We start from the raw sequence: 71863 nt of genomic DNA, 5'->3' as shown, positions 1-71863 counted from the left end.
CGAGCGTAGGTTTCTCTGCTCGAGCGGACATGCAGACAAAGGTTTCCGCTCGAGCGTAGAATTACCCGCTCGAGCGTTCTGCAAAACAGTCAAAAGTGCTGGATAGGTGAAAATCACGCTCGATTGGGCGCTCGACACCCGCTCGAGCATGTGACACAATGTCCCGTTCGAGCGTCAATTATTCCGCTCGAACGGACTTCAAAACAGAACAAAATGCTGGGAGCACGATTTCCACGCTCAAGCGCCAGTCACCCCGCTCGAGCGTGAGTCCAAATTCTGGAAATTTCGGATTTGAACCTCAAGCTCAAAACCAAGTTTTAAACCATAAATTCGATCCTCTTTGGCCAATTTTCCAGAAAACATCTCAAAACTCATAGTTTAACATGATTCCAAAGATCAATTGTAAAATCAAAGCCCAAAGGTGTTTCAAACAACTCAATTTCAAACCAATTTTCAAGAATATGAAGAACATGCAACATGCATGAACTTAAATCATTCCAAAGCTTTAAATACAAGCTCAAATGAGCTAACTCTTACAAAAACAAGATGAAATCATGGTTTATGATCAAAACATGGACATGCATGTGACAATTTGCCATGAAAACAACTTAAGATTCATCAATACAACCAAGTATGCATGAAGTAAGTTATAATTCAACATGTGAAGCTATTTCATGACTTAATCCACTAAATTTGACAAGAATCATGTAAGAACAAGTTCAATTCACAAACAAGAGGGTAATTACACTACCTTAGGTCTTGAATTAGAGGTATGAAGGCTCAATGTTGTAAGTTTCCTACAATATCCTCAAGATTCCAAGCAAATCCCTCAAGAACACATTAATTCTCTCTCACTCTCTATCTTGGTCGGTTGGCTTCTCAAATGTGGCTGAACAAATGTGTGTCTAAGTGTAATAAGGCTCAACATGTTGAGATAGTGGCCACTTGTCACGACCCAAACCCGGCCCTATGGGTTTAGCACCGTAACCGGCCAGTAATCCGAGATTACCGAAGGCCTGCTGAACAGTAATACAGTGAAACAGAGTACAGGGCCTGGCGGAAGCCAATACAGTAAATAAATAGTGTCCATTGAGCTGTGACAGTCTGCATGCAAAAAGGCTTTTCATACATTATACAAAAACAGTACAGAACAGTATACACAATATTCACATCCACTTAACTAGGGACTCAACCCCACATAACAGTACAGAAAACATTCCGTCTGTACAACACAGTATACAAAATTAACAGTCACACAGTACAGGGACCTAATCCCTGTATAACAGTACAGTAAACAGTCAGTCTATACAAAACAGTGAAACAGTACAAAAAGGGGGAAGTTCTAAAACACCCCTAAGCCTTAACAGTAGGCTCGGAACCTCGCAGTGAGGCACAAAGGCTGGCTTGACAAAACTGGAGTAACCCTGACGCCTCTAGCTGCGGTCTGGTGCCTGCACACCTACATATATATATGAGCAGTGAGCTAAAGCCCAGTGAATAACATAAAGCGTAAAGGGGTTTAGAATGAATGTCCTTACAGTAATGAAAACAGTTCATTTCAATCAGTAATTCAGTTGCTCAGTACAGTAAACAGTCATATGTGGTACATCCATTAGCATAACAGTAACAGTAGGTCTTAAAAGACCGAACAGTAATGATGGCCATCAGTCAGTAAACAGTAGTGGTTCCACAAGGAAACCGACAGAGATCTCTGTGACAGTAACAGTAACAGTAAACCGTAGATACTAAGGATGCCACAGTACAGTTCAGAAATAAAGGACATACATTCATTCAGTAAATAATACCAGTTCAGTAAACAGTTCAGTTCAGTATTCAGAAGATAATCAGTTGAACATATCTTTACACAATTGTTACTCACAGAGTTCTGGGCTACAGTATGCTAGAGCGTGTCTCCCCAGTTGCCAACCCTACACAGTTCACAGGTTGAACACACACTAAGCTACACAGTTGGGGAATAACTCATAACTTAATCCCTAATATGCCTTGGTGTGTCCTACAATGATATCCTCATCAAGGTGCCTTAAACTAGGCCTAAGAATGCCTAGGATGGGATGAGGATGCAAAAATACACTTAGAAAACATTTCGCAAAGTTTGCTGAAAATAGGAGCCTCGCTCGAGCGAGACTTTCTACGCTCGAGCGTAAGTCCAAAATCAAAGGCTTCGCTCGAGCGAGGAATCCTTCGCTCGAGCGGTCTGCAAAACAGTAAAAGTACTGGATGCTGAAATTTTACGCGCGATGGTCGCTCGATGGTCGCTCGAGCGGAGCCCTGGACAAAGGTGCTCGCTCGAGCGGGGAATCCTTCGCTCGAGCGAGGAAGCCAAATCTGGAATTTCCAGATTTGCCTCTCAAGCTCAAACCAAGCATTCAACCACTCCAAACTCGACCTCTTGGGCCCAAATTCTGGAAAACATCATTAAATTCAATGTATAACAAGTTTCAAAGCTCAATTTATGAATTCAAGCCCCAAAGGTGAGTCAATTAGAACCATATTCAAACCCATTTTCAAGAATATGAAGAACATGCAAACATGCAAGGATTTAAACCAAATCAAAGCTTCAAAGCTTGTTCAAATGAGCTCATTCTTTTCAAAACAAGATGAAAACATGGTCTACTCTTACAACATGGACATGCATGTAACCATTTACCATGAATTCAACTCAAAACTCATTAATTCAACCATGCATGCAAGAAATGAGCTTCAATCCATCATTTATGGACCAAATCATGACTTAACTCTACAAATTAACATGAACCATGCAAGAACTAGCTCAAACACATCAATAAAGGTTGAGTTCTCTTACCTAGAGCCTCAATTACAAGTGTAGGACCACAAAGCAACAATCAACCTTCAATCTCTAAGTTGTTTAAGCCAAATCTCAAGAACTACACAAACTCTCACTCTCTCTCTCTCTAAGTCGGCAAAGCAAGGAGAAAGGCTGATGAAATGTTTTGATTCAATGTGTGCAAGGCTCTAGCATCACTAGGTAGTGTGCCACTAAGGGTGGCAATATGGTAAATAAACCGAACTCTTTAATTAGCTTATTTAATCTAATTTAATCATACCTAATCAATTTTCAGATAAATATACCATAAAATCACATTAATTATGAGGGTCACGGAACATCAATCGGTTTCTAATTCGGCCGCCGATAAGGCCTTCAATTAGCAGTTTAAGCATGTAAACATGAACAGATAATCAGGCAATCAAACAGATAGAATGCAATTAACTAACATATACTCAGTTAATTCAGATTCCAATTTCAAATTTTCAGTCAGTCGTTTCAGTACTTTAGTCAGTTCATTTATCGGTCAGTTATCAGTCATTATCAGTTCCGTTTAACAGTAATCGGTGGTTAACGGTAATCAATCAGTAAACAGTATGAGGGTTGTTACAGTCTCCCCTCCTTATAAAGAGTTTAGTCCTCTAAACTCGATTTACCTTCATTCTGGAAGAAAACAGGATTCAGTGGAAACAGTTCAGGATATCGTTTAGCCATGTCATCTTCCCTTTCCCAAGTGGCATACACGCCACCATGGTTCTGCCAGTCAACTTTCACTAACGGGATCTCTTTGTTCCTCAGTTTCTTGATCCGTCGGTTTACAATCTGTATAGGCCGTTCCTCGTAAGTGTAGTCATCACTCAACACTACGTGGGTAGGCTCTATTACATGGAAGGGATCCCGAAGATAGTCTCTTAACATAGAAATGTGGAAAACATTATGCATGTGTTCCATTTCAGGAGGGAGCGCAACTTGATACGCCACCGGATTAATTTTCTCAATAATCTCATAGGGTCCGACGTATCTCGGTGCTAACTTGCCTTTGACTCCAAAACGAGTCTGGCCTTTCATTGGTGTCACTTTCACAAAAACGTGATCACCCACTTCATACTCTCTGTCCCGTCTTCTGACATCTGCATAACTTTTCTGTCTACTCTGTGCAGTTTTCAATCTTTGCTGTATCAGTTTCACTTTTTCAGTTGTTTCATATACAATCTCGGGCCCAAGCAAAGGCCCATCTCCAACTTCTGCCCAGCAAATTGGAGATCTACATTTTCTGCCATACAATGCCTCAAAAGGCGCCATTCCAATACTCGAATGGTAGCTGTTGTTGTAGGCGAATTCAACTAATGGCAGATGACTTTCCCAGTCTCCCTGAAAATCAAGGACACACATTCTCAGTAAATCCTCCAGAGTTTGGATGGTCCTTTCTGATTGGCCATCTGTCTGAGGATGGTAGGCACTACTCAGCCTCAATTCAGTACCCAATGCAGTCTGTAGGCTTTGCCAAAACCTCGATGTAAACTTCGAATCCCTGTCAGAAACAATAGACACAGGCACTCCATGCAGTCTAACGATTTCATCAATATAGATAACAGTCAATTTGTCCGCATTATAAATCGTCTTGACAGGTAAGAAGTGAGCAGATTTGGTTAGTCTATCAACAATAACCCAAATTGAATCCATACCTTTTCTGGAGCGAGGTAACCCAACGATAAAATCCATCGTGATGTGCTCCCATTTCCATTCCGGTATGGGTAAGGGTTGCAGTAATCCGACAGGTCGTTGATGTTCAGCTTTGACCTGTTGGCAATGAAGACATTTGGATACAAAATCAGCAATTTCTTTCTTCATTCCCGGCCACCAGAAATTCTGTTTCAGATCTTGGTACATTTTCGTATTCCCCGGGTGGATAGACAATTTCGAATTGTGGCCTTCTTGCAGAACTCTTCTTTTCAGTTCAGTATTATTCGGTACACACAGTCTTTCTTGAAATTTCAGTACATTATTCTCAAATTTGAATCCCGGTCTCGGTTTAGATTCTCTTTCTTCGATGATCTTCTTCAAGAAGTCATCCAGTTGCTGTTTCTCTTTAATCTCCTCGATCAGTGCCGGTTGAGCAGAAATAGCAGCTAAGATTCTACCTTGTCCTCTCAAAACAATTTCTATTTCAGATTTTTCCAGGTCACAAAGCAACTCTTTCTGTCCTGTAAGCAAACAGGCTAAGTTTCCAATCGATTTCCGGCTCAATGCATCGGCAACGGTATTGGCTTTTTCCGGATGGTACAATATCTGTAGGTCATAATCCTTTATCAGTTCTAGCCATCTCCGCTGTCTCATGTTCAGTTCTTTCTGTGTGAAGAAATATTTCAAACTCTTGTGGTCGGTGTATACTTCACATGTCACCCCATACAGGTAGTGACGCCAGATTTTCAGTGCAAACACCACTGCAGCAAGTTCCAGGTCATGGGTCGGGTAGTTCTTTTCATGTGGTCTCAACTGTCGGGAAGCATAAGCAATAACTTTCCCATTCTGCATTAAAACACATCCCAAACCCTTATGAGAAGCATCACTAAATACAGTATAACCATCCGTACCTGAGGGTAAAGTCAAAACTGGTGCAGTCACAAGTCGAGTTTTCAACTCCTGGAAAGCAGATTCTCTTTGGTCAGTCCAGTCAAATGATGTCCCCTTTTGAGTTAATTGAGTCAATGGTAGGGCAATTTTGGAGAAATCTTTGACAAATCTTCTGTAATATCCAGCCAGTCCCAAAAAGCTTCGGACTTCAGTCACATTTGTTGGTCTAGGCCAGTTCACCACAGCTTCAATTTTCTGCGGATCAACAGAAATTCCATCTTTGCTAACAACATGCCCCAAAAACATAACATGGTCAAGCCAAAATTCACATTTAGACAGTTTAGCATACAGTTTCTGTTCCCTTAAGGTTTGTAGGGCAAGTCTCAGATGATGTTCATGCTGTTCTATACTTTTGGAGTAAATCAATATGTCATCGATAAATACAACAATAAAGTCATCAAGGTACGGTTTAAAAACTCTGTTCATGAGGTCCATAAAAGCAGCTGGTGCATTCGTGACTCCAAAAGGCATAACCAAAAATTCATAATGTCCATACCTCGTTCTAAAAGCAGTTTTATCAATGTCTTCCGGCTTAACCTTCAGTTGATGATATCCGGATCTAAGATCAATCTTGGAAAATACTTTAGCACCCTGTAACTGATCAAACAGGTCATCAATACGCGGTAACGGGTATTTATTCTTTACAGTTACCTTGTTCAATTCACGGTAGTCAATGCACAATCTCAGTGAGCCGTCTTTCTTCTTGACAAACAAAACAGGAGCACCCCATGGCGAAGTGCTAGGTCTGATGAACTTTTTATCTAACAGTTCTTGCAATTGCACTTTCAGTTCCTTCAGTTCAGTTGGAGCCATTCGGTACGGAGCTTTAGAAACTGGTTGTGTTCCGGGAACCACATCAATAGTAAACTCGATCTCCCTGTCAGTCAAATCTCCTGGAAGATTATCTGGAAAAACATCTGGAAATTCCCTGACTATAGGAATACAATTCACATCAGTTTTAACACTATCATCAGTAGACACAGTCAGTACAGAACACAGATATCCTTTACACCCCTTTCTAATTAATTTAACAGCTTTCACTGACGAAATCAAATACGGAGGAGGTACTACTCCACTCCCACTAAACACAATTTCAGGCAAACCAGGTGGACGGAAAACAACTTGCTTGGTCACACAGTCAATAGTGGCATGATATTTTTGTAACCAATCCATCCCCAATATTACGTCAAAATGATCAATGTTCAATGGCAGTAAATCAATAAACAGATGCATATCCCCAACAATAATTTCACATGCGGGGTACATATAAGCACATGTCATGGATCCCCCTACGGGTGATGATACGGCTAGCAGATAGTTCATAGGTTCTAAGGGTCTATTCAATTTCCGTGAGAAAGCATGCGATACATAAGAATGTGTAGACCCCGAATCAATCAATACATATGCATTTTGTGCACAAATAGAGAGAATACCTGACACAACGGTTTCAGTATTTTGTACGTCTCCCGGTACTAGGGCGAACACTCGGCCCTGCCTCAGGGGCTCTTTCCCGGTAGCTTTAGGGTTAGGTTTTGGTGGAGCATTTGATACTGCTGCGCTTGGTGCAGCTTTACCACTGGCTTGTGGAGCAGAGGGGCAGTCCTTAACCATGTGGCCCACCTTGCCACACCTGTAACAGGCTCCAGATATTCTGTAGCAAACCCCTTTGTGCTTCTTGCCACATTCAGAACAGGGTGGTATGAAACCACTCCCTTGGCTGGGGCTAGTTGTCAACCCCGTATTCTGTTTCTTGTTGGCTGGGTTGTGCTTGCCTTTCTTAAATTTGAAACTCTGCCTTTTTCCATGCCATTCAGTCATTGGTGTTTCAGATTGTTTCACCGCTGCAATGTTCGACTCGGCCATCAATGCCCGGTCGAGAACACCCACAAAAGTCGGTAATTTCAAAACATTTATCCGGTCAAGTATTGCCACATTAAGGCCACCTTCAAATTTTCTGGCCTTCTTATATTCAGTATCCACCATGTGCGGTGCATAACGGGCAAGTTCAGTAAATTTCGTCTCGTATTCTGCAACGGACATTGTGCCCTGCTTCAGCTGTTCAAACTCAGTTACTTTCCTATCCCTGACACACTGAGGGAAGTACTTTTCAAAGAAGGACTCCTTGAACTGAGCCCAAGTCATAACAGTGTTTGTTTCACGGATTAACATCCACCACCTTCTAGCTTCTTCTTGTAAGGTGAAGGTAGCTAACAGTACTTTATTCGCTTCAGAGCACGGAAACACTTCAAATAATTTCTCTGTTTCCAGAACCCAAGCTTCAGCTTTTAGCGGTTCAAGGCCTCCCTGGAAGGATGGCGGTTTCATCTTACTGAATTTATGGGTGAGAGCAATAATATCCCCATCATCCGCATTCGCATTAGGTTCCGGCTGTACCGGAGGAGGAGGTGGTTGGTTCTGTTGTTCAAGTCTAGCAGTTATCAGTTCTATCATTCTTTCCATTCTTTCCATTCTTGCCTCAGTAGATGAGGACTCAGGTTCATTTGCATTGTCCATTTCACTATAAGCAGTTATAACAGTTTTAAACATAAGCAGTCATTTGTTTCATAGTTTAAGACATTAACAGATATTCAGTCATAACATAGCCACACACACTTTTCAAGTTCATGAGATGCCCTAATGACTTTTCTAGGACACCCTATAGCTCATTTGGACACGTGTGTGCGGTATAACTCGTGGTAAGTATCGCTCTGATACCACTCTGTCACGACCCAAACCCGGCCCTATGGGTTTAGCACCGTAACCGGCCAGTAATCCGAGATTACCGAAGGCCTGCTGAACAGTAATACAGTGAAACAGAGTACAGGGCCTGGCGGAAGCCAATACAGTAAATAAATAGTGTCCATTGAGCTGTGACAGTCTGCATGCAAAAAGGCTTTTCATACATTATACAAAAACAGTACAGAATAGTATACACAATATTCACATCCACTTAACTAGGGACTCAACCCCACATAACAGTACAGAAAACATTCCGTCTGTACAACACAGTATACAAAATTAACAGTCACACAGTACAGGGACCTAATCCCTGTATAACAGTACAGTAAACAGTCAGTCTATACAAAACAGTGAAACAGTACAAAAAGGGGGAAGTTCTAAAACACCCCTAAGCCTTAACAGTAGGCTCGGAACCTCGCAGTGAGGCACAAAGGCTGGCTTGACAAAACTGGAGTAACCCTGACGCCTCTAGCTGCGGTCTGGTGCCTGCACACCTACATATATATATGAGCAGTGAGCTAAAGCCCAGTGAATAACATAAAGCGTAAAGGGGTTTAGAATGAATGTCCTTACAGTAATGAAAACAGTTCATTTCAATCAGTAATTCAGTTGCTCAGTACAGTAAACAGTCATATGTGGTACATCCATTAGCATAACAGTAACAGTAGGTCTTAAAAGACCGAACAGTAATGATGGCCATCAGTCAGTAAACAGTAGTGGTTCCACAAGGAAACCGACAGAGATCTCTGTGACAGTAACAGTAACAGTAAACCGTAGATACTAAGGATGCCACAGTACAGTTCAGAAATAAAGGACATACATTCATTCAGTAAATAATACCAGTTCAGTAAACAGTTCAGTTCAGTATTCAGAAGATAATCAGTTGAACATATCTTTACACAATTGTTACTCACAGAGTTCTGGGCTACAGTATGCTAGAGCGTGTCTCCCCAGTTGCCAACCCTACACAGTTCACAGGTTGAACACACACTAAGCTACACAGTTGGGGAATAACTCATAACTTAATCCCTAATATGCCTTGGTGTGTCCTACAATGATATCCTCATCAAGGTGCCTTAAACTAGGCCTAAGAATGCCTAGGATGGGATGAGGATGCAAAAATACACTTAGAAAACATTTCGCAAAGTTTGCTGAAAATAGGAGCCTCGCTCGAGCGAGACTTTCTACGCTCGAGCGTAAGTCCAAAATCAAAGGCTTCGCTCGAGCGAGGAATCCTTCGCTCGAGCGGTCTGCAAAACAGTAAAAGTACTGGATGCTGAAATTTTACGCGCGATGGTCGCTCGATGGTCGCTCGAGCGGAGCCCTGGACAAAGGTGCTCGCTCGAGCGGGGAATCCTTCGCTCGAGCGAGGAAGCCAAATCTGGAATTTCCAGATTTGCCTCTCAAGCTCAAACCAAGCATTCAACCACTCCAAACTCGACCTCTTGGGCCCAAATTCTGGAAAACATCATTAAATTCAATGTATAACAAGTTTCAAAGCTCAATTTATGAATTCAAGCCCCAAAGGTGAGTCAATTAGAACCATATTCAAACCCATTTTCAAGAATATGAAGAACATGCAAACATGCAAGGATTTAAACCAAATCAAAGCTTCAAAGCTTGTTCAAATGAGCTCATTCTTTTCAAAACAAGATGAAAACATGGTCTACTCTTACAACATGGACATGCATGTAACCATTTACCATGAATTCAACTCAAAACTCATTAATTCAACCATGCATGCAAGAAATGAGCTTCAATCCATCATTTATGGACCAAATCATGACTTAACTCTACAAATTAACATGAACCATGCAAGAACTAGCTCAAACACATCAATAAAGGTTGAGTTCTCTTACCTAGAGCCTCAATTACAAGTGTAGGACCACAAAGCAACAATCAACCTTCAATCTCTAAGTTGTTTAAGCCAAATCTCAAGAACTACACAAACTCTCACTCTCTCTCTCTCTAAGTCGGCAAAGCAAGGAGAAAGGCTGATGAAATGTTTTGATTCAATGTGTGCAAGGCTCTAGCATCACTAGGTAGTGTGCCACTAAGGGTGGCAATATGGTAAATAAACCGAACTCTTTAATTAGCTTATTTAATCTAATTTAATCATACCTAATCAATTTTCAGATAAATATACCATAAAATCACATTAATTATGAGGGTCACGGAACATCAATCGGTTTCTAATTCGGCCGCCGATAAGGCCTTCAATTAGCAGTTTAAGCATGTAAACATGAACAGATAATCAGGCAATCAAACAGATAGAATGCAATTAACTAACATATACTCAGTTAATTCAGATTCCAATTTCAAATTTTCAGTCAGTCGTTTCAGTACTTTAGTCAGTTCATTTATCGGTCAGTTATCAGTCATTATCAGTTCCGTTTAACAGTAATCGGTGGTTAACGGTAATCAATCAGTAAACAGTATGAGGGTTGTTACACCACTAAGGATGGCAAAATGGTAATTAAGTCTAAGTTGTGCAATTTATCAATAATTAACCTAATTTAATCATACCAAATCACATTTTAACTAAATATGCCATAAAATCACATTAATTCTAAGGATCACAAATCATCAATCAATTTCAGATTCGGCCGCTGATAAGGCCTTCAATTCGCAATTTAAATACAAAGGCATGAATAGATAATCATACAGTCAACAGATAGACATACAATTAAACAGATATACTTAATCAATTCAGTTCCAGATTTCAGTCAATCAGTTCAGTACTTCAATCAATTCAGTTACCAATCATAATCAGTCTCAGTTTAGCAGTAATCAGTGGTTAATCGGTAAACAGTGACGAGGGTTGTTACAGGGGTCTACGCTCGAGCGTGGCTTTCTATGCTCGAGCGGACATGCAGACAAAGGAGCTCTGCTCGAGCGTGACTTTCTTTGCTCGAGCATACTGCAAACTACATGAAAAGTACTGGATGCATGCAATTCACGCTCAACGGACGCTCGACCTCCGCTCGAGCGTGAGACTCAGGTCCTCCCTCGAGCATGAACTCCCTCGCTCGAGCGGACTGTAAAAACACATGAACTTCTGGGCATATGCATTTCACGCTCGAGCGTGACTTTCCACGCTCGAGCGAAGATGCACGACTCAGAGTGTACGCTCGAGCGTGAAGTCCTACGCTCGAGTGTGGGTCCAAAATCTGGAATTTCCAGATTGAACCTCAAGCATGAAATTCAACTTTTAAAGCTTCAAACTCGATCCCCTTGGGCTAATTTTATGGAAAACACTTGAAAACCCATAGTATAACATGTTTCAAAGATCAATTTGTAAAATCAAAGCCCATAGGTAAGTCAATTGAGCACCATTTCAAAGAAGTTTTTCATGAAAAATATAAAAACATAACATGCATGGACTCTTAAGAACTCTAGTGTTTCAAAACATGATCCAATGCAAGATTAAGCTCAAAACTATGGTGAATTCAAGGACTATAACATAAACATGAACATGCATGTGGAAATTCATGAAGAACAATCTCAAAATGCAAGAATATGTACATGCATGCATGAATTCACCCTCAAATTTAACTCTTTAAACCAATTCTTGACTTTAAACTCTAAATCACCATGAACCATGCAAGATACAACTCAAATTCACAAATGAGAGGATGAAATCTCTACCTTAGGTCTTGAATTCAAGGTATGATAGCTCAAATGTGCAATTCTCTTTCAAATCTAATAAGTTTCCAGCCAATCTAGATGAACTCAAGCTCTTTCTCTCACTCTCATCTCTTCTACGGTTTGTCTAAGGAAATGGCTGAAGGAATGGTGCCTCCAATACATAAATTAAGTCCCAAACAAGTTTTGCAGGAAATGGCCACTCAATGGCAAAATTGTAATAAACTCAATCCAATGTAAATTATCATTATTTAATCTAATTAATCATACCAAAACACATTTCAATTTAAATCCACCATAAAATCATATAAATCCTAATTAGCATAAAATACGCATCAATTTCAGATTCGGCCGCCGATAAGGCCTTCAATTCGCAATTCGAAATTAAAACACGAACAGATCATTTAGTAGTCAAACAGATAGAAATGTATTTACAGACAATACACTAATGTAATCAGTTTAGGATTTCCTCATAATCAGTTACTTATCATATTCAGTCACAGTTTAGCAGTAATCAGAGGTGAGGGTGTCATAGTTTCATTGTTTTGATAGTCAACTTCCGAAAAATTTGAATTTGGACAACACTCAACTTCCGAAATTATGTTTGTGTTTCGGATTTCAACTTCCGAACAGAATATGTATTTTCGGTTGTGAACTTCCGCACAGGTTTTCTTTTTTTTTTCCCTCTTTTGTTGTTGTTTGAAGGGAGCTTATATTTCCACATTTGCATTCCCCTCTTTACACACATTTGTTATAATTTACACACACTTATTATAATTTTGTTAAACACATATTAGTAATTTCACTTGAATAAACACTTATTATAATTTCCCCACCATGGCCATGTATATTGTTGTTTGCATGGCCATTCTTTATTTACACACACTTATTATAATTTTACAAACACACACTCATTACACACACTTATTATAATTTTACACACACTCTCATTATTTACACACACTTGTTTGCATGGCCATTCTTTATTTATACACACTCATTACACACACTTATTATTTTTTGCAGATAATATGGATTCTGAATATCAACATCGTGTCCTACCTACTGCTTCAAATAGACGACGTCGTGAATTTGATGTAGACCATGAACAAGGACGAGGGCGTAGGCGAGGACGAGGTCAAGGTCGTGGTCGAGGTCGTGATCCAGTTTTGGTAGAAAATGATATCCCCAGTGCCAGTCAAAGTCGGAGCCGAAGCCAAAGACGAGTTCAAGGTTATGATATGCCTGACATTGCTGTGGAGGATGCCTATTTACCTGATTTTCTTCCTGTCCAGGAAGAGGACCTTACTTATGCTTTTCCAGGTGGACCGATTGATCCAGCAATACTGTAGAGTTTCAATAGTCATGTCGCTGCAGCTGTTTGGCACGAGGAGGTAAACATTCTTGAGTAGAAGTGAAATTCATTTGTATATGAATTTTTTTTTTCCTGTGTGTGTTGTATGGTGGTTTCTAATGAGATATTATTTGTGTTATAGGAACGAGGGCCCTTAAAGTGTCATAATCACTATTCGAAGATCCTTGCATGGCCATGGTGGTCAGTAGACAACAACACCAGATTCAAAGCCATTATTGAGCAGTCTAGGCTGTCACAGTTAGCTCGTTGCACTTGTCGGTTCGTCAACAAGCTTTTAATCTCCAGTTTTGTTGAGAGATGGCAACCTGAGACGAACACATTTCACATGACAATTGGTGAGATGACCTTGACCCTAGATGATGTTAGCATTATTCTTGGCCTTCCCATTGTAGGCAAATCAGTCAGCGTACCAGATGTGACAGATCATCATGGAGTTACATTACTCGTTTATGGCTTGGGAATTACTGAACGTGCAGCGTATGAAGAGGTTTCTACTGCTAGTGGCAATTTAGTCAGGCTTGAATGGTTGCGAAGTCAGTTTGCCGGTGTCACAGATTCAGACCCCGATGAGGCTATACAGTGCGCTGCTAGAGCTTATTTGTTGTTTCTGTTGGGATGTACACTCTTCAGTGACAAGAGTGGCGGTAGGATTCCTATTGTTTACCTTGGCTTATTGATGGATTTAGGATCCATTCATACTTACGCCTGGGGTGCTGCTGCATTAGCATTTTTATACAGACAGTTAGGGTATGCTAGCCGGTCCTGGGTTAAACAGATGGGTGGTTATATGACTCTTTTGGAGGCGTGGATTTATGAGCACTTCTGAGCATTCCGACCTCACCAGAACATGGGCTATAATGAAGACATGCCACATGTGTACCATTAGGCATCTAGGAGAGAGGCGGGTTCCTCCATTGATCATTTGAAATCTTTTCGAGCCGAGCTTGACAGTTTGATAGCTACTGATGTAAGTTTACTCATCCTGAGATAATTTTAACACTTTCCATTTATCTTACCCTTTATATACTTTAATTCAAAAACACTTTACGTTTACAGGTTATTTGGGATCCATACCACAGCTGCAGAGACCAGCATCCATGTAACCCAGTTACGTTCTATCATGGATGCTTAAAGTGCTTAGACGTTGTTGAACCCTATCATCCAGATAGAGTTCTAAGGCAGTTTGGCAGGGTTCAAACCATCCCAAATGCACCGCTAGCTCCTAATCGTAGTGCTCGAGACAACATATCTGCACGATATACAGTCATGTATAGATACTTGGATAAGATCTGGGAGGCTTGGGATAACCACGTGTTATCTGAGCAACGAAGGAGCACACCAGTTCGTCAGCCTTGGGAATGTGTACCGGGTTACATGGATTGGTATAAGAATATCACGCACCTATATGTTGAGCACACTGATGAACCGCGTGTCCATGACCATCAGGATTTCAGCCAACATGCCGATGTAATATATTATCCTCTCTTATGCATTTGTAACTTACTTTTTATTTTCTGATATGTTTCCTAAAATGTGATATTCTTTTTAAATGCAGCGTATTGCACATGCACTGCAAATTTCACATCCTATTATTGACGCTGGTTATGAGGAGGGGATTCGACATCCTTATCGACTTTACTAGGCTATCGAGAGTATGACGCATGTCCTTCAAGGTTGGCACATTGACGAAGCTGGACCTAGTTCTGCTGGACCTAGTTATACTGGATGTCGATTTCCATCTTCGACATTGACATACAGTCGTAGGCCTAGGCATAGGCATACAGCTGATTCGTGACATGTTATTTGTTAGTTGTTGAATTTTTTTTGAGTGTTTTTTGTAAGATGATATTGTTGTAATGGTAACAGTGGTTAATATTTTCTTACTAGAATGGAATGGCAACAACGGTATTGTAATGACATTGTAATGACATTTTATTATTAGAATAGAATGGTAACAATGGTCGTTGATTTTGTAAATGATATTTTCTTATTACAATGGAATGGTAACAATGGTCGATAACATTCAATCCAGATTGCAAAACAAAACACATCAACATCAAAAACACATCCATTAATTTCTTCCATAATTCTGACATTATCAAATGCATACATGTGTCATGCGACATCAACAATATCAAATGTCTCTCGAGTAGCTACATTATCATGAATAATGTCCTTGAAATGTTGAATGCGACGCACATATGCATCATCCCAGTTGACAGCGCAAGAGTGACGGTATTTTCGCCAATTAGTGGCTATAGGAGGAACTGGATGGCCTGGCTGTAACAAAACCTGCACCAAATATCAATTGAGTTAGCGGTCATACCTCATAACTTCTTGTACATGCACAAACCCAATTTATAAGTTTATGTTATACCTGGACGAAATGATTTCCGTTGACAAACCCAATGGCAATCTCACGTCTATCAAGTTGAGGTACTGGCACTATTCTAAGAGGTAAAAAGGTGAGACATTGGTGTAATGACAAGTGGTATAACACAAGATTGTAGCACGATGCAGCAAGATGCCCCATGTCTGGCATAGTCATCCAATGTGAGTATCCAGGACTATCTTCAAAGTATGACAATATGCTTGTCAATTCTTCAAACCTTTCGTAGGACCCATAAAGTGTAATGTATTCCTCTTTGTGTGTGTGCAGCTCACCCAACAGATCACGCCTAATCTGAGCCCAATCATCTTCTGTATGACCAATTGAAGTAGCTATAGCCCTAAAACCACAATTCCCATCTGCAGCTACATCCTTGACAAACTTAATGTATGGTTTCAACCCAGAAGGGAAAACATCAACATATGCACCAGGTTTCACTGTTCTAGTAATGTATACCTTTCCTTTCGGATTCACCTTCTCATTTCCCTTAACATGTTGCTTCTTATTGGTTTGCAGAGTAGAAGTTAATGTAGTGATTTGAGTGTCCCTATGTGAGAAGGAATCATGTCCAGATTGCACCAACTCAAATGCACACGGGTCACGATGGGTAGAAACATTGATCTTCTTATGATCTCGATGACGTGTTTTGGGCTTCACCTCCGGCTCAACAAGAAAAGTGCTTCCCGGATATACAATCTCTTTCAACTTCTTCAAAAGCTCCAACCGCATGGTTCTATCACTTTCATTAAACTTGTTCACAAACAACTCTACTTCTGCATGACAACTCACCTCCGTTTCCTCTTCTTTCTTGCATATGGAGATATGAAGTTGCCTCCACTGTGATGTGTATGGTAGCAAGTGGTATAGGATGATGATGTAGTCAGCAATCTCATGGGCACAAGGTAAACCATGAGTGTGGCGAAGGACGCATCCACAAGCTTCAACATCAATACCAATGGAATTGGCTCTCTTACTCTCTACAAGCAAATACTCCAATGCAAAGATAGACACATTACCCCGTAGCTCCCTGAACTAAGAAGGTTTAAATTGATGTTGCACAACAGTTAGACTTTTCTCAAATGAAGCCTTGATGTCAGTGTGTTGCAATTCAAGTAGACTGTGTATTTTCTCAAATGATGCCTGAAATGAAACTTGACATGAACCCAATTGTCTTTTAAGTTTTGCACGTGCACTCTCAGCCCTATTCAATTCAATGTAAGTCAAATTAAAATCAAGTACATGGCACTTATTAATAACATATTGAAGAAAAGTAACCTTACCGGTTCGTTGTAACATTGCCATAATGCATACACGTGTCTGTCCATGCCGCCACAAATTTATCCTTGTAAGGAACCAACCAAGTATCCATGACGTATTTGACTGAATCAGGATAACTATTGAATTCCTTAAGTAATGATTTAAGACGCTCATCGTATTGAATTTTAGAAGATGAATACACTAAAGAGTTCCACTCAGGGTTGAACTTCTCCCATTTCTACTGTGTCTCAAACATTTTCTTGCATTTGGTCAATACATTCTTACTGATATGCCAACGACATAATAAATGTCTGCCACTCGGGAGTATCTTCTGTATGGCATTCATCACGGCTAGCTCTCTGTCAGTAACAATAATTGTTGGCACAATAAAACCATCCATGACATCACGCAATGTAGCTAACACCCACACATAGTTATCGACCCTCTCACATTGTAAGTATGCGAAAGCTACAGAGAATGTCATTTCAGTTGATGTCGCTCCCATAGTTTCAAAAAGAGGAAGACGATATCTGTTGGCTTTATATGTGCAATCCATAATTAATATACGTGGGAAAGACCGAAATAAGTCCAAACTGGTAGGATGTGCCCAAAACAAGTCTGTCACAGTCATCGTGGACTCTTCAGACCGATGACGCTCAATGCAATTATACTTGGCCAATTCACCCAATAAGTGTTGCATCTGTGATCTTCTAGCTCTCTGTACCACCCTGTTTCGATGGCATACATTGTAAATGGTTTTAAGTGTGCTTACATTGAGGGCATCTCGTTATTTCAAGGTTACTAGGATTTATTTTGGCCGAATCATGCTCTCTGACATATCCATTAACAATGCTTTCTCATCCTTTGATAGCCTCTCCGCATATGAATGTCCTTCAAGGTGCTCCGTAGGTGGATGATTATGCAATCCGCATACTACGGTCAATGTCCATTCATCATGTGTGGTAAACCTGTGAGCCCTCATATCAAAAGGACAACCACACTTCTTCGTACCGATTATTCTTAATGTATTGTTGCCATCATGTTTTAACTTCTTTGTCGCTCTATATTGGTCACTCCTTTCACAAGCAAGATACATCCTGGGTCTTTTTTCACTCCACCATAGTCTGATGTTTTGATTACAATGTCCAAACCATTTATCTTTCCAATTTCACGTACCTAGTTGAGCAATTCATCCTTACTTTTGAATACCTACAAAGTCAAATAAATATTATCAAACATTTACATTTGGTGAGCAATTCGAAACATAATCATTATAATTTCGTAGAGTGAACATGTTCAGTTGTGAATTGAGTAGTGCAATCCAACACAAAATCCGCGCAAACCTGACTTCTTTGAGTTGACACATATTCTTACATGTTTTGTATAACATTACAAATTTTTAATGGCATTACAAAGATTAATGGCAATTCGAAATTGTAAATTTTTAATGGCATTATAACATTAAAATTTTTTAATGGCAATTCGAAATTGTAAATTTGGTATGCAGTTTGCAAATTTGGAATATAAAATGAGAATTTTTTTTTTTACTTCATTCGGAAGTAGTTGTCCGAATTTATTTTAAAATTTCGGAAGTTGAATGTTGTAAAAGTAAACTTTGTTCGAACAACAACTTTCGAATTTAAATATTTTGTTCGGATAACAACTTCCGAAATTAATCACTTTGTTCGGACAACAACTTCTGAAAATAAATACTTATTTCGGTAATAGATTTCCGAACCAAATAATACAATTCGACTCTGGTTATCCGAATGACGCTGGAAAAAAAAGAAGAAGAAGAGAAACTCACATTTCCTTCGCTATGTTTCTCATAAACACTTATTTGCTGATTTTCAGAAGGCAAATCCTCCATAACAATGATGCTTTCCCTATGAATGAGGAAGGTTGATAAATAAGTGCATTGAGAAGCTACGAATACTCTGCTTTCACTTCTAGCTCAATGAAGCTACAAACTTGGAGACGTTTTGCTTTGGATGGATGTGTGCACGATGCAACAGATGTGAACTCTAAATAGATGTGTGCATTGAGATGTTTTGAATTAATAATGATGTCTAAAATAGTAATTTTACTGAGGGATAAAATTGTAATAAAATTAAATATGATTAACTGTGTATATAGAGTGGATTTGTTGTATGAGACAGAGGCTCCCCGTTCAGATTCAAGATTCATCTTAACTTCCTTCACGTCTTCAGATTCATTCAGACTTCATTTCAATTCCATTCGATTCTGATCTCGAAACGATCAATCAATCAAGCATAAAAAAAAAAATATGAGCAATCTGAGAACGATTTGTAGACCTCACGCGGTGTTCTCGTCGATCGCGTGCTGTTGCAGGGACCGAGCTCGGTCTCGATCGAGATCTGTCGTTAGGGTTTCGATTCGGAACCCTAATTCCAAGCCTCGTCTTTCTTCGCCCTCTGTGCTTTCTTTTTGGTTCGATTCCTCTGACGTGCCCAAATATGAGCCCTGGGTGAGATTGAATCAGAGGAAGACGATGGTTAGGGCGTCGAAATGGACCGAAGCGAAATCTCCCTACGAAACTCTCGGTAATTTGGTAGTTTTTTTGTGGTTATTTTCACTCGATCCTTTGTTTGGATGCCGAGAAAGTTATTTGGGAGAAACTAAAGAAGGAAAAGTTGAGTGAATTTTTCTAATTAACTTTGAAGGTAGCTTCAGATTTTAGCTACCAAACATAGCTTGAAAGTGTATATATTGTTTTCAATATCAGATATTTAAAGTTTTTTTTTTTAAATATTATTTTGGATATGTTTTAGATGCACATAACTCTCTGTAGGTAGCCACTGTAGAAAGAAATGAAGATGTTTAAGAGGATTTTACTTTCTGTTTGTAAAGAGGTGAGAAGCTCTACATCCTCTATTATATCATTGTTCTAAGGTGTTCTTTTGGATATGTGTTGGCTTAGAAGAGTGGAGGTTAGTTGAAAATTGGAAAGTTAAAAGGAGATTCAAAACTGTGCAATTGCACATGCATGTTGAGGTTTGCAAGAAAATAAACTAGCTGGGTTCATCTTCCTTACTAGCAAATACCTATCAATAAAATATTCCTCGCAAACAGTCATATTCTATAAAAAAACTATGATCTTTTAGGGTATAGAATTGTATACATTGTGCCCTTTGTTGTAATTTTAACTAAAGACCTTATGTTTAGAAAATAACCAGTCAAACAAGAAATTATATTATATTATTTGAAGTATGGGAATAAAGCTCCAAATTCTTAGATTAATAAGAATATGATGTGTAATGTTACTGAATTTGTATTTGACCATGCTATGCAATGCAAGTGTATTTATTCATGCTTCATGTCCAGATCTTTGATAAAGATCTATTTTTGACCCCTATATAATGAGATGATAGAATTAGATTACTTTAGACTTTGCTGCAAAGTATATTTCTTTTCCAGCATGTTGTATTTTTCCACCCTTAATCATTAGCCCCACTTGTGATGGGGTATATGTGATATGATATGTATGCAATTCAAATGAAATTTTAAAAAACAATGTATACTTATGTGTATTGCCACCTAACTCCACGTTATTTATCAAATAAAAAGATGACTGAAAAAGGGTAACATTTTTGTTTTGTTATTATTTTTTAACGCCGATCACCAGACCCTAAAGCTTTCCCAGGGGATGCTTTCTATGGCGTAAGCTAGAACTTGTTATGCGAGGAATGATTAGGCCATAGCTAGGTGAACCAAACTGATCAAAAACATAGTCCAAACTAAAAGTTTAAAATAAAATATCAAAATAGAATAACATTTATAATAATTGTAATGTTTTTATTATGATCATTATTTTTATTATTATTGTAGCTGGTTCTGTCCACTCTTGTTATCGAATATTTCTAATAAAAGTATTACCAGTATTTGTGTCAAAGAAGTAAAGAACATTTTGTGGCAATGTACATTCTATGCCAAAGTTGAATTGAACTTGTTGCATGTGTGTATGCCTGTTTAAGATGTATTAGTAGAAAAATTTTATCCTTTTATCTAATTAAGTATGAGACATGCTCTTTACTGTCTCCTATTTTACTTTATTTCATTAGTAATGATGGGTAATTTACAGTATCTAATGTTTTTCTTACAAATGCAGAGTTGGAAAGGGATGCTGATGAAGAGAACATAAAGTTAGCTTATAGACGTTTGGCCAAGTTCTACCATCCAGATGGTATGCTCTTCATTTCAGTTCTTACAAGTTTCTAAGTGTAATAAATCATTGGATTAGAATGCTTAAGGTGTTAATACCTTATGAACTGTGGATACACAAATTTTTATTTTTATTTTTTTTAGCCAATGGGTGTCTTCAATGGCTTTGCTCTTGTATTCTAGATATGAAAAATTAAGGCATATTAATGTCGGCAATAATAAATAAATAAATGAATAACACTTCTGGTACACTTTGGGGTAAAGTATCTTTCTTTGCATTGTAGTCCTAATTTTCGTGAAACCATGTTAGATATTGTATTTGCTGTTTAGGTGATCCCTAAATTGCTTTTTGAAGGAAACCCTTTCTCTTCCTCTTTGTTGTCATCATTCTTTTAATGCCATGTTGCATCCTAATATGGTGGGAGATTGTTCTTAATTATAAGCAGGAAAATTGGAAATGTATGAGGATATACAATGTCAAGACCACTTAGCTGCCTCTATCATTCTCTCTGTTAGGAATTTCTGCCCATTAAATAGGATGCAATTCACATGAAAGGTTGCACCCAAAAAAAAAAAAAAAAATCATATGAAAGGGAAATGGCCTAATATCAGTTCAGGATAGCCTCTATTTCGCCAAAACGGCTGGTGTCTATGCCGATTGGACTTGTATGATCAATCATTCCAGGTTTCAGTGTCTGCATAGACATTAGATCCATCTAGCTTCCAAATGACTTTACATGGGGACACACACAATATAAGTCATCAAATCATCTTTCTACGACAAAGAGAAGCAAGGAAGTTTCAGTCATATGAAATATTTATAAAAAACAAAGGAATATTAAGAGAGCATGCTTTGAAACTTCTAGCAAAGAAATTCTTGTCGCTTTCTTTTGTCAAACATGCATGCTCATTTCATACTTGACACCTATCATATCTGGCCCTTAACTTGTACTCAAGCCATACTATGTTGTGCCTTATGTAAGTTCTTTTCACAGTTTGAATCCATGTAATTTTGCTGACTCTTGTGCTGATTATTATTATTTTTTCTTTCTGATATATATTCCTGTATAAACATAATCATGACTTTTCAGTTTCTTGTCCCATTGTATAAATTATATGAATACATGCATATTGTTATTACTCATGTAATGGCTAAATGTTACTGTCTTGTACTTTATGACTGATATACGTGGATATAGATAGCCTTTCCCGACGCCCTGAATAAATTGAAAAGATTTGATCTTAATATAAATAAGTTTGGGCCCTCTGTTTGCACAACTACTAGTGGTGGTTGGGGTTGAGCAGTTGAACTTTGCCATGAATATTGCTCAACCCATATTTAAATTTCACCACCTGAGCTATGAATCTAGATCACATTGGCCATCCAAATATACCTTCATAACTCCAAATTCAATTCATCAAAAACTGTCGACGGTTTTGCTTTCATCACTTATCCTTATAAAACGCCTTGTATGTTGTGTTTCTGGTTCGTAGGACTGTGACTAAGCCACAGTAGTTAATATGTACCATATAAGAATAGAAGAGAACGGTTGTGCGACGTGGACACCAGCTCAACTCAGTATTGGATACTGTTGTAACTTTGAACCATGAATTAGTAGCATCTAGTTTTTCTGGAAATCTTATTTTGTATAATCTGCCACAATAGCTTATTTAACCTAACACTTTGGGACTTTCATCCTTTTATGAAAGTAACAGTCAATTTCTGTTATCTATCCATGTTGAAAAGTTAGCATCTGGTCACAGACATGAAACTGATCCTTTCTTCTGTCCTTCTGTCCTAAGTATATGATGGTAAGGGGACCCTTGAGGAAGGGGAAACAGCCGAAGCTCGATTCATCAAGATTCAAGCTGCTTATGAACTGCTCATGGATGTGGAGAAGCGAAGGCAATATGATATTGATAATCGAGTCAACCCCATGAAGGTGAAATTTTGATTATTTTAACAGTTAATATCATATTTTATTATGAGTTGCAAAGTTTCGATTTTGAATTTTGTTGGGGAAAATGTAGGGATTTTTTGACACTAGCCGTTTGTGTCTATTTGTGAAAATTGTATGCCAAAACAAAAAATGAAATTGAAAAAGGAATAAAACAAAATGAAGCATGACACAAAGGGTGCTGCAAAATCAATTCTCACTTTGAAAATCTTTATATACCATCCACTCTATGATAATCTTTTTTCTTTGGTACGAAAGGATATCAACTACCTCTATATTAACATGGACAAAAAAATAAACAAATAAACAAAAGCAAAACGAACAAAGAATGACCAACAAATAAATGGAACAGCAAGAAATGCCAATGATTTTCTCAAATAGATTTATCATCTTTCGACAGAGTACATTATGATGCGAAATATGAGATTTTCTCTGGCAACTCATACTAATTCAAAATGTGTATAAAGATCAAATTTATGCCAAAACCTTAATTACTCAAAGACAAAGTCCACAGTGTGCTTGTAAAATTCCTAATTTGTTCCTTTTGTGTTGGAAAGCTTTCCGTAAATAGGTGTTTGTGCTTTGATATAATTAAATGCAAGATGCAGCATCTTCCATTTGGTGTCATCCGTACAAATTCTTTCTTCATGTTCCTTTTAATTTCAAGTTCTTGATGGTTGTGTTCTCTGAATATTATGGTGGCATGTTTTCAATTGAAACAGTTACTGCTTTCAATATTTTATTTGATTCACTTTAAGCTGTGAGATTATTATGGAGCTGGGAGTTGTGATGCAAGGCCCCGTCATAGTTTGTTAGCTTATTTCTTTCTCCTCCGGGCACCTCACTGCACATAGATCTGGTAATGCTTGAAGGTCATATGATAAGTTGAGATCTTGACTGAAGTGATTTGAGTCATTTATTTCTCCACTGAACCTGTATATTGAGTTTTTCTTGTTGCCTCTATTTAGTCAAAAGTTGTCAATTTCGGATCATAATTTTAAGTTTCACAAAATACATAGGTCTAACTCCCACACATTTGAAGTGTAGATTCTTTGGAGGGATGAATTTCTTCTTGTAGAAAACTTTCTTAACTTAAATGTTTTCCTTCATCTCTTAGTAGTTTCTCATTTTGTTGTGTTTATGGCTATGTTTGTCAGGCATCTCAAGCATGGATGGAGTGGCTTATGAAAAAGCGCAAAGCTTTTGACCAGCGGGGTGATATGGCTGTTGCAGCTTGGGCTGAGCAGCAGCAGCGTGAGATGAATCTCCGCGTGCGCCGTCTTTCTCGTTCAAAGGTGTTGAATTATTCTCAATATTCCTACAATGATTCGGATATTGCTCTTCAACTCCATAATGATCTATGGAAAGTCCATTACCTAATATAATCCAACTCATCGTGCATAATTATTTTCCAGAATTTGTATATACTGAAATTATGACATAATAGATTGGGAAGCATTACATTTGGATCTATAGAATGGGTTAATATGACATATATATATATATATATAGAGAGAGAGAGAGAGTGATAATAATCACTCTGTTTGATTATGTTTTCGTTTTTTGGTTTTTGTTTTTTTGAAATTAGAAAAAAAAAAATGTTCCATTTTTTATTTTTGTTTTCATTTTTGTGTTTTCAGAAAACAAAGGTGGGTTGTTTCAGAAAGTTTTCGGTAACAATTTTCAAATGTTTTTTTATTTTATTTTTTATTTTTATTTTTTTATAAGTAAAATATATATATATATATATATACACACAGCCAAACAGAGCGAATGCTGTCTAAATGCTTTAATCAAACTCTCCTTTTGGCTGCTTTCCACGAAATAATTGGATTTGATTCTTGGGACGTGTTTCGTAGATGTTTATGTTCTGGGATGGAATTTCAGATTGATCCTGAAGAAGAAAGGAAGATTCTGGCAAAAGAAAAGAAAGCATCGTTGGAGAATTTCAACAGCACCCTTAAGCGGCATACGCTTGTCTTACGAAAGAGGGATTTAATGAGAAAGAAAGCAGAAGAAGAAAAGAAAAAGGTGATTGGCCAGCTTCTTGCTGCAGAGGGCCTCGAGCTTGAAACAGATGATGACGAGGCTGTGTAGGTGATCAATTGATCATGCACATATTGGGTCTCTCTGTCTCTCTTATACAAATACTTTCTTTTATTTAATTGGATATTAGAAAAAATTTGTACATAATATTGTTGCGCATATTAGGTCTCTCTGTCTCTCTTATACAAATACTTTCTTTTATTTAATTGGATATTAGAAAAAAGAAGTTGTACATAATATTGTTCACAGATTCAATATAGAAAGGAATGAAAGCGACCCTTCACACATGAAAGTCCAAATTCTTCCATATAAAAGGAAGAAATTATAGTATTTCTTTCCAATCTCTTCAAAATATTTCTATCAAGATAACAACAAAAAGCTGCCTCAATGTTGCAGATTACATTATAATAGAAGACTTCGCTTGCAGTTATGACAAAAATGAAGTTAGACGACACAGCTCTTATCAGACCTTTAAAAATTTTGTTGTCAGGGAGCATAATTTGAACACTTTTGATCTATTTGTCACATATCTGGTGTTGTAAGCAATCAAGAATTTGAATCTTCAACGTAAGATGAATGTTTCTCCACAAGGAGTTTGATCAATGGGTTTTCTATGTCAGCATCAGCTTCAGTGGAGTCTCGAAGAACTGAAATCTTTTCACTGCTCGTGACAACTACAACCTTCTCTTTACGTGTTGAAAGCTCATTTGCCACTACCACATGCATCTTGTACTTTTTAAGGGCCATGTCAGCCTTCTGTAGAAGAATATTGGAATCTGTCTCTAGCTGGAGAGAGAGAGAGAGAGAGAGAGAGGTGAATGTATCCCACAGTCAGACTAGCAAAAGTGGATATTTACAAGTGCATATATGCATAAACAAGTGCTAGCAAATTTTAATGTTTTCATAAATACATTGTATATATATATATATTAATAGTGCAGGTAAATCATGTAGCAATTTTCATCTAAACAATTAGGATAAAATATCTAACCTTGAATGATATGAAGAAGGCCATGGGAGCCCAATCATTTCTCAACACAGACAGCGTCTTTGGGACTTGAACAAGTTGCATATCCAAAGGACCAGATGCAGACTGAATTTTATGTTCCACCTATTCAACATTTAGAAAAGCGCCAGCTGAAATGACACTAAGGTCTCATTTGGCAAGTGTCCCTTTTAGCTAAAAAGTTATTAAAAAAACCAAAAAGCCAACAATCCATACCAAAAAGCTAAAGATTCCATTTTCTCTCTACTTTTTGCACATATTTTCGTAAAAAGTTAAAAAGTCATCCCAAACATACTAGTTTTTTTTACATCACATTTTAGCCAAAAAACCAAAAATTTACTAAAAAAACCTGTTTCCAAACGAGGCCTAACTCAAACACTAAACTATGTTTTCCAGTTTCATGACAAACAAGGTTGGATGTCTCTGTGTATCATGAGTGATCTTCATATATGGTTATTAATTTTAAGTAGAGATTATATATGATAGCAAATGACAAAAGCCCCAACAAACAAATTTGAAATCGTTATCAATTTTCTTTTGCTTAAGCTTGTTGTTTCCTGGATCTACTTCCTATTGCCTTTTAAAGCAGCCTCAGATTCCATTTACATAAGCTACAGAAAAATCAAGGAAAACGATAAAGCTATTAGATGAGGTGTGTATCATCATATAGTGCACGAGTGTGAATGAGATGAATAGATGTGCAAAACCTAAATTATTCTCCTAAAAGGTACACCACATATAGTGACGATCCCAATTACCATGACAAGAGTTCTCAACTTCCTTAAGCTCCAAACACAAGCAGCAAGTTTTCATGAACCGCCACCAAAATATATCAAGTACCAAATTCTGAACAATAAAAGGAAAAATCACAACATTTCAAGAAAATTAAATGTTACCATACTCTTCCATGGAACATAGAAGTCAGATGCAGCAGCTGCAAGATAAAACATTGCGCGTGTCTGAAGATTCCTCATTGACATTGCAATCAGCTGTAAAATCTGCTCATGATGCAGAGATGAAATATTGAAATAATTGTTCCATGGAATTGAGTAAAGCAGCAATAAGTATGGAGAGTCAGGGTCTAGGCTGCAATAAGCATATAATAACTCAAGCTATCCATTAAAAACAAATGTCAAGTTGAAACTGCATGCATGAAACCAGACTATTAAATTTGCACAACGGTACATACATGGAAACAAAAATCAACGGAAAACTTTGTGAAAGATATACTACAATAATGATGCTCCCCATTCAAACACTACTTGTTTGAACCAAGAGAACAAAAGGCAATTGTGGCTTTTGGGAATGCTGAGGAAAAAGGAAGTTCTAAAATTCCTGAAGCCAATGGTGATGGGTAGTTCATCTGAATTGATCCTCCAAGATAATTCATCTGTTAGTAGTTCCTAAGCTGAATATGAAATTTCTACACTGCCAATCAGAGCATTAGTCAAGATTTTCAAAAAAAAAATAAGTAAAATGATCAAATGAAGCTTACCTGAAGATACTCAAATATGGTAGTGAAGGGAAGTTTCAACAAGAGGCCTCCCTCTACTGCCTGCAATAAAATGAAATCTCCAAATGGTTCACTGTTTACCAAGCTAACCTTATACCAATGCACTGGAAACATTAAAAGTAACTAAAAGCATTGTGATTGTCCATACACCACAATGTTCACCGATGGCTCTCTTCACTGCTTCAGAATGTGACTGGTGCACTGAAATATAACAAAGTCTAATCATTCACTCAGAACTATTAGTGGCGAATTTATTACACTCAAATCATTAAATTAGTCATGAGAAAGTCAACAAAATGCTTCTATAATGAAGCTACCAGTAAACAATATCAGAAACATTGACCTCCTTCCCCTAACATCTGCTAGTGGGGAAAGAAAAGAAAAAAGGAAAAAAATATCCATCTCTACAATAAAATACCCAAGTAATGCACAATTAAAATCTCGAGATTGTTAACCATCCATGAAAGATATTGTGGATTTTTTTTTTTTTTTTTTTTTCCCTTCATTGTTGATCAGAAAAAGGACATCAAGCATTGGAGTTACGTTATATGTTATAGGACAGGCCTGCATGATAAGTTATATTGCTCCTGTGTCATGATGTTGCATGTTTGGTGTTTTTTTGGTGAACATGTTATACTTGCCCAAAAGAAAACTACATATGAATTATCGCAACCAAGAGATTCAGAAACAACAGACCTTGAATATTAAGCTCCTCGCTGACCTCAAAACATTCAAGCAATGGATCTTCTGGAAGAGATCTACAGAAAGGCTGGCAGGAACCCCTGCATAACTAGCCCTACATTATTGACTATAGCAGAAATGTATAGAAGACATTCTTGGGGACCCAAAAAAAAAAATCTTTGGGTGAATGGAAGGGAAAAATGACAGAAAAAAACATCTTTGGGTGACTGGAAGAGAAAAATGACAAACCGAATTCTTTTTCTTTTTTCCATTCTATGGTTAGATGTACTCATTAAAAGGTGATAAAGAAAGGGGGCTTAACACAAGGAGAGTATTCACCTACGGTAGAGAAAGATAACGGAATATCCAGCCTTCAAAAAATACCTGTAATTAATGATAAAATTCATCTGGTCATAACAGGACTAAAACTTAGAATGTCAGATAATACTTTGTAATAGTAAGAAGTGTGGTTACTCTGTGGATGCTGCTCCTCTATGACCTGAACTAAAATTATCAATATAGCGTACACATCTTTTCTCCAAAGGAACTGTTGTACCACCAGATGTCACACAGACGACCCTGCCAGTTCCTTCGCCTCCTGAAAATACATTTCAAACATTGAACAGACCAAATTATACAGACAGGGAACAAAGCAATCAAGCCAATAATAGCTAAATAGAAATAAACTTGCCTGTTGACTGAGAATTCCTCTCGATAAATTCATTTAATTTCTTACTGATACCAGGACCATCTTTTAGAGGAGGTGCTGAGTCAAAGAAGGATTTAATTTCTTCATATAGAGTATCTTGTGGAGTTTCTGAGTTGGTTGCTGCATCCATGAGATTGCCTGCAGTTGTGTTCTGGTCAAAAACATTATATGTTTTGACAATGCAAGTAGATTGCATTTTGGTACTGTTAGAATTTACCATAAACCTACCACCACTACCACCTCACCTACTCCACTAAACCTAACCCACTACACCACTACCACCTCCACTTCACCTACTCTCCACCTACTCCCAAACACACTCCTATATAATAGGAATCCTTGTAATTGTAATTGAACAATAATCAATCAATCAATAATACATAAATTACATAAATTATTACATGGTATCAGAGCAAGGTGAGCAAGGTAAGAACTTAGTGATTCCGCTTCACCGGCGGGCGGCAGCCTCGCCTTGGCCGTCCGCCGGACAAACCCAAATTTTCTGATTCTCTCTCTCTCTAAAGTTTCGATCTTTATCTCTCTACAAATACAAATCCCTATTCTTTGAAACCATCATCATCAATGGCCGGCCGAGGCAAAACCCTAGGATCTGGAGCTGCCAAGAAGGCCACATCGAGGAGCAGCAAGGCCGGTCTGCAATTCCCGGTCGGTCGTATCGCCAGGTTCTTGAAAGCCGGTAAGTACGCCGAGCGAGTCGGCGCCGGAGCTCCGGTATACCTCGCCGCCGTCCTCGAGTATCTCGCCGCTGAGGTGCTTGAATTGGCTGGAAATGCTGCGAGGGACAACAAGAAGACTCGGATTGTGCCTCGGCACATCCAGCTTGCTGTGAGGAATGACGAAGAACTCAGTAAGCTTCTTGGAGATGTGACCATTGCGAATGGTGGTGTTATGCCAAACATTCACACCCTTTTGCTTCCGAAGAAGACTGGTGGGTCGTCGAAGCCCTCTGCTGATAATGACAGTTGAATTGTGAAGAACTGGGTTGGGTTTGATTAAGAGTTTCCCAGTCTTTATTAGTAATTTAAAAGGGTTTGAGATGTATCCGCCACTTTGATGCTTCCTTACCTTTCTTTTCTTTTATTCTCTCTCTCTGTCTTTGTTTATTATATTCTCACCCATACCTCTTTTTTTTTATTCTGCAGCCACTTCCCCTTTTTCCACCCACGTTTCCCTTACTTTACAACCACACCCATCATTCCTTCCACTAGAGTCTATAGAATATATATATATATATATATTTTTTTTCTGCTTCCAAAAAAAAAAAAAAAAAAAAAAAAAAAAAAACGAATGAAGAAGCGGAAGAACTGCACACCAAACTTATTTTATTCATGTCGGGGTTCAACCCGATCACCATTTTACACCAAAAAAAAAAAAAAAAAAAAAAAACCAACAGCTTTGTTTTCTTTTCTGCAGCCGGCCACCAATCGACCTCACTTCTTCGCCTATTCCGCCGGCCTTTTCTTCTTGCCTCCGTCCTGGGCGGCCCTTGCCGGTGTTGCCTCCGTGTTTCCCACTCCACTGGGCATGATCACTCCCCCATACTCCTCCACTGCAGCATATGGAGGACCTCCAAATCGGAACATCACGGTGGCCTTCCGCTTCAGCTCCTTGTTTTCTGCCCTTAGCACGCTTATCTCTGCTCGCGCATCCTTATACATGCGTTGAAGCAGAGCCAGCTGGGAGTTTAAATGCTGCACCTCATTTGTCCTACTCTGCAGCCGGTTCGACAAGTTTGTGACCGCCGTCATGCTTTCAACACATGCCTTCAAAGTATACTGATTGGCCTCCACATCTGACTGCACTGCCATTCTTTGCTCCACCGACCGCATCGGAAAGTTCAACGGAGCAAACTCCGGGGCGCTTGGTTGAGTTTCCAGTGCCACCGCACCAGTTCTCTCTCTCGTTGAGGTCGGGAAAGAGGGTGAGCAGCCCGCGGGAAGACGATGAAGCCATTTTCTAGGCACCAGAGTGTTACACAGTATCTCTCTCAGAATTCTCTCTCAGAAAACAGAGTGTTACAGAATCTCTCTCAGAATATCTCTCGCAGGTTTTTTGCCTCAGCCTCAGCCTCTGTCTTATAGCCGAGGCAGCCACGCGCATCGCGCGCCTCTTACCACCAGCCGACAAACGGGCACGCAAGCCAAGGCGCCCACGTGCCTCGCCATCATGTCCGGCACACCTTTTGATGAATTGGGCACGCCTTTTGATGGCACGCCTTTTGACAAAATTGGGCACACCTTTTGAGGGTGCCACTTTTCCAAGGGTCCGACAAGACTCTATAAACTGTCCCGACATTTGATACCGGTTAGCTTTTTCAAGGGTCCGACAAGACTCTGTAAACTGTCCCGACATTGATTCCGGTTAGTTTCTACAAGGGTCCGACAAGACTCTGTAAACTGTCCCGACATTGATTCCGGTTAGTTTCTACAAGGGTCCGACAAGACTCTGTAAACTGTCCCGACATAGATTCCGGTTAGTTTCTACAAAGGTCCGACAAGACTCTGTAAACTGTCCCGACATTGATTCCGGTTAGCTCCTTCATGGGTCCGACAAGACTCTGTAAACTGTTCCGACATAGATTCCGGTTAGTTTCTACAAGGGTCCGACAAGACTCTGTAAACTGTCCCGACATTGATTCCGGTTAGTTTCTACAAGGGTCCAGCAAGACTCCGTAAACTGTCACAACATTGTCTGCTACAACGGTCCGACATGACCCATAAACTGTCTTCTACATCGGTCTGACACCGCCATCCAGTGTCCTCTACACCGTTATGACACCACCATACAGTGTCCTCTACAACGTTATGACACCCCCATACAGTGTCCTCTACAACGTTATGACACCACCATCCAGTGTCTTCACCAATGGTCTGACACGACCATACAGTGTCTCCTATCCTTTTTTATTTTTATGTATTTTCTTGTTTTGTTCCTCTCTTCAAACTCAAGTTGGTTAGTTTCTATCCTCCTTGAGTTTGCGGGGGGCTGTTAGAATTTACCATAAACCTACCACCACTACCACCTCACCTACTCCACTAAACCTAACCCACTACACCACTACCACCTCCACTTCACCTACTCTCCACCTACTCCCAAACACACTCCTATATAATAGGAATCCTTGTAATTGTAATTGAACAATAATCAATCAATCAATAATACATAAATTACATAAATTATTACAGGTACTCTAGAATTAAACCCCGACCATCAATAGCTAAGGTGGGGTTCGGAAATTGCTTTTTTACATATTCTTAAACTTGTTTTTAACTCTTAGGCCCTGTTTGATTGTCCAGATTAGATATATGGGGTTAGCGATTGAAGATGATATGTAACACTTACGCTGTGTTTAATTGGGGGATTTGGGAAGGGATTTGGAAAGGGAAAGAGAAAAGGTAGGTGAAATTTGCATAAAATCTATATAACAAAACAACTCAGAATTTGAATCCGGGTGCGACTTCTGTCCCTGTGTCAAAATTTAGACCATTAGATTGATTTAATCTAAGGGCTCAAAATATCTCACTCCCATTTGTCCCTCTCATTTTTAACACACATCCAATCTCTCTCTCTCTCTCTCTCTCTCACTCCCGTTTGTCTCTCCCATTTATCTCTTTCTGATGATTTCAAATTTTGAAAACATACACCCTCTCTCTCTCCATCGAAGCCCATTCTTTGTCGGAGCTATTCCCTCTCTTCATCTTCTTTTCCTCCCTCCCTCTCTCCGCATCACAATCTTCATCAACAGTGGCAGCCCCAAACACCATTGAATATTGACGATGGCACCCCCTCTCTCTCTCTACCTCCATCGGAGCCCATTCCGCCCAACCCTTGCCGGCAGCCGAACCCCAAACCCCCTATTACTCTTTTCATCTTCTCTCTTCCTCCCTCCCTCTCTCCGCTATCCCAACAGTGGCAGCCCAAACCCCCTTGAATATTGACGATGGAGCCGTTGCAAAAGGGGAACAAGGGGACTGCAAAAGGGAACAAGGGTATTCAACAAAGGAATAATCTGGTATACATACTGTTCAGGTGAGCAAACCTGGGCTTTTTCTTTAGTATTTATACTTTGTTGGTTATTTGTTCTATCTTTGGATATCTTTACTCTAATCTTTAATTTCAATAATCAATAATCTTTAATTTCAGTAATCAAAAGGTTTGTCCAATTTGTGATTGAAACATTGAAACATTGATTCGGTGAAACATTAAAACATTGTCCAATTTGTGATTGAAACATTGTCCAGTTTGTGATTGAAACATTGTGTTTGATGTTTATAGTTTGTGATTGATCATTATTTGGGTTTATTAAAATCAAATTGGGTTTATGAAAATCAAATTTATAAGTCTGGTTTATTAATTTTTTCTTACAATTATCAACTAATTATTATTATTATTATTTGTCTCATTCAAATCTAAATCACATTTCATTTTTCTATTTCAACGAATAGGCCCTTAACAGAATTATAAAATTCACGAATAGGCCGTTCACAGTATCATACTGTTTAAGCAAAAGTCTTTCGAATTGGTTGTTGAGAGTTGCATTGTTCTACATTAGTTTAATTGAAGTGGGTTTGAATCAGGATGGAACATCTATCTTATGGATTTAAAGGTTGAGATTGTTCATTTCATATTTACTGTCTTTTTATCTTCATCGTTCGATATAGCTTGAAAGTTGAAAACATTTCAAAACATTTCACTCTCCCATCACCACCCAAAACCCATTTCATCAACATTGTTTCTCTCTCTTTCTTTGCCACGGTGGTTGTATTCGAACCCATTCATCATCATTGCTTCGGTGGTTCTTCGTTGCTTCACCGGCTGTTCGTTGATTCGGTGGTTGTCGTCATATTCAGATAACACCTCTTTTCCCCGCAAGGTCTCAGTCCCCCCACTCTCACTTTCTTCATGTTTTTTGAGTTGTTTTCTCTCATCTCATGAAATAGATTAATTAATAAATCAGACAATTTTTGGGAATTAATCAACACATCGTACAGTTTTTGGCCAGTAAGGGCTGTGTTTGTGTTTGTGTTTCTAAGGGTTTGAAAAATCTTCTATCCTGTTCGGCAAGAAACCCAGGAAATATATGATTTGGTGAAGACAAAAAGGGTTGTTTTACCATAGGAAACAAAACCAATAAAGGGTTCTTCTATCCTGTCTTTTATTTTTTTTGGTATGTATTGTTGCACAATTCTATCTTGTCTTTTCTTATTTACTTGCACAATTCTGGTAGTGAGCTTGACTTGGTGAAATGCGTTGTTTGGAGGATTTGGTGAAATGATTTTGCAGTTTGGTTGTAGTTTGGTTTCACTACATTTTTTCTTATATGGTTTTGTTTCATGAATAATTACATTAAAAAAAAAAAAAAAACCGGAAAAAAAAGAAAGAAAGAAAGAAATAAGATGCTTCACTCAATTTCTTGGCCAATAAAGGGCTGTGTTTGTGTTTGTTTCATGAATAATTTCTTGGATTAAGATGTGTCAAGTTCTTGAAATGATTAGCTTTGTTACAGGAATTCACTCAATTTTGATTGGAGTCTGATTTTGTTTGGAAGTGCCATTAAGATATCTTTAGGGATTGGCTTTATTTGTTGTCATTGTTTATGGTTAAGACGCTTTATATGGTTTCAATTACCTCATCTTTTTCTCTCTCTCTCTCTCTCTCTTCCTTTTTTTTTTTTTTTTTTTTTTTTGGGGGGGGGGGCTCTTTTCTCCTAAGAATCATGTCCTGCCATGTAAAAGAAGTAAAGAAAACTGTTGGTGAACTTATATGGTTTCATGATTTATATGGTTTCATGTCTCTTTTCATAATTTAAACTACAATCTATTAGTTGGTGAACAAGGCAATGTAGGTTTGTTCTCCTCTACTTTAGCTAGAAAGGCCAATGGAAACTAAAGCAAATAGACAATCATAATATGGCTATTTGCCATCTTCTTGAAGGGATGATTAGTTAGAGTGTATAGAGTATATAACTTGTGTAATCACCATTCTTGAGTTTTTCTTTGTTATGTATATCTTTGTTAGATAACCTGTCATCATTTTTGTTTATCCATCATTGTCCAAGAAGAGTGATTGAACAATAACTGAGTTGCAAGTTTAATTTGTGAACATAATCAAAGTTGAGGACATCACTTTCTTGCCTTATTCAAAGTATCTTAGTGCATGACTGATCAACAATTTCTAAATCAAAAACTTAAACTCCTCATTGAGATTCCTTTTTTGTTTTTGTTTTGTTTTGTTATTGTGTGTGTGTGTGTTTTTTTTTTTTTTGGGCATATGCTTAGACTTGAATAAAATTTTAATTGGCAACCTCATTCCTACTCTATATTGCTCATCTTAATTTTGTTTAATCTTAATTTATAGAAGAAAACCAATTTCAGTAATACCAATCTTTTGAACCAAGAATTTTTAGTGTCGGTACATGACACACCTAAAATTTTCAGTATCTACCATGAGATAATTAATTTTGCCTACAATTCACTAGAAATATCAGTAGTGTTGTAGGCATGGACAATTTTTTATTAATACATTTTAATGTGAATATTCTGGTTTGATTCACTACATTTTTTTTTTACAGTTTGGTTTGTATCCACCGTGTTAGTTTCTATTGTTTGTTTAATAAAAATTACAAATAATTGTAATAAAATGTGCTCCAGGTCTTACAACGCGAGTTCTTTGCTTAGTAATAAGATTCGTTGCAAGTTCTTTTTTTTTTTTTTTCTCTTCTCTCCTAAAATCATGTCCCACCGTGTAAATTACTCTTGAGTTTGCTTAGTTGGTGAACTTAGAGAATAGTGAAAAGAAGTAAATAAAACTTTTCAAATTTAAACTACATTCTATTAGCTGCAGCATTATATAAAATTACTCTAGAGTTTGCTTTGTTGGCAAAGCAAGTTTGTTGGATAGAAAACACCATTCTTCTCCTCTGCTTTGGCTAGAAGGCCAGTGGAAACCGGAGCAAATAGGCAATCATAATATTGTTGCTTGCCATCTTCTTGAAGGGATGCTTAGATAGAGCATTGAGTAGATAACCTATGTGATTGAACAATAATTGAGTTGCAAGTTTAATTTGTGATTTTTGTTTAGATATCTTTGTTAGGCTTAATTTTGAATTTTGTTTAGATATCCAAGAGAAGTGATTGAGCAATAATTGAGTTGCAAGTTTAATTTGTGAACATAATCAAAGTTGAGGACATCACTTTCTTGCCTTAATCAAAGTATCGGAGTGCGTGACTGATCAACAATTTTTAATTAAAACTTTGCTTTAATTGGCAACATCATCCCTACTATAGATTTTCTTGGTTTTGTTTAAGAAAATGTAATCTATGTGGATTAGCTATAAAGTTCAGTACAATAGTTCTTTTGTATAAATCTATTAAGAGTATTGAATCATGGTTTTATGTAGAGATTTGGAAAGGTAAAAGAAAAAAAAAGCGAGTAAAATATGAATGAAATATAATTTTTCTTTTTTCTATTTTTTCATTTAAACATAATTCCAATTTAATTCTTTTAAACTAGCTTTTAACAATTTAATTCCATTGTGGATTGTGTGAAGCATGTTATATTGTTGTTGTTGTTGATTGTTACATTGTTGTTGTTGATTGTTACATTGTTGTTGTTCGTGCTTTTGAATTATTTATCCATAAATCTGTATTAAGCAGGTTATAATTTTTGAATCATTTTATTGTTCATGCTTTTGATTATGAATGTATTAAGCAATTTATAATTGTATTAAGCAAGTTAAAATTGAAATGGATTATTTTAGGGATTAATCATGAAATCAGACATTTTGGGGCTATTCTTCCTATTAATAATCCAATGATAGGTTGTTTTTTTCCTATTTTTTTCTTTCATTTTTCTACTTTCAAGTAATCAGTATCATTTATTAATCCAGTAAATTGGATTGTGATAATTGAAATGGATTGTCTTGCTTTTTGGCTTCTTATATAGTTGTGGCTTTTTGCTTATATTATTTTTTAATTGTATTTGGCTATAGAAAACCCAAGTATGTATTCAAAAATAGCAAAACTTAAGCCCTCTAATTTTAGCAACTAATATAACCTTAAGTCAAAAACATTGGTTCTTCAAGAAATGGATAGAACACCAAGTTTACACACAACTAGAAAACTATATGCAACTGTTTGGTCCAGTCCGATGAATGCATATTGCAAAAATGATGAGTTTCGTGCTCCAAGTTGAAAGTGTGTCAGGCCAAAGGGGAAAACCAAAATGAAGAGGTAGGAAAATACGGAGTCTTATATGACATTTAGCCAAAAAACCACTACCCGCCCCAACGGCTTTGATATGTGACCCCCTCGCTCGAAGCCCTCTCCCCACCCCCACCTTCAACACCCATCATTTCATTTTACGTCGTTACATATCTATTTTAGTTTGTTTTGAAGATTGATTGTTACATTCAACCTTTTTTTTTTCTTTAAATATATTTATTACATTGTTACAGTGATGCTCAGTTTGTTGTTATGCTTTTGAAATGGATTGAGCAGGTTATAGTTGTATCTTAAATCATTGTTGATTATGAATGAATAATGGAAATGGATTGTTTTTCTTTGTTGTTTTCTCATCTTAGGAAATCAGACATTTTTGGGATATGGGATGCGATTTAAGTTTTTTAACATATGTTTTATATGTTGCTGGAAATTGTTGTTTAGCGGATAGAGTTCTCAACTTTGCTAAATAGGAATTGTTGTTTATAGGCTTGGATAGTCAAATTTGCTGGTTTTTGGATTTTTCCTATCATTACATTTTTTTTTTTTTTGTGTGACTTTTTTGGGTGTTTGATTATTGAAAAAAAATAGAGGAAAATTTCATAGCTTCGGGAATTATGAGGTTGGGGTGGTTGAGTTTGATTTAAATATATTATTTGTTGGTTGTTTAGAGTTTGACTTTGTTGGTTGTTTAGCCACGCTTGGGTGGGTTTAACTCTTTGTAGAGTTCAATTAATTGCCAATTTAGACAACTTATGTTCAAGCAATGCCTTGATGATAGAGTTAATTATAATCTAAAGTACCTTTCTTACTTGAAAACAAAAAATGAAAAAAAAAAAAAAAACACTTCAAAAATAAATTTTGGGTCTTTAACTCTAACTTGGAACTTAGTCCTAAATAGATTTGCTTCTTTTTACATCTCCTATATTTTATTCTTGCAATTGGATATAGCCTTTTCATATGTAACGTTTTCTTCTTACAATTTAACCTCTCTCCTATAAGATGTGCCTGGCCATTAAAATTAGCGCCAAAAGCGGCAGACTTTGGACCAAAACTCATCCAACAACCAACTGTATGTACAACATCACTAGATTGAAAGGAATTTTGCATATTTAGATTAGCTTAGAATTTGGACTTGCAGTGTCTTCAAATTGATGATTGATTAGAGAAAGAGAAAATGTTGTCTACTTCCATACTATTTATTTGGCAGTTTGATTGAGTTTCTTCCCCTATTTTCTTTTCCCCTATGTTTCAATCTTCTGGAATAAAATGCCACGTGAAACTCTAAGGTAGTCTTTGGTTCACTGTAATAAAGTGCAAAGATTGCTTGCACTTCTCATATTTGGTTGACTAAAAGAATAATGAAAAATTCATTGCAATGGAAATCATCATTTAACTCATTCCAATGAATCAAATAAAGTATCAATGAGATTGAAGTGTTTCAAATATGATTAGGTGCCGTTTGGTAACACTTACGTTTTCAGTTTTCTGTTTATATTTACAAAAATTTTAAAAACTCAAATAAAAACTTGTTTGGTAAAATTTTTGATTTATAAATCAGTAGTCTCAGTTTATAAATTTGGCCAAAAAATGAAAACACAAAAAATGTGTTTCCGTTTTGAGTTTTGAGTTTTTTTTTTTTTTTATCACCCAACACTAGCCACTACCCGCCACCATTTTCCACCACCGTCTTCCGACACCACCACCAACCACCCACCCCGACCACCACCTGCCACCACCACTCACCGCCCACCTGCCACCCACTCGCCACCACCACCCACCCCTCGCCGCCGCCACCACCCACCCCTCGCCGCCGCCGCCGCCACCACCACCACCACCATCACCCTCGCCCACCACCCACCTGCCACCACCACCTACCACCCACTCGCTACCACCTACCACCAACCACCCGCTACCCACCCACCCACCCATCACCACCACCCACCACCACCACCACCCGCCACCATTTTCCACCACCGTCTTTCGACACCACCACCGTCTTCCGACACCACCACTAACCACCCACCCCCCACCACCACCTGCAACACTACTCACCACCCACCTGCCACCACCACCCACCACCCGCCACCAACACCCACTCCTCGCCGCCGCCGCCGCCACCACCACCACCACCACCACCATTACCCACCACCCACCTGCCACCACCACCCACCACCCACTCGCTACCACCTACCACCAGCCACCGTCACCTACCCACCCACCCACCACCACCACCACCACCACTACCACTCGCCACCACCCACCACCACCCACCACCGCCACCACCACCCACTCGCTACCACCTGCCACCGTTACCCACCCACCCACCACCCACTCGTCACCACCCGTCATCACCTGTCATCCGCCACCCACCTGCCACCATCACCCACCTGTCACCACCATCCACCACCACCACCACCACCACCCACTCGCTACCACCCACCACCCGCCACCGTCACCCACCCACCCACCACCACCACGCCCACCTACCCGCCGCCCACCCACCATCCGCCACCCATCTACCACCACCACCACCACCCGCCACCGTCACCCACCCATCCACCCGCCACCACCCACCCGCCACCCACTTGCCACTACCACCAACCACCCCCCACCACCACCACCACCACCCACTCGCTACCACCCACTACCCGCCACCGTCACCCACCCACCCACCCACCACTACCACCCGCCACCACCACCCACCCGCTACCACTCCCACCACCCGTCATCTGCCATCCACCTACCGCCACCACCACCACCACCACCCACTCGCTACCACCCACCACCCGTCACCCACCCACCCACCACCAACCACCACCCATCGTTACCACCCACCGTCACCATTTTTCACCGCTGTCTTCCGCCGCCACTTGCCACCATTTGCCATTTCTCACTCTTTTTTATATTTTAAATTTTTTTTAAACATTTTGTCAATTACCAAACGAGTTTGTAGTTTATGTTTTTCTAAAAATAAACAAAAAATAAACAAAAACCAGTTTATAAAATTTTTGTAAATATAAACTGAAAACGTAAACGTTACCAAACACACCCTTAGTGTTCTGATAAATGATATGGGTTATTTTGCAAAGTAATGTTTTGTGATCTTTTGTTTTTATTTGATTGTTAAAAATTAGGATTATAGTGAGAAAGAAATAGCCCATTGTATTTAAATAATGGCACAATTAAGTAATCAAATAGTCATTGTACAACCCATTGGTATTTAAACCCAATCTATTTATAGCACTATTAAATGAGTTATTTCATCACTACAGGTCTCTGGTGTTTCAACCTATTCAACAACCTTGGAGTTCATTTTAATTCATATCATACACAACATTCATATTTTTTAATTCATATTATAGTTTATGAATTGAGACTTAATTTCTTATTTATTATTTATAATTTTTCTCATAATCAAATGCTTTTGTATTATTTTTTACAGGTGGATGATATGTTAGAGGAAACAGTAATATGAGATCTCTATACACATTTTTTATTTAATCTTCATTCCTTAATATAATTTTTCTTTGACCTTTCAAAAGCATTTCTATATATACACAGATTAAGTTTCTTCAAAACAGAAATGTCAGTGTTGTGATCCATAATAAACGGGACTTCAATGTCCTCTGTGTTCGTGGGGGTAAGCCCACTAATCAAATTTATTTGCTTCTCACATTTTTTTTTCTTAATAATTTTTGTTTATTTTTTTAAAGGCAAAGGCAAAAGCAAAGGTAGAGGCGAAAGAAAATGAGAAGTTTAAAGGAAAAGGAAAGGAAAACTACTCAAGAAAGGGAATAAAAAATACACAAATGGTATGGTTGTTTTCAAGTTTGTTTTGGAACATGTGTAAAGAAAATCATAGGGGGAATGTGATATTTTGGAGGATGCATAATCTCTGTGTAATTTTCTTTTTTACTGTAAAGTTTGTGAAGATGAGCATGATGCTTTTAATGATATTTAAACTAAATTATGCATCCTTAAAAAACTATAAAGGATATTTTACAAAGATATATAAAATTTTCCAAATACAAGAGGGAAGTAACTAAAGTTTAAAAAAGAACACAAATGATGAAAGACAGAAATAAATTGAAAGTGTATTTGAATTAAAATTGTGTTTAAATTATGATCAAGTCAAACTTTTATAGGATTGGGTTGAAAAAGCTATATAGCTCAAGAGGATAAATAAGACTACATTGCTCCGATGGAATTATAATAAGGTATCATTGGTCCATATTGCTTCAAAATCTATTTTTTGTATTGTTTCAATATGCTAATGTTATTGTTTTTTAAATATTAAATTGTTGTGCATGCTCCTCACTGGAAAAAGTACACAAAAATTGATACATGGACATTTCAGAATGTGATGGAGAACAAGTTTGAAGGTGTCCAAGCGCTTTAGAGGCGGCCAAGTACTTTTTGTAAAAGAACAAGTTTGAAGACATTATATGGCATACATTTTGTAAAATTGACAAATATTTTGTAAAGTATATCCTTGATGTTAAACTACTTTTGTAAAGCTTCTTACTAATGTGTACTTTATTGAATTTCTAATATTTTTGTAAAGTGTCTTATCAATGTAAAAGATTGGACCTTATGGATGGTTATTGAGTGTGGATAGTAAAGTGCCCTTGAAAATTCACTAAATTTAGTATCTTTGCATATTTTGGTGGAAGTCACATATGCTTGACATGGATTTTTGTGAAAATTTAGTGTCTATTGTGCATGAATAATTTATTAGTGGATTGAAGGAGGATGTTATAGTATTATTGCCTCTTAATTTTTATATACTTTAGTTCCCCCTCCCCCCTATCATGGTTATGAATTTTCATGGTTTGTTTCTGAATTCATTTTTCTTTTCAGGACCTCTGACTTTTCAACACAGTTGGTTGTGAAATTAGCTTGGGTTTGTTTTATCATCCATGATATTCTGGTATTAACAATAAGGTTAGTCTTTAAAATAACTTGGGTTAGTTTTATTTTATTTTATTTTATTTATTTATAAGTAGTTAGTTGAAACAGTGAAAAAGTTTGGAGGATTTGAACTATTCCTATTGATATTTGATGTTTTATTAGAATGATTTGAACTATTTATTAAACAGGGTTGATTTTGAAAATATGTTAGAGAATGACGTGGGAACTCTTGATGGTATCACCCCAATTATGTGAATGAGGTGGGAAGCCTACATTCATGATAAATTCATTAGGAAATAAAAAATTTAAAATTTATTATTTATTTATTTCAATTTTCTTTATATCTTTTGTTCCTGTTTTATGTGAAGTTTTAAATTGGAGTGATATTGTCATTTTAAATTGATTTATTATAATTGAATTTCGTAGCACGTTCAAACAAAAATTGTTCACAGTGCCTTCAGGCACGGGTTATCCCTAATATACCTACATTTCACCTAGTTTCACACACCTTACACCTTTTCCCTTTTGCTTTACAAATCCCTCCCTAAATCCCCAAACCAAACACAATGTTAGGGATATAAGATGGGAAATAATATGTTTAAGATATAAGATGAATTATATATATTGCATGGTCACTTGTACTATATTTGGTTAGTGTAGGATATAGCATGCGATAAGAAGAGATTGATTATTTTTTTACCGTTGGATGAATGACACCTCTTATGGTGGGGAATATACAATACCATAGGAGTTTGGTATTGCATATCCTGTATTTTGAGGGATATAATATACCACAAGATTTCATATCCTGTAACAAACAAAGGATATAAAAAAGGTGAAACCCACAAGTTTTTCTTTGTCCCCTATATCTGGTCAAAAGGGTATATCCCCATCATATACCCCAATCAAACAGGGCCTTATAGTATTATGGAGCCCCTGTAGGGACGGGCTGAAATTTCTAAAAGTATTTTAGGGCAAGATCTTTTAAAAAAATTGCTAAAAAAACTACTTTTCATGATGGAGAGACATCCCATAAAGGCTTATTTTCTTTTGACTTCTTTTTTTATTTTTATTTTTTTAGCAAAAAGTTGCTTATTTAATTCATTCCAAACAGGGCCTACAAAAGTTCCACACAACAAGAACCATTCTCATAGATGGAATGAACTTCAGTTGAGGCTCATTTGCCTTTTCAATCGGCAAGTCAGTCTTATATATGTGTGTGTGTGTGTATATGTCTATATCTTTAGTTTCTGAATCCATTAATTTGTCAGGAACAATTGTCAAATCAACATTGAAACATCAATTGAGTCTTTGTGGAAAACAATTGCTCATATACTAATCAGTCATTGCATCATCAGAAACAACTGTGACAATGAACGATTTCACAATTCGAAAAAGTATGAAAACAAATGGAAAAGCAAATAAAACCCTAATCATCATCACTCGTCAGGATATAAAAACAAAACAAAAACAAAAAATTGAGAAGACACATTAAGAAGAAGATCATTGAGAGAGCGTACCGTAGTCTGCTATGTAGTTGATTTACGGTTGTTTTCAGTTCAGAGTCTACGACTAAGAGGCCTCACTGCGTAGTGTTGAATCAGAACATTCTTATATAGGTACAAATGTGATATACATATAGATATATTTTGTATGCATAAGGTATGTATATCACTTTAATAAGTGAACTTTTTTATTTTTATTTTTATTTATAGTTTGGGTTTTTTTCCAGCTCGACATCGAATTAAAATGTATTGTTGGGTTTGTGGAGCCCATCAAGGGTCTTGATTCGATAGTTCAAATTGTACAATATATAAAACTCGTCGAGTACTTTATCTCTGTAAAAAATTATGTTAATCAGATATTGATAACTGCTTGATCGGATCAGATTTCTGTCAACGGTAAATATAATTTTTAAAATAAATTATTGAAAAAAATTTGATTCGATCGAGTAACTATTGATATTTGATTAATGTAATTTTTTACAAGAATAAAGTACTCAATAAGCTCTATCTATAAAACAATTCAAATTATTAAAATAAAAACCTGTGGTGAGCTTTGCAAGCTTAAAAACACCATCTAATCCACAAAGTAAAATGTAAACAAGCCTATCTCTATTTTATTTGATCAAAAAATAGTATGGGCTAATCGTATTTTATTACAATTTTATAATTTATTTTACTTTTCTACTAACTCGTTTGGAAAGTAAATATTTTAGTTTATTTTTAAATTTTTTATAAAAAAACTTGTAAAGATGTGGATAGAAAAATATAAACTTGTAAAGATGTGGATAGAAAAATATGGTTGGGTGTTTTTAATGTTTTGCTATTTTAGTCCAAAAGCCATCACCTTGAATGGGGCCTTAACTAATCAAGTAATGGTTATGTACCATATTCATGTGTTATGATCTTTATAATATTTATTATGAGCTATTGTGATATTAATTATGACCTGTTATGATATTAATTATGATATTATTTTAGTTGTGATCTAAGGATTCTTTAATTGTACCTTATGTAGTATTTAGTTATAACAAAACGGTTAGGCTTGTCTCTAGTCCACTTTTGTAGACTAGAGGGTGCTATCCCATCACGGGTTCTATTTCGATAATTTGAACTGTTCAATGTTTTAGATCAAAAAAAAAAAAAATGTGTAGAGTTCGTCGAGTACTTCATCCATGTAAAAAATTACGTTGATCAGATATCGATAGCTACTTGATCTGATTAGATTTTTTTCAACAATTTATTTTAAAAATTATATTTGCCGTTGAAAGAAATCTAAACCAATCAAGTAGTTATAAATATCTGATCAACGTGATTTTTTATAGAAATAAAGTACTCGACGAATTCAACATATTAAACTGTTCGAATTATTGAAACAAAATCTATGGTGAGCTTTCAAGGGCCTAACAGCATACTCTAGTTTGATCTTAGATTGGAGACAAGCTTGGCCTATAACAAAAATAATTCATCCATCGAATTTGAGTTTGCACGAATCGCTCGAATTTGAACATGCCGATTAACTACCCAGACGAGCGATGCAACCCTTGTCAACCGCAGTCGTCACCTTTATCAACCGCGATTGTCACCCTTGTTGCTGAATGATCGGGTGAACGACATGTCAGATGACCGACCAGACGATTGGCATGCACAAATTCTGGCGATTCAGGAAAACTAAAATTCGGTGGATGTAGCATTACTTTTGGTTATAAATTATTTTTTTTAGTTATGACTTCTATATAATTGAGTTCTAATATTTATGGTATTTAAATCCACAAACATCATAATTTGCATATAACATTACCTATCAAATAATATAGGGAGAATTACACATAGTGGTGAGAATTCGCTTTTTCGTTGCTCCCACTTATGTATAATTCCCCCAATAATGTTTTCTTAAGTTTCATATAGATATATATTATATTTATTGGGTAATGTTAAGTTATATTATTTGTGAGTTTGATTATTACATATGGCATAATTTAATATTATGAAAGTCATAATTAAAATATAAAAAAAGAGAGTTTATAATTAAACATCATATAAGGTATAACAATGAATTCTTCGATTATAATCAAAATAATGTCATAACTAATATCGTAATGAGTCATAATTAAGAACATAATGAGCTATAACTAAAGGTGCGTCATAGAATTTTTGATTTTATTCAAAATTTTAAATATGTATAACCAAAAGAACTAACGTTTTTTATGTCTTAATTATAAATTTTACGGATGTTACGATTGATTATTTGAATTTTTTTTAAATTAAAAATTTTAAAAGTTATAATTATAAAAGTTGTGATACAAATGACAATTTATTTTTGAAAATACCTTTGTTTTTTTACCTCAACAAAAATTTTCTACATTTTAACTTCTGATCTTTTGATTTGTTTGATTGTCAACATTTTATTAACATCTGATTATAAAAATTAAAAAAAACAAAACTTATGTGAGTTGTGCCAATTATAATTAAAATTTTCATTTGATAATTAAAAGGGTAAGATGTTAACTTATAACTGTATGTTTGAGTTAATTTATACACCTCTTAATTAAACCCGAGACCTTAAAATTAATGAGGGACAAATCTTTCATTTAATTGTATGCGTGATCACATGGGTGAGTAGGGGTGTTCGCAGTTCAGTTTTGGACAGTTTATGGATCGGTTTGGACCCGCTTGCATGTATGTATTTTGGGAAACAATTCAACCAGCAACTGCTTGCAATGCGGATTGTGGTTTGTGCGGATAGGGTTCACAAATGTACGGGTGGTTACGAACGGTTTGCGGATTATATTTTTTTCAATTTCTAGATTCAATATAATATAAGATTGATTTCAATTTCGAAATTTTTTAATAGATTCAATTTCCTCTCCATGAAGAAGTAGATTCAATTTCCTACAATATTCACAGAGCAAACAAAAACAAAAACAATGTTCTCAAACAATATTCTCTACAACATTTTTTTTTTAATCATGAAATTAAGGTTTGGTGTGTTGGCCAAAAATATTTAGGATATGATGAATGAAATTAATAGTTCAGGTTTTTATTATAAAAAATAAAAAAATAAAAAAAATCTAAGTGTGGGCGGGTTATTGCCGATGCGGGTTAAACCCGCAACCCCCGCCCACAACCAGCAGTTATGTCATATTCCAAACCGCATCTGTCCGCATGGTGTCTACGAAACCGTCAATTTGTATGCGGATCGGTTTGAATTGAGCGAGGTTGGGTGGTTTGGAAAACCTTATGCCTAGCCCAATGGGTGAGGGTAATTCTATTTCCACACACTAATTCTACTCAGTTCACACACTTAATGAAAATTTTCATTAATACAATTTTGTCCTAGAATAAAAATACCATCATATTCTTCTAATCAAACCCTATTTCTAAAACGCTACAATCATTCTCTATCACTAGCGCCACCTCTCTCATCCGCCATCTCCTCTCCTAGTCTCTTTTCTTATCCGCTACAATCACTTTTTGCCATGAACCATACACTCTCACAAGTCTCTTACCACGAATCACTCTTTATTGATTGTGGAGGTCTAGAATGAAGGGGGATGTGATAGAAGTAGCGATGATGGTGGCGGCGATGGAGGGTTGAAAGTGACAGCAACGATAGGAAAAGATGAGTGGGGATGAATGAAAAAAAATAAAAAAAAAAGATTATCTTTGGTAGGAATGGCAACGGGGCGGGGCGGGGCCGGGGACCACCCTCCCCGTCCCCGATCCCCGATAGTGAGAAATTCCCCGCCCCCACCCCCGATCCCCGACGGGGACTCTATCGGCCCCCCCACCCCCGCCCCCGATCGGGGTTCGGGTTTCCCCGACCCCGAAAATCCCCGACCTATTCAAAAAATATTCAATGCATCTGTTGTATACATAAACATATATATACTCAAAAATCTATATATATATATATATATATATAAATATGAATCTATTGTATTGAATATGAATATATATTCTTAAACATATCTATATATATATATTCTTAAATCTGTTGTATATGAATATATATACTCAAAAATTAAAAAACCTGTTATTGCATATATATACATATATATATATATATATATATATATATGAATCTTTATATATATATATATGAATCTATCATCATCATCAACAGCAACTTGAAAAAAAAAAAAAAAAAAAATCTGAAATGGCGACGGAGGCAGTGGTGGTGGAGGATCTATCATCATCCACATCATCATCAACAGCAACTTAAAAAATAAAAAATAAAAAATAAAATCTGAAATAGGGACGCAGGCAGTGGTGGTGGAGGATCTATCATCATCTATCATCATCATCTATCATCATCCACTTAAAAAAATAAAAAAATCTGCAGATCTGTTCGTCAAGCTGCAGCGGATGATCGGCGGTGTTGCGAAGAGGAAGCGAAGAGGCGGTGTTGCCATGGCGACAGAGGCGGTGGTGGTGGAGGATCGGCGACGGATCTGTTTCGATCTAATCTAGATGATGAGGAGAGAGAGAGAGGGAGAGGAAAGGGAGGGAGAGAGATGAGACTGAGATGATATTTGAGTCATTGAGAGTGAGGGAGAGAGAGATGAAAGCCACGGTGAGAGTGAGAGAGGCACACAGGAAGTGAAATAAAAAATTAGGTTTGGTTTATATATATATATAGGAGGGGTAAAAGGGTATTTTCACTTCGGGGATAATTCGGGGACGGGGCCGGGGACGGGGACGGGGCCGGGCCGGGGCTTGAACACTGATCACCGTCCCCGGCCCGAAACAGATCGGGGATTGATTTTCAAATACCGTCCCCTTCCCGTTGGGGATATTTTTCGGGGAAAAACCGCTTAAATAGGGGTCGGGATCGGGGATCCCCGTCGGGCCGGTTTCAAATTGTCATCCCTAATCTTTGGTATAGTTTTAGAATATGTTTTCAAAAATAAATAAAAAGACTTCTTATTTCAATGTGGTTTCATCTTTTTAGGGGCAAACAAATTTAAAAATTAAAAAATATTTTTTGGTATTTATTTTTGTCAAATTAATTTATATTTTTCTCATAAAAATTTAAAAAAATTGATTCAAAAATTAAAACCAAACATAGCCTTAGGGTTTTAAAATTGAAAATGAGGGTAATATTAGAATATAGAGATGTGTATTTAGAATTTATATTTTTATAATGTATGTATTGAGAAAGTATTCATTAAGTATGTGTACTGAAGAGAATTAGCATGTGGAAATAGAATTACCCCATAAGTGATCATATTATATTGTATATTTGATAATAATCCCATTTATTTTAGCGGAGAGAAACTCACAGAAAATTATAAATTAGTTTGAATCTCTCTCGTATGATTATTATTTAATCATTATACATGATCGAATACATAATAAATCTTTCCACTTTGAAAGAGGTATTTTAATCTTTAAAAGAATAGAATGTTTTGTATTAATTTTCTCCATTATTGTACTTGATTTTACAAAATTTTTGGAATTATAAACAAAACAAATAACTGATCATTTTACTTTCAATCAAATATTTTATGTTCGTAAATTTTTAGTGAACAAACATGATGTAAAGGTACAACTTATTCAAGTTTGGATTGATTCAACACAAACCCACAACCAAATCACTTATATTAATTGTAATTTTTAAATTTTTAATTTACTTGGACTAATTTAATTTGCTGAAATCGTTATATGTTATTATGGAGTTAAAGGTTCTAGGCTTGCTGTAGTTATGACCTCATGTATTAAAAAATAGGGCAAATTACATATACACCCCTCGAGGTTTGGCTAAATTACAAATACCCCCTGAGGTTTGAGAAATTACGAATTCCCCCCTGAATGCTATATTTGCATAAGAAATTAGGGGGTAATTTGTTATGAAATATAAACCTCAGGGGGCAAATTGTTATGAAAATACAAACCTCAGGGGGCGGGATGTAATTTCCGAAACCTCAGGGGGGTATCTGTAATTTAGCCATACCTCGAGGGGTATATGTAATTTGCCCTTTAAAATAAATCTTTTTGAGTCTTTCGAAAACAAAATAATGTCCCACAAATTATTTTTATTCACAAATGTTAATTGTTATTTATTTATTTTTGTAAATGTAATTGTTAGAGACTTAGGTCATGTTTGATTCACAAAACTAATAGTGAAGTATTAATAATCTTATTAAATTAGTGTGGTATTCACTATCCAATTGGATTAATATCTATTGGATTAATAATCTCACCCCTACCCCATTACTAATAATCCTACAAATTTGTTAGATTAATTATCTATTGGATTAATAATTTTAAATCAAAATGTTAAAATAAACATAAGATAATTGGACTCATGGATTAATAATCCTAATCTCATGTTCCAATTCACTCAATCAAACATGCCCTTAGAGTAAATACACATGATATTCTTTTATTACCCCCCAAAAAAAAGAAAAGAAAAGTGTTTTCAAATGAAAAGATTCACAAAATATTTAAATTCAATTGGAAGAAGCAAAGCAAAAAAGGTTGGGTATTGAACCCGACGTGAATCGAACACGCAACCTTCTGATCTGGAGTCAGACGCGCTACCATTGCGCCACGGATCCACCTGGCAATTGTAGTCAATTAAATGTTATATATAGTAATTCGATATGCGCACTCTGCCCAACCCCTCGTCATTATGTGCTTTTGGAAATATGGTTGCATGAATTTCACTATTCAAAAATTATTTAGTATTATTATTTTATAGTTTAAATTTATTTTATATATGTATCTTATATTATACAAATTCAATCTCAACCACATAACTCTCATTTGAAATACATTGAGAGTTTATAAGTGGTGTTGATAGCATTTTTTGACTTTATATCATATGTGATTAACACTTAATTCATCACTTAAAGCCGGTTTATTGTTTTATGATGGAATGTCTCAATTCTTCAAAGCTAGTAACTTGAGGTTTCAAAAAAATCTTTATATATGTGTGTAGCATACACCAACAAATGGCACATTTCCATCCAATTAAGGAATTTTGGTGTTCATATACCTTGAAAATACGGTGAAAAATCCTAAAAATGTTGGGGAAATTATTCCCCCCTTTTTTTGTCTTTTTTTTTGGTGTTTGCAAAAAAATTCTAGGAAATGCTGGTATTTAAAAAAATTCTTAGAAATGCTTATTGCTGATGTTTAACGACCTTTGCTAATTTTAGGTGGCAATTTCTCACAAGATAGAAATTTTTTATTATTATTATTATCATTATTATTTTGGATGGTAGTAAATCAAGCATACGAATGGCAAAATACCCCGATCTTTCGAGTTAGTTGAATTGGGCAGGATCGGATTTGAATAAATTTTTTAAAAATTCAATTGATTTTTTGTCAAGAGTGGGACATAATATTTTTTTTACTCGAACCTTACCCCAACTCGCAAATATAATAATAAATATATAATAATATTACAATATATGTAATATGTGTGTAATATATTGTTGAATTTTTATATAATATATATATATATATAAAATATCTATACAATGTATTATTGAGTTTCTATTATATTATATATGATATAATTTTAATATATGTACAATAGAATATATATATTTTTAATTATAATAGTATTTTCTAGTTTCAATTATTAAATTTTAATATTATTATTAAATTTTTTATTGTGTTGCGGATAGGGTAGGGTAGGATTGGGGTGGGAGTTATATTTGTGGGTTTAGGTGGTGGTGGGGTTGGTTTCATGAGGGTCGGGTTGGAAGTGAGGCAAGCGGTGAAAATGGAGAGGTGGGGGTAGGGTAAGGGTTTTTTTGACCCATACCCTATCCGTTGCCATCCCTAATCAAATATCTTGACTTTTTTCAAGCATTCAAGCAAAAACACACAGTAATTTGTTCAAGAGCGTAGTACATACACAAGATATATATCTCTGAAAATAATAATAATAATAATAATGCACACACGAGATAGAAATTAAACACAAACTATGATGCCAAACATTTTCAGAGATTTTTTTTTTTTTTATAAAAAAAAGCGCACTTTCCTAATTCATTTTATCCTCCTACTAACTGAACTTCTCATCATCCTTCTCCCCACTTGTTCTCCTAAATTTCCACCCTTCTTATGCACAAAACGGAAGGTTTTGGCCACAAAGGAAAGCTCAGACTAATAAATGATCAGCGACTACATTATCAGAAATTCGAAAACCACCAGCACTGCTAGCTAGCTAGTTGGTTAGGCCTACAAGATCGAGGCGTTTCGCTTCAATTGGAAGGTACATGGTAGTATTTTCCATTGCAGAAGCACTTGTAAACAACTGGGCATGACTCAGTTGCGCACTTGAATCCCACGATCACCCTCTTGCATGGAAAGCACGACTCGCATGCGTGGGAACAGTCTGGCAGGCTCGAACCAGTTGGGTTTAGCTCCATCCCAACCTCTTCCTTTGCTACATTCTAAGATATTACAACATAGAAAACATATAAGAATAACTAAAAAAGACTGTTTTTCATAAAATATTTTGAATGTCGCGGTATATAGTTGGTTTTGTAAAGCATTAAAACAATGACAACATGGTCACTTTTGGAAACAAACCTCCGGGTACATATGGCTTTCTTGATCTCCATTATAGGTGCCGGAAAAGTCCAAGGAAAAAGCACAGACATAAGTCATTGATGATCCCAAAAAAATAAATAAAAATTAAACTTTGAGTATCCAATAATGTGTACAAATTAAGTTATTGGTGATGATGAAAAATTAAGGATGTGCTTACGACGATGAGAAGGGTAGCTTGGAGCAACAATGATGAGGAATGCGATGGTGAACAATGTGTGAACTCCAAGCAAGAGAATGTTCTTCATATTTCTTAAATAATCTTTATTGTATGTGTTAGCTGTTGAAGCAAACACACAAGTGGGAGAAACTATGAAGAGATGTTACTACGTTAGAAGTAGAAGATATAGAAGATATTCAAAGGAATTGAAAGAGGAGAGTTTGAGAGGGAATGTGATGATAGACAATGGCATAAGGCAAACAATATATATACATATATATGAGATAAAAAAGGAGTGAGTTGGTTTTAGTTTTAAATGTAGAATGTAAATTGATGCACTTCACAAGATTCACGGCAACTTTTCCAAGGTTTCACATGTTTTGGTGAGTCATCCAAATAATTAGGTTTGGTTTGGAAATAAGTTATTTTAATAATTTTTTTGATTTTTTATAAAAAGATATATAAAAAAATAAAAAGAATGATGTGATAACTTATAATAATTTTTTAGCTAAAACTTCAAGTCGCCAAACGAATTTTACTCTATCAGTATGTAATATAAACTCATTTTACACGTAGAACGTTCTAGGCACAAATCTCCACCTCACACTCAAATTCTAGACACAAATCTAGGCCTAAATTCTGAATTTGGAAACTTACTGAAATTTCATTGAGAGATTTAGAGAGATTGTGATTGGTGGAGATAATAGGATAATAGGGTTTACTACTTTATGTTGGGGATTGGGGAATTGAAATTGATAATTGATATGTAGCAGGAGTCGCATGGTGTCCAATGGGCACCGAATAACTTTTACATAAATAAATTTTTTATTTGATATTTTTATTATAAGATGTCAAGTAATATGTATAATGTGGAGCCTACTATTTTTGTAACTAATGACAAAAAAAAAACAGATAAAAAATTATTTATGTATGTAAAGACTATTCAAGTAACAATATGTGCATGAATTTATTTCAATATGTACACAATAGAACATGATAATGGTTCATATTTATGTATGCAATAATAAATGAATGTAGAATTTAGAATTAAAATTTTCTTTTTTAGAATTATTGTACATATGTATCATCAATATAAAAATGAAGTTAATTTAAGTTAAAAAAAGGAGTTATTAATGAGAGGATACATATATGAGAAATGATGGAGATCACAAGAAAAAGTCGCATGTGACTTATATAATTGTGAAATAATCATAAAAATTTATTATTATTTTAAATTTAGAAAGAATAATTACAAACTTTTAAATAATATAATAGAAATCTTTTATTGCAATTTTAGAATTGAGAGGAATTCGTGTGTTTTTTTGTTGTCTAGTGCTACTATTTTAGAAAAAAAAATTATAATGCGACTCTGCAACAGAAATTTAAAATCTCCACTGTAAATTTTAAATTTTAATTAAATTTTTGATAACTTTTCTCGCACCACAAAGTTTTTCTATATAGCCAGGCGGGTCCATTGAAGAACACCTGCCATAAACGTGAAGGTCAGACTTCCAATTAAATGAACCTTTTGTTTTGTTTTGTTTTATTTGTTTTGTTCTGTTCAGTTGCTTCTTCAATGCCTTTGTGAATTGTGTTGTCTGTACGGTGTATCTGCTGCGCTCCCATGTTAATGGTAGAGAATCAACTCTCTCTCTCTCTCTCTCTCTCTCTCTCTAGATATTTGTCCTTTTATTTTAAAATACTCAAAATTATTGAATTATTAAAAATCTAAAATATAATAATTTTAGGGCATTCGATTCATAAATTCAAATTTAAATTTTGTTTGACTAAAAGTCCACATGCTAAAATATTTTGTCCATAAAGACAAGTTTAGGCAAAATGACTACACTATCCATATATATATATACCTATCCTTCAAAACCTACGGTTTCTAATCCCTTTCCCCCCTCTCTCTCTCTCTCTCTAAACCTATGATCACTTCATTGCTCATTTCTTTCTCCATCACCACCACAACCACCGCTTTCCACCATAACCATCGTTCGTTTTTCAGGGTGGAGAGCAGCCCATGGCTCCTAACATCTCCGATCACAATGTTTCTCGCAACGGTGGCTCTGCCTTTTGCTGCCATGACATCGTCTTCGTTATCAATCCCGAGGTTTCTTTCTCTCTAATTGATCATCATCACTAACAAACAATGATTCAATTGCCGTTTCATTGAAGATTTGATAGCTCCACTGGCAATGATGACCGCAGTGGATCTCTACTCTCTCTCTCTCTCTCTCTCCTCCTTTCCAGATTTACTGCTGATCTAGAACCACCGCTATCATCCATTACAGCATACAAGAGTTTTAGAGACCAACTATTTTGATCTTTAAAAGTGAAAATTTTGTTGCAAAAGACATTTATGGGCCAATTTCTATCATCGTGCAGATAATCGCTAAAAGGTCGTCCTGAAAAATCAAAAATAAGGTTTTTAGCGACAAAATTTTGAAAATGTCACTAATAATATACTTTTAGGGATAAAATAATTTGGTCTCAAAATAGTTTATTTTTTGAGACAAAAGATTTGGTCTCAAAAAGATAATAATTCATCACTAATATCCAATTTTCGTTGTTAAAAATATAATAATGACACTTTTCGCAACAAAAATATTTGGTCTCTAAAAATAATTTTGTTCCTAAATTTTGGTATCTAAAATCTTCATTTTTTGTAGTGATCGTCTTCAAAATCAAAGAAAATGGAAGAAGAATCAAAGGTCTGTTGGTGAAAAGAAGTCGATACGAACATGAAGAGACTCTATTCTCTTCTCTTCGGAGCTGATCTTGCTCTCCAGAAGCGAGATTTCACTTCCACCCAAGTTCTTACTCTCCGCCTCATTAGTTTCCTCGATTCCCAATCTCACACCGATGTCAATGAGGCTTTCATTCGACTTGTTTGTCGCGATGCCTTGTCCAAGATCAACACTGCTCGACGCTCCCTCATTCCAAACGTCAATCGGTACGACCTATGCACAAATATACTTCTCATTCTTTCTATAGTTATTGAGATGTTAATTTCTTGTATAACTGTTAGAATTATTTGAGAAATTGTTAATTTATGGAGAATTAAAGAAGTGCTAGCCAATTAATACCTAGATATGATACGATGGATTCACCATACTGGTCTCGATTATGTGGATTGTTTCTAAGGAAAAAAACTAGTTGTCAAATTAGACGAAGTTATTGAAATGATGAAGCTTCTAATCTCTTGGAAAATAGTTGAATAAAACCCGCCTTCAATTTGGGTACCTAGAAGATGATTGTGTGTTTTGTTATGTTGATTTCTGGTTGATTTCATGAACTATTCTTTATTATAACAACAATTTGTGCTGTATATATCTCTAGCCAAGCTTTTGAACAAACAGGTAGAGATCCAAGGCGTGTTTTTGGCAAGATTGGAAATATGGACATTAAGAAGATTAGGCAGACAAAGTACTTTCAAGCCCCTTTTCACCGGTTTAGAGAAGCAGATTTGGAGATGCACTCTCTCCTCCTCTAACTTGGTGATTACGGAATTGATTTTGAATACATATATACACACACTTGTGTTGAACAAATATAGTCTCTCTAGATCTGTTTCATGTGTTTTTTTTTTTTTTTGTTGTAGTTGTAGTTGTTCATATTTTTTTAGCCATTGTTGAGAACAAATAGCCATGATTTTAGTTAAACACTAATTAAAAAATTGAACAGATGGCCATTGTTGAGAATTTGAACAGATAAAAATGTAGGACATCTCTTTCCCCCCCTCTCTCTCTATGTATGAGAATAAATTGAATAGATAATCAAAAAATTGAACAAATAGGGGGAAAATTTCAACAGATAGTCAAAAAATTTGAACAGATTGAAAATAATTTGAACATATAGATATAAATTTGAACAGATAGTTAAAAAAAAGTCAATAGATAAAAATTCAATAGATAAATTAAAAGATAAAATTAGAAACAAAATGTCCTTCCAAAATAACAAAATGACTTCTTACCAAATTATTTTACAAATGGTGGATTTCTCACTAACAAAAAAATCCACTGTACTAAATACCTTAACCCTCCTTAGATTGGATTTATCACATTTTTCACTAATTTTAATACATAATCTAATAATTGTGCACATTTTAAAACAAAATAGAAAAAAGAAATTGAGAACATATTTCATACTGCTGTTAATTTCCTTCCTTTTTTCTTTTTTTTTTTTTTTTTGGTTGGGGGGCGGGGTGGTGGTTGAATAAGCATTTCATTATAAAAAAAGAATTAAAAGTCTATAATCAGAAAATTACCATGAATTTTACATCAATGGTCTACATTTAAAGTAGCTGTTGATTTTTGTCTGTTAATTCAAATTCTAGGTTCATTTCTAATTTTTTTTTTCCTTCTAAGACTTCATTATTGTTGAGAAAAAATATATATTATGTACAAGTAAACTCAATACAAAATCCTAAACAAGCAACAATGTTTTGAGACCTCAAACTCCAAGAAGCATCAACTAATAACCCAACAAAACTAGGCCTTACAAAAGACCACAAAGTTCAAGAGCCAAGACGTTGCTAAGAAAATTTTAAAAAATTGTCAAGACTGGGTATTAAGATGGGTAGTTTTTTTACGAATCAACTTCAAATGTATAACTTTTTTCTCTTTTTTTTTTTTTTTCCAACAATTTTTTTTTGTATTAGTGGGAATTTCAATTCATCATTTTCAATAAAAAAAATAAAAATAAAAAAAGTTAAAGAGCTCACAAGTGTTTCACCTGAACTTTAATATCAACTTCTGTCCAAATCTCATTGACCTCCCAGGGTGCAGCTTTTACTAAAGAATTTGGTGGCCATTGAGTTCACTATTCTTGTCCAATTGGCAAGGCAATTATCTATACGGCCAAGTTTGGGAAGACTAAAAAAGTATACTTTTTGTCTTTTTGGACTAAAAAATTGAGGTTGAAAATATAGATGTTTGGGTTAACTTTTTGACTTTTTATTGAAAAATGTGTAATAAAAAATTGTAAAAATTGATTTGTAAGGAAAAATTTGAATTGAGAGTTGTGCAGCCGTAATTGTTGACTTTTGATGAATAGTGTTAACTTTTTAACTTTTTGAGTAACTTTTTGACTTTTTAGCTTTTTTTGAAGTCCCCAAACTTAGCCATATATTAAGGAAAAAGAAGTTTTTAACTCCAAGTCTTGTGGGAGTTTTAATCTTTCAATCTAAATTTTTTAATTTTTTGATTTAAAATTTTTTTTTAGCATTTATTAATTTCTCCCAACTCTCAAGTCTTACCCTTATAATAACACTTTAATACATTAAGAACAAGCATAAATTTTTTTTTTAAAAGTCCCAACACATATGATTATTATCCCTCATAATAATACTTTAATGCATTAAGAATAAACATAAAAAAAAATTTATTGAAAAGTCCAACACATATGATTATTATCAAAATATTAAACTTTAATATAATATAATAAAAAAAAAGACATTTAATTCCTTGAAAAGTCTAACACATATCTATACTATATCTATACTATATATTAAGCAAAAGGAGGTTTTTAACCCCAAGCCTTGTGGGAGCTCCAATCTCTCAATCTAAATTTTCTGATTTTTGATTTAAAAAAAAAATCTTAGCATTTATTAACTTCTCCCAACTCCCAAGTCTTACACTCATAATAACACTTTAATGCATTAAGAACAAGCATAAAAAAAATTCTTTGAAATGCAACACATGAATTCCTTGAAAAGTCCCAACATATATGATTATTATCCCTCATAATAATACTTTAATGCATTAAGAACAAGTATAAAAAAAAATTCTTAAAAAGTCCAACACATATGATTATCATCAAAATATTAAACTTTAATATAATATAATAATAAAAAAAGATATTTAATTCATTGAAAATCCAACACATATGATTATTATCAAAATATTAAACTTTAATATAATATAAAAAAGGAAAAAAAGAAGACATTTAAAAAAAAAATTAAAAATCACAATTCACATATATAGGTAATTGTAAACACAATAAAATATGAGGGCATTCATGTCTACACATTTTTTTTATAAGATCTCCTCCATTATAATAAGATAACACTTTATTTCTCTCACCTTATAATCTCTCTCTCTCTCTCTCTCTCTCTCTATATATATATATATATATATGTCTATACTATATATTAAGCAAAAGCGGGTTTTTAACCCCAAGGCCTGTGGAAACTTCAATATACCAATTTGAATTTTCTGAATTTTTTATTAAAAAAAAAACTCAGCGTTTATTAACTTTTTTCAATCCACATGTTTTTCCACATGCTTGCATTTATTGATTTGGTCAAAATCCCCTGATTAGCATTTAAAATCCCCTCATACAAATAATTATGATACAATCTGTGTATAGTTACTGCAGTATGCACTATGGTTAGTGATAAGATTGTTAAATTATTTTTATAAAAAATCTTAAAAAACATAATTTATATATTAAAAAAAATCTAAAACAAATATAAATATCTATGATTATCCCGTGCATAGCACGGGTAATAGGCTAGTTTGTAAATGGGACAAAATGCCTTTCAAATCAAAGCGAATTACGAGTAGGTCTTAATCAATAGATTTATTGTAATAAGTTTTATGAAAAAAATTTATCATAAAAAAAGATTATTAATTGTAAGTTTTAGCGACAATTTATAAAAATCATGACAAAAAAAAGTCACTAATTGTCAATTTTTAGCAACATATATAAAAAATTGTCACAAAAAATTATTTTTAGCGACAATTTTACCAAGACTTATTTTCAATAAGACTTGATGAGAATTAAGTCCAACTATTAGGATCTATTGGTAGTTTACCATAAAATTTGAGGGATGGGATTTTTTTTTTGGGTTGTAATAAAATAAAATTTGAGTTTTTAATTGCGTCAATTTAAACCTTAATTTTTTTATTTGTTTTCAATCTAAACCAGTTGTTTAGTTTTGTTAGGTAAAACTGATAAAAAAAATATTAATTATTAAACTCAATAAAAAATGATATTTTAAACATTTTCTATATACTTATTATGAATAAAATATATATTTTTTTTTGTTAATTTTACTTAACAAAATAGACAAACGATCTACATCAAAAACAAATCAAAACATTAAAATTTAAATTAAAGAAATTAAAAATTCAAGATTTATTTTGTATTCAAATCTTGAGATTTGTTTTGTAATTTTTTTAGGATTTCGGCCCAACATATAAACGATGTAAAAGTCGAGCCTTGAGCGGTCTGGATAAAGGCCCAAAACGTGCAATCGAAATGTACCATTTAGGGTTGGGCCCTATACTTCCCACAGCCCAAATGTTCTCAAATCTCAAACCAGACTCTCTCTCTCTCTCTCTCTCTCTCTCTCTTCACATTACACAGTCGAAGAGTCTTTGAAGCCATGGCCACAAGCTATTTTCACTACCAACAGAGGTGAGCTTATTTCCACTTTCACTTCAATCCAAACACACCTTTATTCTAGAATCATTGTTTTCAATTTTTGCTTCATCAATCAACAACAAATTTGCATTTTGATTCAATACACACACACATATATATACACACACACACACTTTTACCTTCTTGAAATGACCTCACTGCTCAGAAGAAGAACACAACCCTTAAAAACCCTCCTCACAAACTCAAAATTTGCTCCAATTAAACCCTCCCAAAACCCTCAACCCCCAATCCCCTGTTTTCCCCAACAATCTAGGGTTTCAAAATGTCAATCTTTTTCAACCCAATCCCCCAAATTCCCCGAATACGAAATGCCCTCAGTCACGTGGGGCGTTGTTCAAGGGCGTAAAGAAAAGCTCGTCTCTCGTGTCATAATTTGTGATTACTTGAAGGGTATAGGCATAGTCCCGGATGAATTGGAGGACCTAGAATTGCCCTCCACTGTCGAAGTAATGCGCGAACGCGTTGAGTTTTTGCAGAAAATAGGGTTGACAATTGATAATATCAGTGAGTACCCATTGATGCTTGGTTGTAGTGTGCGTAAAAATATCATACCTGTATTGGGTTACTTAGAAAAGATTGGAATTCAAAGGTCGAGGCTTGGAGAGTTTGTTAAGAATTACCCTCAAGTTTTGCATGCGAGTGTTGTTGTTGAGCTTGTTCCGGTGGTTAAGTTCCTCCGTGGGCTTGATGTTGAAAAGCAAGATATGGGATATGTGTTGATGAAGTATCCGGAGCTATTAGGGTTTAAGGTTGAAGGGACGATGAGCACTTCAGTGGCTTATCTAGTTAGTATTGGAGTGAATCCGAGAGATATTGGACCAATGGTCACACAATATCCATATTTTCTGGGAATGAGAGTTGGGACGATGATCAAACCACTTGTTGATTACTTGCTTTCCTTGGGTTTGCCAAAGAAGATCATAGCGAGGATGCTTGAGAAGAGGGCATACATACTTGGTTATGATCTTGAAGAAACTGTTAAGCCGAATGTGGATTGTTTGATAAGTTTTGGGATTCGGAGGGAAGCTCTTGCTTCAATTATTGCACAATACCCACAAACTATTGGACTTCCTTTGAAAGCTAAATTGTCAACACAACAGTATTTCTTCAATTTTAAGCTCAAGATCGATCCTGATGGGTTCGCTCAAGTCATTGAGCGAATGCCACAGATAGTTAGCCTTAACCAAAATGTGATCATGAAACATGTTGAGTTCCTTGTTGGACGGGGCATACCAGTGGAGGATGTTGGAAAGATGGTTGTAAATTGTCCACAGTTAGTTGCTGTGCAAGTTGGGCTAATGAAAAACAGTTATTACTTTTTCAAGAGCGAGATGGGAAGGCCAGTGAATGAGCTCGTGGAGTTTCCAGAGTACTTTACTTACAGCTTGGAATCGAGGATCAAACCCAGGTACCAGAAGTTACAAAGCAAAGGAATTAGGTGTTCGTTGGCTTGGTTTTTAAATTGCAGTGACAAGAGATTTGAAGAGAGACTACAAGCTGATTACCTCGAAATTGAGAGTGCAGGTCCATCATTTTGTATGGGTGGGAAACTTGCACTACCGGGGAGTGAGGTTGTTTCGGATGTCGAAGATGAGAGTGATGATGAAATACTTTATAGACGCACTGTTTCTCTTTAGTTCATTTTTGTGTTGTCACATTAAAGAATTAGTTATACTTTTTAATGTTGATGGCAATCTGTTGTTTATTTTCTGTAGGAATATCAAATGATTCTGAAGATTGCTTAATATGATGATATAGCTTGTGGGTAATTATTGACTGATTAATTTATTTTATTTTAAAATTACTGGATGCTCTTCTCTTCATGCATAACTTTTTACTGGGTATTCTAATTTATTTGATATTTGACAAAGCAGGAAACTGTTGTAAAGATCTGAAGGTTTTCTTGAACCTACGTTTGACCAGCATTTTGACAGACTAATAATCCAATTCAAATTTTTGTTGATGCCTTCAAATTATTATGAGAATATTCCGTAAACGTTGAATTTGACCTGAATCTCAAGATCAAACTAATTTCTTTCTTCTCTAACTTGCAATTGTTGTAGGTTCGTTTTTTGTTTTCATTTTTCATTTTCTGTCTACTGTTCAATGTTCACATAATGGCTCATACGTTTGTTTTCTATAATTTCCATTTTAATTGTGCATTGCAAGAATGCAGATATTTTGCCGTGGGGGCATTTTATGGAATGAAAAAGATCTCAAAATCTGAAGTAGTGTTACCTTTCTATCATCTCTCTCAGCTCTATCACACTCTGCTTCTCTTTTTCTTTCTCGATCTCTTGGTGAAGGGAAATACTATTTCTTCTCTCCTGTGCAGCCGTCTTGCTCTTGGCAAGATCAGAACAATAGATTTTGGTGACGATCTTCTCTCTCTCAGCGAAGATCCTCTCTCTTGGTAAGAACTACTCTTCGATTTTGTGAGTTTGGTATTTTTTAATTTTCTTGCGATGGTAGAACTGTTGTGATTTTTGTGATTTCTGGTCATGATTTTGTTAAATTTTGTGAAATTTGTTGATTGTTTCTGGTTATTGGTGAAAATTGGTGGAGAGATCTATTTTTAGAGATTTGTCGATTTATTTTTTTCCCTTTCCCTAATTTTCCTGTTCTTGAGTCTCCTTTTCTTGCTCTTCCTTTTTTTTTCTTCTTTATTTTATTTTATATATTTTATATATATATATATATATATTTATTTATAAATATATGTATCATCATCAATCAGTCAATACTGTAATACTTCAATACCCTTATAATAATAAAGGAACTTAATTTGGTGAAGCTGTTTGAGGCCTTTAACCCTTTGGTTTACCAAAACCCTCCAAAATGAGGGAAGTCAGAAATTTCATGATTTACCAGACTTAAATCATAAAAGGTTAAATAAGTCCAGTATTCAATCAATTCATTGCTGTCATGTTATGGTGACCAAATATTTCATAGTAAAAATATGAATTCTCCTATGAACTCTATGCTCCTTTTATCATTTTTTTTAACGTAAATTTAAGATTATCATTGAATCAGATTTTGTCTTCAATGTTTTTTGTTTGTTTCTGTAAATTAGATTTATATGCATTTGTTTTGTCTTGCTTGATTAGTAATTTTTATCATATAATTTTAAAATTTTCCGCAAGATCAATGGAAGATTTGGATGTAAAAAAGTCTAGAAGCAGTGTAAACTGCAATGGGATAGTTTGTTAGAAATAATGCTTTTGACATCTTTGGAACAGGGTGAACTTTTGGATGGGGACTGGGGAGAAGGTTCGGCCTTGTTCACTAGATTGTTGTGTTGCACATGCATCATTGCATATTGTGCTCCATTGTGCTATTGTGTTTCAATTATTTTAGGTCACTTTGGTTAAATCAAACTCTTTTGATTGAACTGCTGTTGCAGCAAAGGTTCTGTCTTCAATCAGAAACTGCACATGTGGTTCAATCCTTGCTGTTGCTAATAGATAGTACACGAAGAGCTATTTTTTACAAAGTTTTTGATGTCTCAAATATACATGTCCTCGTACATGAGAGAAGAATGAACAAGTTCACAATATTGTTGAGTAAATGTTCATCTGCCACAGTGCAGAGTCGAAGGTTTTTTCTTCTGGTATTTATCATTGTTTGCTTGTCTCTGCATTAATTGTTCTGTATGTATATGGTCACCAACTTAATTGTTTGTATTTATTATGCTCTGCTTTTGAACGTAATTTTGTTTTCTTTCTTTTTCTACAGTTTCTTTGTTTGTGACATTCCTTATTGTTTGCTTATATCTGCATTAATTCCTCTGTATGGAAATGCTCACTAAATAATTGATGATTTGATTTTTGTGCTTTGCTTTCAAAATTCACACATTCGTGCCTATAACAGCTCCTTTGCTTTCACTTCATCTGATGTTACTACTGATAAAGATTTACAGAGAAGGAATAGAGGAAACTACACATTTTGTGTTCAGGGTTAAGCCTGTCTTTTTATCAATCAACTTCATCCTTAGGAATAAACTATCCTGCTTTGCAGCTTTATTTTTTGGACATTGAATATGGAGTGCAGAACAAATTATGAGTTTTAGTTAACTTGGATCCACACATCATTACCCTTTTGATTGCTATTATGGCTTCAACCCCATATTTGGTGTTCTTTAGAAGTTTGAGAACAGTTGCTGACTTGGACACTCATCATATTTTTGTTCACGCTGATCCATCTGTAGATTCCCGTGCTTATAATGCTCCTAATGCTTTTCAAGTTGCTGCAATGGCACGAGGATAATGAGGCTGTAGAGTATAGAGAGCGTGATATTATTGTGCAGAAACGTCATGGTCATTCTGAGAGAATTGGTATGTGTTATTCATTGAAATATAATAATATAATCATTTTGTTGCAAACCATGTAGCATCTTTGTAATTATTTCCAAACCTTCACAATTATAGCTTTCTATTCTTGCAGGAAAGCATCCCTCATCAACTAACGACTCTCAAGGATGTTTTTCTATCAAAAAGATGATAAGACAGAATGTAATGATCGTTGAGAAGGCTTATCCAAGAAATGGATTTACAAATGGCAAAAGCTTTAAAAGCTGGTCTGTATTGATACAGAGGTAAACTCCAAATCAATCGATTAGCTAAGCTGAATTTGCATTAGGCAAATCCTTGTTTACACAACCAAATCATTAATACATATTCCAAATAAACCCTTGTTCAGTGACAAATTGTGGATTGCAAAATCAATTCAATTAATGATACTACGTTTTATAGTACAGAGCCCTCACCTGCCAAGAGTTGAGAGTTGGAATTCTAACTTTCCAAGTTGGTGCTCTTTGCTTTTATGATTTGGCCGGCTGGCCTCTCTATTAAATTTTTTGCCTTGGCAGGAAAAAATTAATGGTACCTGATAATATCTATTCTATTTATAGCATTGAAATGTTTTATTCCCATCATTTTCCTTTATTATCTTTTGAGTGTTAAGCTAATAATCTCTCTCCAATTGCTTCATTATTACGAAGCAAATCATGTGCTTAATTTATTCCTTGTAGCAATAAAAAGTGGAAGCCACAATTTTTGGAAATGACATGCAAATGTTACAGTGCAATATCAAATGCAGTGATCAGAGCTTTCATGAATCAATCCTAGTTGCATCAAAAAAATGAATCAATCCTAGTTGCATCAAAAAAATGAATCAATCCTAGGGGAGTGTATGAACAAGTTTTGATGTTGTCAAGTAACCATCATTTTCTGACTAACGTAGGCAAAAACCTTGAGAACATGTTTGGAGCGATGCACAGACAACAGGTTTTTTGGACTGATGTTGCTGCTACAGTGTTTCTGGGAAAACCATGTGTCTCTCTCTCTCTCTCTCTCTCTCTCTCTCTCTCCAAAATGAGTGACCTTTTAGTAGCATCACATTGCCAATTTTCTACTCAAAAGAATATTGTTTCTGGCTCATTTTGTGTACTAAAATTTTCTAATCACAATGGTGCATTTTCAGATCATGATGACTGAATAAAGTCGTAAATCGAATAATTCCCAATGGCCTTTTGTTCTACCGAAATAACTTGAGCATTTATTGACTACTTTGAAGGACTATTCACGTAAGAGTGCTCTTCATCTCATGACTCTTCAGGTTCACTAGTGTAAAAGCATTTCTTTTACGCTATGTTTTGTTGAGAGATTTGGGAAAAGATTTGGAAAGGGAAAGAGAAAATGTGTGTGAAACTAGGTGAAATGTAAGTATATTTTATTCACATTTCACCTATCTTTTCCTTTCCCTTTCCAAATTTCCCAACTAAACACAACGTTAGTATATCTACTATCTTGCTTCATTTAACAGCTAACATCTCCAGCTTGGAACTTTTGGTCTTCTCTATCAATTGTTGGTCTAGTTTTCTTTGCTCACAAGCTGGAAGATGGCTGCCTTATGGAGTCTTGGGTTGTCCTCAGTTTTGAGGCAATATTTATTGGTTTTTTTCTTTTATTGATGTATTGAAATGTGCCTACATTGTACTTAACTCATACTCATCAATGAAATTTATTTTTGCTGATCAAAGAAATAAACATTAGATTACACAAATATTATACCTGAAATTTGTATAACTTTATTGATTTAGCTTCCCTTCTTCCACAGGCTTGGCTTCCCACGATGCCCACACAGCTAGCTCATTAACAAAATTAATAAAACGTTTGAAAACACCAATTATTTTCATTTTTCTGTTAAAATCATTTAAAAATTTTGAAAAAAAATAAATCACTATGTTTGGTTTTAATTTTTTGAAAATTGAGTTTTTTTTTATTTTTTTCTATATATTTTTTTGTTTTAAGTGAATATTTTTAAAATTTTAAGTAATTTTTTTTGTTTTTTTATATGTACCTTATGTAGATGTGTTTAAAAAGTAAAGAATGTGTGAAAAAAATATTTAAAAAAATTAATAAATATACAAGGATACAAAAAATGTATTGAAATTTTATATATATATTTTTATATTTTTGGTATTTAATGAATTTTTTTAAAAAAATTTCACAAATATTATAATTTTTTAATTGTGTTTATGTTAGGTATATTTAAAAATTTTAAAAAAATGTTTAAAATATTAAAAAAATTTAGTAAAAACAAAAAAAATAAAATTTTAATTTCTCGAAAAGTGAATCCTGAATTTAAAAACCAAACAAGCAGAATAGTGTTCCTTAATAAGTGGATTATTTTTGAAGTTACAAAAAAAAAAAAAAGTAGTGAAAACTTTTTTTTATTTAAATTTTCTTTTCTCACCTCAATTTTATAAGGGGAAATGCTAGACCTGTGTTCCTAGCATTGTGCTTTTGAATAATATTATATGTACTAATTGATATATTAATGAATGATGTAGCATAATTTTAAAGATTTTGAATATTTATAATTTATATAATCAGTGATATCATAGTGTTAAAATAATAAAATCATAACATATGTTGATATAATAATTAATATATCAAAATGTGTATAGCACTACTGTTCTCTTTTACAAGAGTAGTACCAAAAAGGGTGAGGTCTAGAGGGTGTTGCTATTAGACCTCGTGTCATTGTTTATTTTTTCAAGTTTTATTATATTTATTTTTAAAAAATAAATAATTATTATAATTTTATAAATAAAAATATATATTTTAAAAATAAATATAATAAAATTATATAATTATAATTTGATAATTAAAAGGGTGAGGTTTAGAAGGTGTTGCTATTTTGCGTCGTGTCATCATAGGATTTTGTGGGAGTCGAATAAATAGAAGAGTCGGAAGGTGCGTACCTTAGAAATCAGATATTATTCGGCTCCATGCTGCGTGACTAGGATGCCGAATACGTTAGGAAGGCCGAATAGCCGGAGATTAGTAGTTCCGAACAAATAAAAGGGGAATGGGATAAAAGTATGCTCAGGCCCCGAGGCCTAAAAAGCAAGTATAAATACAAGAACCACAGATTTAGAAAGGTATGTAAGAATCACTTCACTGAACTTAGTAAACAAGCTATCTTGAGTGTTTGAACTGACTTGTCCGTCGGAGCGCTGATTCCGGCACCCCCGACCGAAGTGTTTATATCTTTTCAGGTGACTAGCTGAGGATCACTAGCGTCTCCCAAGATCTGAAGAGTATTTCCAAACCACTTCTCCACAACTGGCGCCGTCTGTGGGAATACTCAAATACATCCATGGCAGGTGTGACTGAAAATCCTCCGATAGCCACTGATGAGACCACACAGAGAGACGACCTCACTCCAGCAAACTCGCTTGGACTAAAAACCATCGCAGCAAGACTTGCCTTGGACTTCTGCTCATCGCCAAACCCAACGCAAAAGACCATACAAGCGACCATGGCACAAGCTAGGCAAACCAAACAGAGGTTGGACAACATCATCGCTGAGAACGAACACCTTCGTCGCGATCTGGCCTCGGAAATAGCAAAATCCAAACAAACAGTGCGCCAGGCTTCTGAGCGACCCCCGAGGGCAAATGATCGACGATCTCGAGCCCGACAGCAAGAAACTGACGGCTGCTATGCCTCAACAGATCATCTTGAGGAGTTAGTAAAGGACGAGGAGTTAGTAAAGGACGAACGTCCCCAACAATGCGTCCGAAGGAGTGCGATCAAAACACCTGCCCTTTCGAAAGATGCATTTTCGCTTGACACCGTCCACATGATATACAGCCTACCAGCAGCCCCAGCCGTGCATGCGATCCAATCACATCCAGGCCCCCAACAGCAACTCACGCCAGCAAAGCGGCTCCAAGAAACGCCAAGTATTACCTTTGACGACTCTTATTTGATCGGCTTAACACTCCCTCACATCGATCCATTGGTTGTTGAGCTACGCGTAAACCGGTTCACCGTCGAACGCGTTCTTATCGACCAGGGCAGTACTTCGGAGGTTATGTATTATAAAACCTTCATCAAACTCGGATTCAACGAGTCAGACCTGACTCCGGCTCCTTATCCACTATTTGGCTTCAATGCCAATCCAGAGTACCCATTGGGAAAGATCAGCTTACCCGTTCGAGCATGTTCCAGAACGGTGGATGTGGAATTCTTGGTCGTCAGGCTGCCATCATCGTACAATCTCATCATGGGGCGATCGTGGTTGCATACCTTGCAGGCCGTCCCAAGCACCTATCATCAACTGCTACGTTTCCTAACAGAACACGGCATTGAGCAAATCCGCGGCTCCCAGAAATCGGCACAAGCATGTTATCTCCTTGTCGCCAAAATGCCAAAGGAACTGCAAGTAAACTCCATTGAGGTGTCGAATCAGGAGATCCTTGATGACGTTGGGCGGCCTCCAAATGAGAAGGCCATGGAAGGTTTAGACCGAGTTGACATCGACGGAAGCCCAGAAAAGTTCTTAATGATCGGCGCTTCTTTGAATCAGGCCAACAGGCAGCAGTTGATCTCTTTCTTGCTCAACAACCTCGACGTCTTTGTGTGGACTCCGTACGAAATGCTGGGAATAGACCCGTCAGTTTCACAGCACCATCTGAATGTCGATCCCAAATGTAAGCCGATCATTCAGAAAGGCCGGCGGTCAGCTGTGGAGCACACTGCTGCCGTTGTTGAGAAGATAGACAGACTGCTTGACGCCGGGACAATTAGAGAAGTCACTTACCCTACGTGGCTCTCCAATACAGTGGTGGTGAAGAAGAAAAATGGGACTTGGCAAGTGTGCGTCGATTTTACGGATCTGAACAAAGCTTGCCCCAAAGACTGTTTTCCTCTACCCAGAATCGACCAGCTTGTCGATGCGACGGCACGCCATCAACGCATAAGCTTCCTCGATGCTTACAGAGGCTACCATCAAATCGCCATGCATCCAGATGACCAGGACAAAACTGCATTCCTCACCCCAATAGGAACCTACTGCTACAAAGTTATGCATTTTGGGCTGAAGAATGCAGGGGCAACCTACCAAAGACTGGTCACCGCCATGTTCAAAGAGCAACTCGGCCACACTATGGAAGTATACATCGACGATATGGTGGTCAAGTCCAAAGAAGAACAGAATCATATAGCCGATCTAGAAAAGACATTTAGCATCTTACGCAAATACAGAATGAGACTGAACGCTTCCAAGTGTGCGTTCGGAATTGGCTGTGGCAAATTCTTGGGTTACATCGTCAATCACCGAGGAATCGAAGCCAGCTCGAGGCAAGTCACAGCAATCTTGGAACTCGGCTCCCCCCGTTCAGTAAAAGAAGTCCAAAAGTTGATTGGGATGGCCGCTGCACTCAACAGGTTCATCCGCCGGTCTACAGATCGCTGCCGACAATTCTTTCAGACACTACGGCAAGGTAAGGCTTTTGAATGGTCCACCGAATGCAAAACAACTTTCAACAGACTCAAGACCTAACTCCACTCAGTACCTCTCTTGACAACACTCGCCGCTGGTGACCCGCTCATTCTATATCTGACAGTTTCCAATAGCGCCGTCAGCGCCATACTGCTAAAAGAGAAGGAGGGAGAGCAACGGCCAGTGTATTATGTGAGCAAGGCAATGGTTGACGCGGAAACACGCTATCTTCCGCTGGAAAAACTCATCTTAGCCCTAGTCATGGCGGCAAGAAAACTAATGCATTACTTCCAGGGACATAGCATTGGGGTGCTAACAGATTATCCCCCCTCGATCAGTACTACAGAGTGCAGAAGCATCAGGACGTGTTTCAAAATGGGCTCTTGAGCTCGGCCAATACAACATTCAGTTTTTACCTAAAACTGCAATCAAGGGGTGGGTGTTGGCCGACTTTGTTGCCGAATTCACCGGCGGGCTTGCCAACCTCAAACCTGACGAAGTTCGACCAAAGTCGAATTGGAGAATTTATGTCGGGGATATTTGGCAATTATACTGTGATGGATCGTCTAACCAAAGGGGCAGCGGCGCTGGAGTTGTAATCATGTCTCTAGACGGCGCAGTAATTGAGCAGGCCGTCAAGCTTGGCTTCGAAGCATCAAATAACGAAGCCGAATACGAAGCCCTTCTAGTCGGTCTGCGGAATGCGCACCTTCTCGACGCTCGGCGTCTGCTTGTGTTTTGTGATTCAAAATTGGTAATCAGTCAGCTAAAGGGGGAGTACGCGGCAAGAAACGACCGTATGGCGGCCTACATGAAAACGGCCAATTCCTTGCTGGCAAAATTTGACCATCATGAACTGAACCAAATAACACGCGACCAGAACACATACGCGGATGCCTTGGCGTACCTAGCCTCCGCCATCAATTCTGAGATCAAATGGACCATTGAAGCAGGTTTCATCCCGGAGCCGAGTATTAGCCCTTCGGAGGAAATCCATGTCAACGTTATAGAATCCGCACCAAGATGGATGGACCCCATTGCTACATTCCTTTCTTCTAAACAACTCCCAGAGGACAAAAAAGAAGCACATAAGCTGCAAAATAAAGCCCTGCGATACTATCTGGATCCGCAAGGAGGGCTTTATAAAAAGTCCCTCTCTGGTCCATATTTGGAATGCGTACACCCCGACAAAGTGGAGGAGCTTCTGACAGAGATACATGAGGGTAGTTGTGGTGCCCATTCTGACGGACGCTCCCTGGCCCATCGAGCTATAACACAGGGATATTATTGGCCGACAATGAGAGCTGACGCGGAGAGTTATGTAAAAAAATGCGAACAGTGTCAAAAGTTTTCCCCATTAACCCATCTGTCTGCCGAAGGGTTGAACTCTATCACCAGCCGCTGGCCGTTTGCTCAGTGGGGACTTGATATCGTAGGACCATTGCCGAGCGTCCCAGGGAACAAGCGACGCGACAGATTACTTCACAAAATGGGTCGAAGCGGAGGCTTTAACACGTATACGAGATGCCGACATTAAACGCTTTGTGTGGAGAAACATCATAACATGATTCAGCATTCCGAGAGCTCTCATCTCAGACAATGGCACCCAGTTTGATTGTGGCGTATATCGAGAGTTATGCATCAAATATGACATTCGGCCTTACTTCTCTACACCGGCCTACTCCCAAAGCAATGGTCAAGCCGAAGCCTCTAACAAATCCATCTTGGACGGCATCAAAAAGAGGCTGGAAAAAGCTAAAGGCAAATGGGTCGAAGAATTGCCGAGTGTATTGTGGGCTCATCGTACTACGCCGAGGAGATTCACTGGAGAAACGCCGTTTGCTCTATGCTTTGGAACCCAGGCAATCTTACCCCTGGAAATCGGCCTCCCAACTCTGAAATCGCAAGTTTTTGATACGGGCCGAAACGACATGATGCTTGCCCTGCATCTGATTCTAATCGAAGAACGAAGAGACCGCGCCCTGGCATTCATGGCACGGTATCAACAGCAGCTCGCCAAGTCGTATAATCAGCGAGTTCAGTTGCGTCGATACACGTTAGGAGAGTTGGTCCTAAAGAAGATACTTCCAGCCGACTGGAGACCGACCGATGGAAAATTGGGTCGCCAACCGACCGGAGACCGACCGATGAAAAATTGGGTCCAAACTGGGACGACCCCTATCAAATAGAATCCATCGCAAGGACAGGGGCATACCGGCTCTCAGACATGTCAGGAAGAAGCCTGCCACGGCCTTGGAATTCAATACATTTACGTAAATTCTATCA

At 36.5% G+C, this 71863-nt stretch overlaps 4 protein-coding genes, 2 non-coding genes and 2 pseudogenes across 25 annotated transcripts; 4 read left to right on the top strand and 4 right to left on the bottom strand.

Moving 5' to 3' along the window:
- Positions 1-15314: 15314 nt before the first annotated feature.
- LOC145822049 (uncharacterized) lies at positions 15315-16957 on the bottom strand. The gene is made up of 3 exons (XM_082918627.1): positions 16869-16957; positions 15577-16615; positions 15315-15491 (listed from the first exon to the last, which is right to left on the bottom strand). The coding sequence occupies exons 1-3, from the start codon at positions 16955-16957 to the stop codon at positions 15315-15317; spliced, it is 1305 nt and encodes a 434-aa protein (XP_082774753.1).
- A 2014-nt stretch (positions 16958-18971) lies between these two features.
- LOC114260206 (uncharacterized) lies at positions 18972-25316 on the top strand. Its single transcript, XM_028200265.2, has 5 exons — positions 18972-19409; positions 20975-21049; positions 22831-22970; positions 24143-24280; positions 24873-25316. Exons 1-5 carry the CDS (start codon positions 19133-19135, stop codon positions 25080-25082), a joined length of 840 nt encoding a protein of 279 aa, XP_028056066.2. The 5' UTR covers positions 18972-19132; the 3' UTR covers positions 25083-25316.
- LOC114260205 (phosphopantothenate--cysteine ligase 2) lies at positions 25212-43775 on the bottom strand. 2 transcript variants are annotated; one of them, XM_028200263.2, is made up of 10 exons: positions 43615-43775; positions 28923-29078; positions 28706-28829; positions 28571-28615; positions 28247-28332; positions 27699-27751; positions 27533-27592; positions 26934-27035; positions 26023-26142; positions 25212-25817 (listed from the first exon to the last, which is right to left on the bottom strand). In XM_028200263.2, the coding sequence occupies exons 2-10, from the start codon at positions 29068-29070 to the stop codon at positions 25578-25580; spliced, it is 978 nt and encodes a 325-aa protein (XP_028056064.2). In that variant the 5' UTR covers positions 29071-29078; positions 43615-43775; the 3' UTR covers positions 25212-25577. The 2 variants fall into 2 exon arrangements, with proteins under 2 accessions (XP_028056064.2, XP_028056065.2); XM_028200264.2 differs by lacking the exon at positions 26023-26142.
- Positions 29448-30353, top strand: LOC145822934 (putative histone H2A.1 pseudogene; annotated as a pseudogene). The gene has a single exon (XR_014364794.1). The product of XR_014364794.1 is annotated as a putative histone H2A.1 pseudogene (transcript).
- Positions 43776-50087: 6312 nt separating the features above from the next.
- Positions 50088-50159, bottom strand: TRNAW-CCA (transfer RNA tryptophan (anticodon CCA)). The gene has a single exon. It is a non-coding gene; the product is annotated as a tRNA-Trp (tRNA).
- Positions 50160-51482: 1323 nt separating this feature from the next.
- On the bottom strand, positions 51483-52564 carry LOC114256517 (uncharacterized). The gene is made up of 3 exons (XR_014363232.1): positions 52328-52564; positions 52150-52175; positions 51483-52010 (listed from the first exon to the last, which is right to left on the bottom strand). It is a non-coding gene; the product is annotated as an uncharacterized LOC114256517 (transcript).
- A 7054-nt stretch (positions 52565-59618) lies between these two features.
- Positions 59619-65829, top strand: LOC114256484 (uncharacterized). Of its 17 annotated transcripts, none has more exons than XM_082921516.1 (8): positions 59654-59755; positions 61498-61547; positions 62118-62195; positions 63990-64116; positions 64226-64376; positions 65024-65115; positions 65264-65366; positions 65658-65829. In XM_082921516.1, the coding sequence occupies exons 4-6, from the start codon at positions 64005-64007 to the stop codon at positions 65034-65036; spliced, it is 276 nt and encodes a 91-aa protein (XP_082777642.1). In that variant the 5' UTR covers positions 59654-59755; positions 61498-61547; positions 62118-62195; positions 63990-64004; the 3' UTR covers positions 65037-65115; positions 65264-65366; positions 65658-65829. The 17 variants fall into 17 exon arrangements, with proteins under 17 accessions (XP_082777644.1, XP_082777635.1, XP_082777643.1 ...); XM_082921510.1 differs by lacking the exon at positions 65658-65829 and adding exons at positions 61657-61845; positions 61959-62010 and having other exon boundaries at positions 65024-65305; XM_082921506.1 differs by lacking the exon at positions 65658-65829 and adding an exon at positions 61657-61845 and having other exon boundaries at positions 59646-59755; positions 61959-62195; positions 65024-65305.
- LOC145788577 (transcription termination factor MTERF4, chloroplastic pseudogene) lies at positions 59722-61551 on the top strand (annotated as a pseudogene). Its single transcript, XR_014364793.1, has one exon. The product of XR_014364793.1 is annotated as a transcription termination factor MTERF4, chloroplastic pseudogene (transcript).
- Positions 65830-71863: the final 6034 nt, after the last annotated feature.

The sequence above is a fragment of the Camellia sinensis genome, chromosome 3, assembly GCF_055761805.1.
Source record: "Camellia sinensis isolate YWXY chromosome 3, ASM5576180v1, whole genome shotgun sequence".
NCBI classification, from domain to species: domain Eukaryota; kingdom Viridiplantae; phylum Streptophyta; class Magnoliopsida; order Ericales; family Theaceae; genus Camellia; species Camellia sinensis.
Note: the sequence above shows the minus strand (reverse complement) of the source record. Positions and strands in the feature narration are given on the sequence as shown.

Bases quoted from the DNA above. Each gene is read 5' to 3' on its own strand.
- LOC145822049 (XM_082918627.1), bottom strand. From the start codon at position 16,957: ATGGATACTTGGTTGGTTCCTTACAAGGATAAATTTGTGGCGGCATGG. The intron at 16,616-16,868 runs GTAAGGTTACTT...TTCTTAGTTCAG, and splicing joins GGCAATGTTACAACGAACCG to GGAGCTACGGGGTAATGTGT. The intron at 15,492-15,576 runs GTATAACATAAA...TATTTGGTGCAG, and splicing joins ACGGAAATCATTTCGTCCAG to GTTTTGTTACAGCCAGGCCA.
- LOC114260206 (XM_028200265.2), top strand. From the start codon at position 19,133: ATGAGCAATCTGAGAACGATTTGTAGACCTCACGCGGTGTTCTCGTCG. The intron at 19,410-20,974 runs GTAATTTGGTAG...TTACAAATGCAG, and splicing joins ATCTCCCTACGAAACTCTCG to AGTTGGAAAGGGATGCTGAT. The intron at 22,971-24,142 runs GTGAAATTTTGA...TATGTTTGTCAG, and splicing joins ATCGAGTCAACCCCATGAAG to GCATCTCAAGCATGGATGGA.
- LOC114260205 (XM_028200263.2), bottom strand. From the start codon at position 29,070: ATGGATGCAGCAACCAACTCAGAAACTCCACAAGATACTCTATATGAA. The intron at 28,830-28,922 runs GCAAGTTTATTT...ATGTATTTTCAG, and splicing joins GAGGAATTCTCAGTCAACAG to GAGGCGAAGGAACTGGCAGG. The intron at 28,616-28,705 runs GTAACCACACTT...CATTAATTACAG, and splicing joins AGAGGAGCAGCATCCACAGA to GTATTTTTTGAAGGCTGGAT.
- LOC114256484 (XM_082921516.1), top strand. From the start codon at position 64,005: ATGCTCCTAATGCTTTTCAAGTTGCTGCAATGGCACGAGGATAATGAG. The intron at 64,117-64,225 runs GTATGTGTTATT...CTATTCTTGCAG, and splicing joins TGGTCATTCTGAGAGAATTG to GAAAGCATCCCTCATCAACT.